General features: G+C 34.4%; 3 protein-coding genes across 3 annotated transcripts; 1 reads left to right on the forward strand and 2 right to left on the reverse strand.

Moving 5' to 3' along the window:
• Window positions 1-279: 279 nt before the first annotated feature.
• On the reverse strand, window positions 280-1,102 carry LOC127239869 (uncharacterized). The gene has a single exon (XM_051258218.1). It carries the CDS (start codon window positions 1,023-1,025, stop codon window positions 675-677), a length of 351 nt encoding a protein of 116 aa, XP_051114175.1. The 5' UTR covers window positions 1,026-1,102; the 3' UTR covers window positions 280-674.
• Window positions 1,103-22,686: 21,584 nt separating this feature from the next.
• Window positions 22,687-52,116, forward strand: LOC127239751 (dicer-like protein 4). The gene is made up of 25 exons (XM_051258048.1): window positions 22,687-22,914; window positions 25,537-25,714; window positions 27,695-27,805; window positions 28,122-28,262; window positions 28,369-28,441; window positions 32,843-32,883; window positions 33,059-33,202; window positions 33,281-33,409; window positions 35,287-35,425; window positions 35,678-35,768; window positions 37,499-37,685; window positions 37,877-38,037; window positions 38,181-38,387; window positions 38,510-38,772; window positions 38,856-39,130; window positions 39,210-39,637; window positions 44,491-44,585; window positions 46,457-46,662; window positions 46,863-47,072; window positions 49,516-49,974; window positions 50,068-50,340; window positions 50,492-50,818; window positions 50,900-51,167; window positions 51,233-51,338; window positions 51,805-52,116. The coding sequence occupies exons 1-25, from the start codon at window positions 22,796-22,798 to the stop codon at window positions 51,950-51,952; spliced, it is 4,779 nt and encodes a 1,592-aa protein (XP_051114005.1). The 5' UTR covers window positions 22,687-22,795; the 3' UTR covers window positions 51,953-52,116.
• Window positions 52,117-52,644: 528 nt separating this feature from the next.
• On the reverse strand, window positions 52,645-53,820 carry LOC127239592 (ribonucleoside-diphosphate reductase small chain). The gene has a single exon (XM_051257809.1). The coding sequence runs from the start codon at window positions 53,729-53,731 to the stop codon at window positions 52,739-52,741; it is 993 nt and encodes a 330-aa protein (XP_051113766.1). The 5' UTR covers window positions 53,732-53,820; the 3' UTR covers window positions 52,645-52,738.
• Between the last annotated feature and the right edge of the window lie 18,269 nt (window positions 53,821-72,089).

Below are 72,089 nucleotides of genomic sequence, written 5' to 3' on the forward strand. Positions count from 1 at the left end.
ACTTTTTGAACAAAATAATACTTTTTCTGTCCGATTACAAAGGTTTCATTTACTTTTTTGCGTCATTGTACTTAATATTAAAAATATTCTTATATTTGTATAAATTTTTGCACAAATGTCATTATAATAGTATTATAAAACACTAATAAAAGTATTTTTAATATTCAAATATCAACATAAAAAATGTAAATATAACCTTTAAAGGTGGAAAACATAGTGTGTGTGTATATATATATTTTATTTCACAAACCATATTTGATGAAATCAACATAGTAGTAATTTTTCAAATGGGCTCAATAATCGAAAATTTAAACTCCTCGATCTAAAATTGAGGAGAAAAAAGTTGAGTAAACAATACCAACTTGTGGCACGAAACAAACATCCCCAGTTCACATCTCATCTTCAATTATACAAAGTGCATGTATGTGTATTTGAGGCAAGGGATTCTCTTTTTACTTTTCGCTGAGAGTGCACACTATGTAAATTTTTGGTCGAACTTAATATCTTGTAAATTAGTTGTGTGATAAGGCAAGTCACACTAGGCGAACTATGTGTGACAAATGGACCTGAAAGCGTTTGGAATCGGACTTTGGAGTTTCAACCATAACCCCACCATTCTTTTTTTTTTTTTTCTAAATAAAATTTGACCCACCAAGCTGAAAAAAAAAAAGAAATTAAATCTTTGGCCACGTCACCTCGGATTGATCTTCATCTTCATGGTCCTCTATACAGAGCTCCAGCAGCGTCGCCGTCCTCGGAATATTCTCCCCTCGCGGCGAGCCATTGGGAGAGTACTGTTCGGCGGCCAGGCTGAGGCTGAGGCTGAGGCAGCCGTCGCTCCAGGAGCGGCGGATGGGGTAGGCGACGGTGGCGCATCGGGATGCGTGGTGGCAACGGCGGCGAGACTGGTGGAGGGCGCAGCTGCAGTTCCGGTGGTAGGGGCGGCGCTGGACGCCGGAGTCTCCGCTTGATATGCATCCTTCCAGTAATATTCCCCGGAGAAACCCCTCCCCTGTCGTCGCCATTTTTGTCTTCTCGATTGATTCTTTCTCTCTCTGTTTGCCTCTTTGATTTTCCAGCTGTGGGACTCTGTGTATATATAGAAGCACCCCGTGTCTATGTATATATATATATATATATATACTTCTTTAGGAATCCCCGTTATTTTTAAGCGTGCGATACCTAGTAAGACAAGTTGCACTGCATTAGGCTAAGACAAAACCAAGTGAGTTCTAGATAATTTGTAGACGTATATTTTATGTTTTATATTTTATTCTTCCTCCATCGTCCAATTGTGTACTTATTTAACCGGTTACAGATTTTAAGAAATATAGGTAAAAATAAAAAAATTACTTTCTTCTGATAAAAAAAGTAGAAAAAATGGTATTTTTTTACTGAGAAAAAAAGATAATAAATTTGGATGATAATAAAAAAAAAATAAAATTGAAAATAGATTTGGATGAACGGAGGGAATATTTCCTTATGTGTTCTACTATCCTACTCTTAAATTATTTATTTTAATTGTTATTTAACATACTTTTTTATATGTATAAAATTTTGGTGGTACAAAATTTAAAATTCAGCACTGTGCTAAACAGCACATGGTATGTTGTTTGATAACACATAATAGTACTACATATATACATCACATGCATATGTTAATATAATACAAATACATTACATGAACAAAGAACTCATGTTATATTCTCAACAGCACACGGTATTATTATAGACAACGCATTGTATATGTTAGTATAATACAAATACAATACATGAACTAACAACATATATTATAGTCTCATACAGCATTCACAACAGTTGATTTTAGAACATAACATACTCTTATACAACATATTTGTTATTATAAAAAAAAACAACACATATCTTTATTATCCACAACATGTGTTGTATATAATAATAATGTGTGTTGTTTATATATATAACACGCGGTGTTTATATATATAACATGTGCTGAGTTAAAAAATCAGCATGATACTGATTTTTTCAATTCAGCGCTCTAACCATCCCCATAAAAATTACTCTTTCCGTCCCACATTGGAAATCCGCGTTACCGTAGACACGGGAATTTAGGATAAGTAAATAATTAAGAATGTATTAGTAAAAATAATTATCTTATAATATTAATAATTATAAATTAAAATTGAGATAACTAATTAGTTTAGTTAAAATTAAAAAAAAATTAAATTGAAAGTTTTAAAATGAGATTAAGATATATAATTATTTTCCAAAATAAGAAATTGACATAAGATATGAGACGGACAGAAATGACAATATGAATATGGTAGATGGGACGTAAGGAGTATTATGCTCATATATTTTATTTAATTGAATAATATTAATTTAGATAAATATAAAATCGAAAGTATTTATAATATAGCGGAATTCATATATATTAAAAGAATAAATCTAAATTTTGTATAATACTCACTTGCTTTTGTTAATTACATAATATTTTTTAAAAAAAAACTAGAATTTAAAGATTAGTGACGGTAAATTATGATATTATTTTATTATTTTTTATAAAAGTGATTTTTTATAATTTTAAAATAAAAATTAATATAAAAATTTTAAAAATTAATATATTTTGCCAAAATAAATGAATTGTTTTTTTTAAGCCGCTATAATAATTAAAGGGTAATAATAAAAAATATTCCTTCGGACTACGAAAAATATTGGAATATATTTATAAATAATCCAACTAAGGGTGTGTATAAATTTCATTTTTATTTTTTTATGTTTTTTTTATTATATACATGATTTTCTTTTCTACTAAATTACATATGTCATGTAAATTTTAAATTTTTTTTTGATAATAAATATATTACATGACAATTTAAATTGAAATATATATATATATATGTTATAATATATTATTCCAAATAATAAAATCAAATTTTCAATCATATTCTCAAACAATAAGCAAATGTCCATTAGTACTTGCCGACAAAACGCATTGTACATTTTTCAACAAGAGAACTTTGAAAACGTAATAAAGTACAATTAATTAATATAATATGCCATTTTTAAGTATTTTTACGAAAATGGAGGCATTGTTTTAATTTTAATAATAATTTTAATTTGTTTGGACATGAAAAGGTGTTTGATATAATAAATAATGCATACAAAATAAAAAAAAATAAAAAAATAAAAAATAAATACTACATATGAACAATAAGGATATATATATATGTTGAGATATTTTAGATATTCCGTTTTAGATTTAGTAAATTTATATCTAGATTTGATCTTATTCATAGATTAGATTATTTGAGTCTATCGAGTCTGTTTTGTATTGCCTATAAGATAATCTCATTATTTTCCCCCAAAATTTCTAACAATATATATGTTCTTTTTCTAAAACTAAACTTTCAATCAATAAAATTTTAAATTTATTATTAGATTATTTAATTTTAATATACTATTTGAGTGAACACAGTTAATGTTATAGTGTCAAATATATATTTAAAATATAATTAAATATTGAATTACAATTAATTCAATAGAACACTTGCTAAATTATAAGGTAACCATATTACCTACAAAATTCTTAAAATTTTATTAAGAAAAAATCTTTAAAATTTTGTTTTGAATAATGGTAAAATTTTTAAATTTGAATAGTTATTTGATATGATATAAATAAGTATTGATATAATATTTTGAATATAAAATTAATTTTTAATTACATAAAAATAAAAATAAATATTTAATTTGATGTTGTTCTTAAAAAAAATAATTTGTTAATCGTAAAGATCTTTTAAAAAATGCCAAGCAAACACAACCCAAGAGTTTTGTTCTTTTTTTTTTGTTTTATTTTAACTCCGGTTAGGGTATGGGCATAAATTTTACATTTGGATCAAATGTTGGCTGAATTTATCCGGCACATGTGCTGACGATGAGTTAAAACTTAATTATACTAATTTATATAATTAAATCATATTAATAATATAATTAAACCAAAAAAAAAAAAAAATTTAAGCATCAACATCTGATCTGTGCTGATAAATATTGATCATATACCATAATTTTCATTATGGTCTATGCACATGAAATTATATGTATATTATACCAGGGACGGAACTACATTAGGGCTTGGGGGTCAATTGACCCCCCAAGCTAAATTTTTTATAATTTTTTTAGTATTAAAAATATTAATTTTTATGTATTTACATACCATTTGCCCCCTCAAAATTATCTAAATTTATATCTAATTCAATCATTATTATTTATTTAAATTTATTAGCTAAAGATTAAATAAGTTATAATATTTTGCCCCCCGGGATTTAGATGCTAGTTTCGTCACTGATTATACCGAACCATTGGACCCCGATTGGTTCTATGATTTTCCCTATCATATATATATATATAGTCATAAAACTATTACTATATCTACTTTCATAAATATTCATATTACAATCGTGAAACAAATTCATCCTTTGAACATTAAAATATATATGTATATTCTAGCATTTATCTATTAATACGAATCTTGATTGAATATTAATAAAAAAATATAATTTATAAATACATTCATATACTATAAATAATATACTGTATTTTTTCACAAAAACTCAATAATTTAATATAAAGTATTGTTTTTTTATATTATCAACACAAATTTTCATATCTCGTACCAAAAAATATCTCACATTAAAATATTAAACAAACATCACAAGACATAAAAAATACATGCGTGTAAACGGTACAACACAAAAGTTATAACCCAACAAACAAATTTTTAATAATTTCCATTCCAAAACAATAGGAAACAACGTTTGTGAGTGAAGTTGTCATAGCAAAGTTTTGTTATTTTCCTAAATGGCAATAATAAATTAAATAATATATAGTTTGGTGAGAAAAATATTCTCCAAAATGATTTGAATCCAAAATAGAATATTATTGAATTGGTATCGTTAGTATTTGTGTTGTAATTGCATAGGAATTGTGGTTGTTGTCTTTGTATGACATGACCATTTTTCATTTTTTTTTTTTTTGTTTTCTTGTTTAATAAACCTTAATCCAATCATTAGACATATATGCCATAATAGTCACGTTTCTTTGGAAGAGTGCAAATATACAAAATTGGTTTTGCAAATAACTTCTTGCACTTGTCTTTAATTTAGGTCATCTACCCACTACCATTTTCTCACAAATCCAATTTCTTACAATTTAGCTAACTTACCATTTTCTCACAAATCCAATTTCTTCCAATTTAGCTAACTTTGAGTGTCTTTGGTCGGTTTGCTTATGGTTTTGTGTCTTAATTTAGTAATTTGGATATGATCTTTATGTTTGTAGAAACAAGAAATAATAATCTTTTAAAAAAAAAAGAACAAACATAAAAGTTGGGTATATTTCATAATAATAATAATAATAATAATAATAATGATAGTATTATCATTATTATTATCATGATTGTGTTTTTAGACGAAAAACTTGAACATACGGGTATATTTCATAATAATAATAATAATAATAATAATAATTATTAGTATTATCATTATTATTATTATGATTGTGTTTTTAGACGAAAAACTTGAACATAAACCAATTGATACGATTTTAATTTAAATGTAAGTATTGAATCGAACTGAAAAGAAAAGTATAACAACAAAGAATATAAACGCTCAAATACTGACACACTCTCATTATTCGGAAGATATTTCGTAGAAGATACCTTGAGTCTAGGGGGCAAAAACAGCCACAAGTGGTCGTAAACGCACCAATCATATTGATCCCTAGCCAGCTGAATTGATCGAAACTTGTTGTCCACTAGTAATGCACTGTAGAACTCCATAAATCTTTAACCAAACACACTAGAAGTGCTCGCCTACATAATCTACGGAAGAATCTCACATAAAACCTAATATATCTACATGTTGTCACTAAAAATCAATTGATGACGGCCAAATGATTTAGGCCTATTGAAACTAACGCTAATCAGATTCTCTGACCTCCGCAATAGAGAATTCAAGTTTGGTCTTGCAATTGAATATTGAAATGCAACAAATTCGGGATCAGAAAATATTGCGATGAACTAATTGGGAGCTACTAACGAGTGTGGTAAAATAAGAAAAATAAAATAAAAAGAGCTAGACTGAATGAATGAAAAATAATACAATAAAATATTTGAAAGTGGAATTTAAATGTAATAAAACATAAATGGAGCTGCAAATTAAGGAAATGGAAATGTAGAAAAGAGAATAAATTATAGACTGAAAGAAAGAAAAAAATGTTGGAGCTTGAATATGGTGTTAGACGTGTTATCCACATCTTTCTTTTCCTTTTCTCCTAATTTATATCCCTAGTTTGTAGATAATTTCTACCATTTTATCTATGTTTCTAACGTTAGATAATTCTGCTATTGTTGAATAACTTCTCTACAGTAATGAATGAATAAAAAAATTAACCAAAATCTTAAGTGCTTTTATCCCCTATTTTTGCTTTATTTTTCTACAATTATGAATGGATAAAACTTTAACAAAATTTGGGTAATCTATCGTGTGGGCCTGATCTTTTTGGAGTTGATTTGGATTGTGCTCCTCATGCTAGATTTGTGGCGAATTATTTTTTGCTAGATAACATATTATCCTTCTCCCACCGCAAAAAATATATATTTGGGCAAACAATTTATAAGAAATATTGAACTTTGAAGCCCAATAATTTTGTATGAGATTTCAGTGGTACCCTGGTTCTAGTTTCACATGGGACTCTCATTCTAGCAGTTTCTTTTGTTTTGGTGGATGCATTGAACGGTTTCTTATATTTTTGTGCAATTTCTTTTTATCTTTGGCAACATGTTTGGCATCTCATTCTTCTTGTGAATTCAACGGAGAACTAATCTGCGTCATCCTAGCATTAGGTTCCTCCTCTAGGAATTACGACGGTTGGGCTTAAAGCATCTCGACTTTCTTGGCGAAAAATCCAACCAGATCTACCTTGAAGATATTTTTATACTAGATCCTGATCACTTGCAATAACGTCAAAACTAGCCATTGAGGTCTCATCATCATCAAATGCCTTGATGATAGGAATGTCCTCTAGAATTAAAGCTATCAGATCCTCCGCAAGGGGTTGTTCGGGGGCAGTATTTTCTTTTGGAACCACCCGCTTCGGCCTCCTTCAAGAGCTTCTCTATCTTGACAACTTTCGAAGTTAGTTTTCGAAAGTCTTGGTAGCCTTGGAGTGCCAATTTGTCTCAAAGTTGATGGTAGATATTTCCGATCGCTATGTTTACAATATGGTTCTCTTGTATTCTCACTCAGCACTAGCTTTTGGCCCTCCATAATCTTTTCAGAAATTGCTCCACAGACTCGTCACTCTTTTAGCGTTTGTAAGGTCTGACATAGTTACTTAAAGGGCTATAGAAGTGTTTGTGGAATGCTTTTTCCAACTCCACCCATGTTTAGAATGATTTCAAAGGTAGTGATTCATACCAGTTGAAGACAGGAGCAATCAACGAAAACAAGAACAATTGTAGCTTGTACTAGTCGTTGTTTTCGAATTCGGCTTGACACTAAACAATAAACCGGGTAAATTATATAATACCCCCTTGTGTTTCAGTAAAATTGCACAAACACTATGTATTTTATTTATTGCGTGAAACCCCCTTGTGTTAATGTAAAGTTTGCACAAAACAACTTCATTATCCAAAACTGATATTTGTTTCTAAATAAAGACCTAAATTACGCAAATTTTATACAAATAAAAAATATAAAATATCTTAAATAATTTTTTGTATAAAATAAATAAATAAATAATTGATTAACACTTCAATTTAGAGTTTTTTGGAGATAAATTGTTATCGGATTTTTACAAAAAACTATAAAAAAAAATGATTATTTATTTATTTATTCTATTCAAAAAAAATATTTAAGATATTTTAAATTTTTTATTTGTATTAAAACTTGCGTAATTTAAGTCTTTATTTAGAAAAAAATATCAGTTTTGGACAAAGATGGTGTTTTATGCAAACTTTACATTAACACAAGGGGGTTTCACACAATAAATAAAATATAGAGTGTTTTGTGTATTTTTACTAAAACGCAAGGGAGTATTATATAATTTACCCCAATAAACCGGTTGACATGCTCAATGGTGGAGCAGACATCTTTCCATGAGAAGAATATAAACCCGGGTATCTAGGAGAGCAGATAATCAAATGTGATCCGAGAATGGCCTCTGGTAATGAGGCTATTCCGGTAGCCAAATGGAACTACCGCATAGCCACTGGACAACTTCTTTTATCGTCTGGGATTAATAAGAGGATATGGTGGTGGTGCAATCTCGGTTTTCCCCTCGGGCTACTTGGTAACTTCATATGGAGATTATTGTGGATAAGTTCTTTATAGTTGTGGTACCTAAGGAGTAGGTTCTTAGTATGGGGAATGTATGCGGAATCCGTCAGTAGGATCCTTTGGTGTTGGTTCCGTATCCCAAAGGGTGGTTCCCAACTACACCACTGATGGTCGGGCAGGAATAATGATATACCACTGAGATCCATGATGTTTCTTCTACCCGGAAGCTACTAAAAATCTTCTTTCATAATAGTATTATGTATTCTAGGTTATTTGACAAATTAATAAGATTCTAAGGAGGAACTATCGATTGTTGCGAATGAGGTACTGACTGCGGCGACTTCGGCACCAGTTGCTAATGTGGAGGTACCAGCTATTGTGGACGTGGCATTAGTTGTTGGAATGCCTGGAGATCAAGTCCCTAATGTGAAAAATGCACGTGGACTCCTATATTGGTTCCTTCAAATACTAGTGTCGGTTGCATAAGAATATTCCCAGTATGTATAGCTTCCACTTGGATGGGAGATCCATGGCATTGATATTTCCAAAAAGATGTAGGAAAGACTCCTACTGGAGTGGTTCCCTGCCCCTCATCCAGAGATGGAGCTGGAGGAGCTACACCCAGAGCACTCTTAGAGCCATCAGAGTTGATCTCCAAGTCATCCCAGGAGTTTGCGGTATGAGGGACAACCCGGGAACTTTTGAGAACCATGTCCTTCATGCGTTTAGATCTCATTGTCCCCCCCGTTGGGCTTCCTTGAGCATGTGGGTCTATGGTAGGCTCGAATGAAGCTATTACACTGAAAATCATATCCATACGCCAATGTGGTGCTGGAGGGACACTCCCAAAGCTTCCGTGTGTCACCCCAATTCGGCTGCCTCTAGAAAGGTGTTTGCCCCGAAGATTGTCCAGCTTCGCTCAACCTTGGCATGTCATGTAGGGAGCTTCCAAATCCGTTTCCCCTACTCAATATAGTAACTTGGGTATATTGAAGCTATGGAGATGGAGGACCAGCAGCCGAACCAGCTGATTGGGTTTTAAGAAGGTTTCATTCTGGCCAATTGAAGTTGATGACGGGATACTATTCTTTTTGAGCTTCATCACCCATGATCCAGGCATATTCATTCTGAATTATTTGCTTAAGGATGTCGGCTAGATATTAGGAGAGTTGAATGGTTGATTTATAGAACAAGGCTTGGATTTCACTTCAAATATGATCCTATAGAGTGCTCGCCCGTAGGGTGGTCAGCCGCTCATCCCTCCCAGTAGTTGTAGAGGTTTTATCGTATAAAACCTCGTAAAAAGCATGTTGTACCGAAGCTTTTTCGGTGAGTGACTGATCTTATGACATACCATGATGTTTCAGCATTGATTTTGTGGCTCTTTCTGGGGTGGTTCCCTACCCCCCAGTCGGAGGTGGTACTGGTGGAGCTACACCCTAGGTCGCTATTAGAGTTGTCGGAGCTAATCTCCAGGTCATCTCCCTAGAGCTGGCGGGATGAGGGATGGCCCGGGAGCTGCTGATAGCCCCCAATCCATTTAGAGCTCATTGTCCCCCCAATGGACTTCCTTGAGAGTATGGTTCCATAGTAGGCACAAATGAAGTTATTGCACTTAAAATCAAATTCTTATGCCATTATGGTGCTTGAGGAGCACTCCTAAGGCTTCCATTAGTAGCCCAATTCGGTGGTTTCTTAAAGGGCGCTTGCCCCGAAGATTGCCCAACTTCTCTCAACCTCGACATATCGTGTAAAGAGCTTCCAGATCTATTTCCCCAGATCAATATGGTAACTTGGCTATATAGAAGTTGTGCATAGGAATGACAATAAATAGGGTATGGGTCAGGTATAGTTGGATCCGAGACCCTACCTGAATATATATTACTAGGCCCGAGATTCTACTCGGACTCAAATGTACTCAAACATGCATATACTCAGACTTTACCCGTGATATACCTGCCAAACCCACTAAACCTACTCGATTCCTTAAAATTTCAATACAAGTTTGACTCGGACACGGATCCCACTTAACTAAAAAAGTATATATTTATTTCAAAAAATAAAAAAATATACAACAAATATAAATCTTTATCCATACCGCCACTATCATCAGCAACAACATTAATAGTAATAATAATAATAATAATAACAATAATAATAATAATAATAATAATAATAATAATATATCTCAATCCTCATATTTCATGAAATCACTAAAATGCATTTGTTTTTTTGTTCATTCATCATAAAATATTCAATCGCTAGGGTTAGTTTTACTTCATGTTTGATGTTTAGGTGTAAAAAATATAATCTAAAGTTCTAAATAGAAAATATAAAAAAATAATACTTCCTCCGTCCCACTCCAATGCACCTCTTTGGATTTTTGTAGTAGATTAACAAATAATAAAATTTTATTGTATAGTGGAAGTATGTAAGAAGTTTTGACATTTTCGCCATTTAACTTTATTTGTAATATAATTGTATGTGTAATGGTATGTTTATAATTTAAATAAAGGTTAACGTTATTTTGATATTAGTGTATAATTATTTTTACTAAAAGAGAAAAAGGATACTTTTGAGTGGGACATGTGAAAATGATATTTTGAGTTGGGATGAAATGAATAATATTTTATTATTTTAATTAATTCGGTTTCGGTCCGTGTCGGGTAGGGTCTAATATTAAACCCTAAACTTGACCTGAAAAAATTATTAAAGACTCAACCTAAAACCCTAATAATTGGACTCAATCCTAAATAAATAGGTTGGGTGCAGGTTGAGTCTTTGGTCTACCCAAACCCGTTGTCATCCTTAGTTGTGCAAGGAGAGGCCCAACAGTGAAACCAATCGTTTGGATTGCGGGAAGGTCTCATTATGGCCAACTGAAGTTAATGAAAAGATCTTTTCTTTTTCAAGATTTCTCATCCCTGATCCACGGGAATTCATTCCGAATTGTTTGCTTGAGAATGTCGGTTGGATATCAGAAGAGCTACATTGTTGATTCGTGGAACGAGACCTAGATCTCATTTCAAATATGATCCTGCATAACGCTCTTCGGTAAGGTGATCGGCCGTTCATCCTTCTTGGTAGCTGCAGAGGTTTTTTTGCATAAAACCTCACCGATGCCGTGTTGTACTAGAGTTTCCTTAGTGGACTGATCCGATGACATACCAACATGTTTTAATATTGATTCCGTCAACTTCCAACTTTACAATTACATAAAGTGAGATACTCGGTGTCCCACTAGGTGTGTCAAATTATTTTTGTTAAAAATATATCGATGACAGCCCAATAGATATAGGCCTACCAAAATCAATGTTAATCGGGTTTCCAACCTCCTCAAGAAAGGATTTAGACATGGTCTCGCAGTTGATAATTGAAACACAAAAAATCAAAGACCGAAAAATAATGAAATGAACTAATTGGGAGTTGCTAACGATTGCTGTAAAATAAAAAGAAGCGAGACTAAACGGATGAAAAATAATACAACAAAATGCTTGGAAGTAGAATATAAATGAGCAAAATAAATGAACTAAATACAATGAAACATAAATGAGCTGCAATTTAAGGAAAATGAATTGTGGGAAGGAGAATAAATTATAAACTGAAAGAAAAAAGAAAAAAATAGAGAAATGGGAAAAAACTAGAGCTTGAATATGGTGGTGGACGTGTTATTCCCTTCTTATTTCTCTTCACCTACCCAATTATACCTCTAGTTTGTAGACAACTTTTGCGACTTCATCCACTTTTCTTCATGTGGGATAACTCCCCTAGTATTGCTCTACTTTTCTACAGTCGTGAATGGATAAAAATTTAAACAAAATCCCGAGTGGATTTATCCTATATTTTTGCTTCATTTCCCTACAATGGTGAATGGATAAAACTTTGACCAGATTTTGAGGTGAATCTATCATGTGGGTCTAATTTTGGCTTCTTGGATATGATTTGGGTCGTGCTTCCTGGACAAGATCAGTGTCATGTTGTTTTTTAGGCTAGATTTGTGGCTTATCTTAGGCTTCCATGGCCAGATCTGTGGCAATTTATTTTTCTAGAAAATACTATACAAAACGAGAGAAAAAAAGACACGAAGAGGGAGAAAGTACATAGATGTGATTAAGTGTTATGAAATTTGTATTCTAAATAGCAACGGTGCACCAAAAAACAAAATACATATACATATAAACCATACTTAAGATATTATGGCTAAAACACATCTCACAATTGGACAACTTAAATTAAAAGATAGTCAGTAGTGGGCCTACTAGGCTAGCCACTAATTCGAGTCAATATAACATGTTTGAATTTAAATATACAAAAGTCACTGATACAAACCCAACAACAAAAACAACAATATAATAATAGTAATAATAATAATAATAATATTTCTTCCATCTGACAAAAAATTATGCCATGTTTTTAAAATTGTCATTTTCATTGTAAACTCATAAAAAAATCACATAATTTTTTAAATTAGGAAGAAAATGACATAATTTCATCGAATGAGAGAGAAATAAACATCAAATCTTAATAATGTGTTGAGAAGGACAAATAGAACCATTCTTATAAAGTACCTAGAGATAGTGTATAAATATGGTATATATATACTAGGACTCGGACCATGCGCTAAGTTGTACGAGTGTTTTATGATGTGATGTAGTAAACAATATTTTCTTTAAAATATAAATTCAACAACTAATAATAAGCAATTTAATAAATAAATAGAGATTATTGATATTCAATAAGTTGGAAGGTGTTGTTGTAGGCATCGGATTTTACTTTTACATTATCTTAGTCTTCAATGACTTTATATATGTCCCTTTGTGGTGATGTAATTGGAATCCTCATAAAGACCACTTTCATGCGGTAGAAATAATCAAAACCATGCATATTTTACCATTTCCACGAAGATTGGTGAGAGCTCCAGCAACCATTCAGACCGTCAAAAGATCTTCCATTTTGCTACTGTTAGTGACAATAATCTTATTCTCACTTGAAATATGATTAACCCCTCATTGGTTTCTGCAGATCATTGTGAAAAATTTTAAAATTTAGTAGCAAATAAAGATACAAAAGATATTTGGTAATACACAACTAAATCCCACTAAAGCCAATGTAATTTACCACTCATTGCAAGATTTGCAATTGCCAAGCTGCAATTGAATGAATTATTTTGTCATTGAAATTTCTTAAGAGCATAAGCAATGATGAAATTCCTCCAACTTCCACAATTTTTTCCTACTTTGACTTGAAAATAGAGACATAATCATAAGCATCACAAAAGAAAAGTAATGTCATAACATCCTTAAAAAAAAAAAAAAAGCAAAGAACAAACTTTTGTGCATCAAGTAAATATTAGAGACTTTTTAGAAGGTTTTTCACACAAACTTTTGAAAGCTTCATTATCAGCACTTTATTAATAGTTATATGCAGGGAATTTCCATGTGGAATCAAATAAGATAATATAGATAGATTTAATGAGCAGTGAGAGAGATAATTGGTATCTCAATTATATTTGATCAAATTTCTTCTTTGAAGATTCAAGGTTTGGCTTGAAATTATGAAAGAGTACAATTTATTATGGAGAATTAATAAATGAAACTCTATAAATTTAAACAATAAATAAGTTTTTATAATTTACCAAGAACCGTAAGGTATCACCAATTAACAAATAATCCCAGTAGATAGAAAAATTCCAATTGTCACTGAAAGCTACATCATAGAATAAATTAAATTTCAGTTGTATTTATAGTATAATATATTCAAATGAAATACATATTATCTAAATTAGAAACACCTAGTTCATTGAATATATCTTTAATGTAGATCTATATAAATTATTGAAAGATGAATATGCCAATGATTTTGGTTGTTCATGTGTTTTATAAAAAAAATAGAGAAAATTTGTGATCATAGTTGTTTATGTGGACAATTTCAATATAGTTGGAACCGCTGAAGAGGTTCAAGAAGCTATTGAATATTTTTAAAAAGAGCTTGAAATCAAGGGTTTCGGAAAAATGAAATTATTTGTAAATCCCACATAAACTCCACTAGTATGAGACTTTTTTAAGGAAGTCCAAAAGGCACAACCCGTATCCACCAACCTCGCTCTGATACCACTGTTGGAACTAGGTCAACTCAACGCTAGTATGATATTCTCTGTTTTGGGCTGAGCCCGCACAGATTTATTTTTGGACTTCCTCCAAAAGGTCTCATACTAGAGGAGTTTATGTGGGGACTTACAAGGTGTAGATTTTATTCAAATCTTTTAATATGGGACTTGGGTTTGCACTCCAACAATCCTCCCCTCAAACCAAGGACAACTTATAGGTCTTCCATGACCACCTTGCACCGCCTATCACAAAAGGACTCGTTGCCTGAAAATCACAACTGTCGGGACCAACCCAACACCAGAAAACTTTCAACACAAGGCACCTCTGCAGGTCATTAGAGCTTCCCACAACTACAACCAATGTTGATGCCTACCATGTTATTTTATCAACAAACTAAGCTCTGATGCCACTGTCGGGAATTTGTTCTCCCTAAAATTGATGACTCGGGTTGTTTCTGCAACAAAATAATGCTTACAAAGAGTATTAGTAGGTTAGTACAAATTAATCAGAATAATAACTAAATGAAACAAAGAAGAATAATGCTATAATTTAATTAAAATATCTGAAATAATTCGGTAGGCTCAAATCACAGGCCACTCCAACGCGAATTCCAAACCTTCCAATGAGGCAACACTACAAAGGAGAAGAAAATGTTGGTTCCCCATAAAGCAAAAACTGACGGACTGCACAAGGAACAATATGGGCAAGCACTAAGCTAATTGAGACTCATCCGATGGAAAAGAAATCTGGACGGTATCAAATCAACACAAAGTTGTTTCACTCAAAAACCTAATATTCAATTAGGTTGCTTTTGAGGGCATTATAAGAGTGTGGAACATGTTGACATTATTGCCTTTATAGTACAACTTATTTATTGCACACAAAACATATAGAAAACACATAGCTAACATATATGCAAACACAATAAGAAACACCAAGTTGTAGCACATCCATTTATTTCAAAATTAACATATAACCAAACAATTAACCTTTAGCATAATTAAACCTAACAATGGAAAATGAAATTTTCATCCACCAATCTACATATAACCATAAAGTATTAAAATGATTTGAAATGAATATAACACATTCATTAAGTACTCTAATGGTCATTAGAACTCTTAATTCTATTAATGACCTTTTTAGACCAACAAAAAAAAAATTGAGAAATCACTTGGTCTTGAAGTACCATATTTAAGTGTTATTGGTGAATTAATGTATTTGATTGATAGTACAAATTTCTCAAAGGTAATATCAGGTAACCATTCAGTTTCCCAAACTGGATCAATAGTAGAAATATTATCTCTTACTAAAAACAAGTTACCTACAACCTCATTCTCTATAGTCACATTCGTTTCATCACGTTGTTGGGTCTAACTTTTTCCTTAGGATTTGGATATTGATTTATAAAATGACTCTTATTCCCACAGTTATAACATTTTTTATTCTTTCGATAGTCAAAATTTTCTAAATGATGTGATTTACCACTAAGCTAACAAGACCTCATCAACTGTTTGTTTTTCTTTCCTATTAACATACAAGTCTAATTCCTTGCTCTTTAATCTACTCATAATTATTTCAATAGTTATATTATCGGGCCTTACACTCGAAGTCGAAAGCATGAACAAGCCTCTAGTTCCTTATGAAGGTCGGAGCTTGGAATGTTATGGGCTTTAACCATGTCCATAAGAAATTGGAAGTGGTTAAACTTATCAAATTTCAAATTTGAAAATTCATTGAATTCTTAAAGCAAAGTGTAATTCAGTTTTCCTCTCAAACTTTACACAAAGGAAGCTCCCGGGATGAAAAATTTTGGACAATTTCAACATTTTTAAAGGTGTACGTATTGGTATTATTTGGAACCCAAGCTGGTTAGTATTGAGCCCTTGCGCATTGAAGACCAATGCATCTCTTTTAGAGCTTCTTACATTATCACATCAACCTCTATGTTGATTACTACAATCTACGGCTTTAATTCTCTCGTCAAACACCGGAAACTCTAGGATAGCCTCACTCATTTTGGCAGTGATCTTGATGAACTTTGGCTAGTGCTGAGCGATTTCAACTCTGTGTTACCACCTACAGACAGAAATTATGGTAGAACAGTGACTTCTTACCAATTCCAGGACTTCTTACAGTGTGTGTTGGCTTTAGGGATTACTGACCTCTTCTTCTCGTGATGCCGATATACCTTGGATGAATCAGTACTACTGGAAAAAAATTAGACCAAATTATGAAAAATCACTGTTGGCTTGTAGCAAAATTTCTCATGCAGTGCGTTCTTTCTTCTGGCGGGATTTTCAAATCACTCTCCGGGTATTGTCTCTCTCTTTGGTATGTTGGTAGAAAGGGATCTCCCTTCAAATTTTTTAACATTTGGATTGTTCATCCAATATCTTTTAGCACTATTAGTGCAACCTGAAATCTTCCAGTTCACAGAACAGCCCAATCCCACCTCGTCTCGAAACTAAAGCATTTAAAGAAAGGCTTGATCGATTTGAAAAGAACCATTACTCGTACATTTTAGAAAAGAGTAAGGATGCCTTAGACAATCTAAAATTGGCCCATGTAGCACAAGGATCTGACCAAAATCCAATAGCTTATGAAAATCTCTCATCCATTTGCAGAGGGGCTGCTTGTTTTCAAAAAGTGGTTATGGCATTTGTCCAACAAAAAGTAAATGCAAATTCTTTGTTGAAAATGACAAATGCTCTAAGACATTCCACTTCATTGTCAAGAGAAACACCAAGAGGAATTTCATCGCTTCTATTGTTAAAGCTGATGGCTCGCCCACCACTTCTATATAGCAAGTTGCACGAGAATTCTTGGATCTTTACACTGAGCTTCTTGGTACAACAACTGAAACTGATGTGCCAGATCAGGACATTTCTTTGGGGGGTTCGCATATTCCGAAATCCCTATATCTTGACCTTTTGGCACCGATTTCGGAGGAATATGTCCTTTTGGTTATTAAATCAATGGACCTAGATAAAGCTCCGGGGAACGATGGTTTCTCGTTCGATTTCTTTGCCGCTGTATGGGACATTGTTGGGAAGGATATCTTTGAGGCTGTTAAGGATTTCTTCGACAATGAAAAACTCCTTAAAAAGGTTAATCACACAAACCTCGTCCTTATCCGCAAAACAGCCTGTTGCACTTGTGTGGGGGATTACCGTCCAATTGTTTGCTATAAAATTATCTACAAGATCATATCCAAGATTTTCGCCAACCGAATCAAACTTGGCCGCCCGTCTATTATCGACCTTGCTCAAAGGGCCTTTGTCCAAGGTCATAACATGAATGAAAATATTTTTCTCCTCCAAAAGCTCCTAAAACACTATTTTCGAAAGAGGAGCTCCCATCGTGCATGATTAAGCTTGATCTCTCCAAATCTTGGACTCTATCTCATGGAGCTTCCTTCACAAGCTACTAATTCTCCTCAATTTCCCGAGGAAATTAGTTGATTTATTTATGGAATGTGTTTCATTGGTTTTTTTCTCATTGGCTATTAATGGAACTTCTTTTGGGCTTTTTCAAGGTAAAAAAGGCTTGTGTCAAGGGGATTCTCTTTCCCCTATCTATTCATCATTTTTATGGAGTACTTTTTGCGTCTCTTAAAGAAGAAAAGCTCTGAAAAAAACTGAATTTTCATCCGGGCTGCACTGAGTTAAGGATTACTCACCTTGCTTTTCCGATGACATTATCCCTCTCGAGAAAGGTGACATTTATTAAGTGGGCATTCTCTTGGACAACATTGAGCATTTTTGGCGAGTCTCGGATCTTGAAATCAACCGCTCTAAATCAAACAACTTTATTGTGAATGCATCAAATAAGGATTCGAACAGTCTCAAAAGCCTCTCGGGTTTTCCCCGAGGTTCTCTACCTTTTAAGTACCTTCGCGTCCCTGCTTTTCCAAGAAAATCCAAGGTGGATTCTTCAACAGGCTTATTTCTTCCATTTCAGAGCTTATTCGGAAGTGGAGTGGCTGTAACTTTTCCTATGCGGGGAGACTTGAATTGATCCATGCAGATACAAGGAATACGCCGTTTTTTGTTATCCATTTTTTCGATGCTCCCGAAAATTTTGAATCACATCACAAAGCTTTGTCGAATCTTTCTTTGGCAAAATCAATCAGTCCCTATTGCTTGGTCAAAAATCTGTTAGCCAAAGGATGAGTGCGGCTTGGGACTGCGCTCGCTCCCGGAGTGGAACTTGGCTTTCCTCGCTAAATTTATTTGGATCCTTAGCTCCGATAAAGAATCTCTTTGAGTGAAATGGATTCATAACAAGGACTGCCCGAAAAGCCTTCATTCTCCTCCCAAGTTGGAAGAACATTTGCACCTGGATCCGAGTGGTTTCCTCTTTATATTCACGGGACTCGGCTGTTTCTTGGATCCGAAACTCTAGAGATAGGGATCCTTCCTCCAGAACCTCCAGCGTTTGGGATTTTTGGCTATTATATATTACATATAGACGGCTCAGAATAAGGGAGTCATGGAATATTTCTTGCTGGACCCGGGGATTTCTATCTACAACATCAAGACATGATACTACCGTGTCTTATTTTCAGTTAGCCTCTAGAATAGCAGAAAGCCTAGCTAGTGGATCTTTTCTAAATTTGTGATACAAGCAACTGGATTTGTTTTGTGGGGCATCCTCTATTCGAAGAACATTTTCAACCAACATATTTTAAATTTGTTTTGTGATGTATGAACGCTTGGAACTTTTGAATAGAAATCTATTGTTTTATTTATTTATTCCTTATCAACTATATGTTGATGTATCAATCCCAGTTTTTTCCTCGGTGGCCTGCCACTGATTGTTTATTCCTTGTTTCTCCGGTTATGCCCGACATATTATATATTTATTCTAATCACATTTAATATATATATATATATAACTCTTGATCTTTCCGATAAAAAAATAGTTACACTATCTTTACCATAATTAGTAGAAGATTTGATATCAGAAAAAGATTCGGAAATTACATTCAAAAGCACGATAGGGTTGTATTCATCAATGTTCTTATCTCTTGTTTGTTTAATATCTTGAACAAGCTTAGTAAAAACATCAACATTTTCATCTATTGATTTAGTTAAATCAAGTTTAAATCTGAAGAACTTTTCAAGCAGAAACAATTTATTCGGCAAAGACCTTTTCATATAGATGTTTTCTAATTTTTCTCAAAGTTTTTTTGCAAAATATGTTTTCCTACTTATCTAATCACAAAGTCAAATAAATTCAATATTATCAAAGATTATGCATGTTCATCTAACTAAACTTTTTTATCTACAGTCAATAAACGATTAAAATAACTATCAATAGCTTTGACAACTTTTTGTGTTACTATGATGATATTTTTCATCTTTTGTTACCAAATTGAAAAATCAATTTTTCCGTCAAAAGGAACAATAGACACATATGTCATAATGCCAAATATCAACACAAAAGTTACACAATTGCCACACAAGAATGTCACACAATTCACTAACTATTAGTGGTCAACTACTAACTCGCTCTTAAAGCAGCCAATTACGTGATAGTGTATAAAGCAATCACAGAAATTGGAAATCAAGATTCACATAATCTAATCTTATCTTACCGTATAACTAATTAACAAATAAAAGTAAGAGCCTTCCGTTACCAAATCCAGGGCAAAACTTGGAACTCTGATTTTCAAACCTGTGTGCACAACCCGTATCCACCAACCTCGCTCTGATACCACTGTTGGATTGAGTCAACTCAACACTAGTATAATATTGTGTGTTTTGGATTGAGTTCGAATGGATTTGTTTTTAGACTTTCTTCAAACGACCTCATACTAGTGGAGTTTATGTGAGACTTACAAGGTATAGATTTTTCTTCAAAATCTTTTAATGTGGGAATTGGGTTTACACCCGAACAAGAGTGATGAACATGTTGACATCATTGCCTTTATAGTGCAACTTACCGCTTAGTTATTGCACACAAAATATATAGAAAACACATAGAAAACATATATGCAAACAGAATAGGGAACACCAAGTTTTAGCACATCAATTTATTTCAAAGTTAACACAAAACCAAACAATTAAACTTTAGCATAATCAAACCTAACAATGGAAAGTGAAATTTTCATCCATCAATATGCATATACTCAGAAAGTATTAAAACGATTTACAATAAATATAACACATTCATTAAGTACTCCAATAATTATTAGAACTCTTGATCCTATTTAAAACTCTTTTAGTCCAAAAGAAAATGGAAAAACACTTAGTCCTAAAGTACCATATTTAAATACTATTGGTGCACTAATGTATTTGGACAAGGCTAGATATAACATTTGCTACAAATTTATTAGCAAGATTTATTGCAATGCCAACACAACGACATTGGAAGGGTTTTAAACATTTTTTTTTTGTTATCACCAAAGAACTATTGATCTCGGCCTATTATATGTAAAGGGATCTCGACGTGAATGATTGAATATGCAAACACTGGGTATCATTCTGACTCGCACAAAGTCAAATCTCAAACTGCCTATATATTTACTTAAAACGGTACTGTGGTATCCTGAAGATAATCTTCAAATCACGTTGAAATAATAGCAATTCATGAGGCTAGTCGAGAATGTGTCTGGTTGAAATCAATGACTTACCACATTTTAAAGAATTATGGTTTGAGATCTGAAAATGATAACCCTCATACTATTTTATACGAAAATAATGCAATTTATATAGTTCAACTAAAATAAAGATATATTAAAGGAGATATGACGAAATATATTTCACCGAAATTTTTCTTTACACACGATCTTCAGAAAAATAGTGATATAGATGTGCAGCAGATTCGATCACATGACAATTTAGCAAATTTATTGATCAAGGCTTTACCGACTGAAACGTCAAGAAATTGGTGAAAAACATTGAGATGCGTCGGTTGCAATATTTCAAGTAATGTCCACTTCAGGGGACTAATTTTGAAAACATGAATTACATATTCTTTTTCATTCATTATAATTTTTATTTCATTGGATTTTTTTTCATAATAAGGTTTTAACAAGGCATATTCATTATAAAAATCAGTATGTGTCAATTAATTTACATGCAGGTTGACATATGTTATTAATTTGTGATTTCATATCATGGCAACGAATGTATCTATCATATCATGGCAACGAATGTATCTTGATAACTAATCACCTTCATTAAAGCCTATAAATAGGCTTTGGCATGATATCAAAATAAACACAACAAAATTCTCACTTACTTCCATCATTTATCAATCTCTAATTTTCTCTAAAATATTTAAGATATATTTACGATGTTTTGTGAAATGAACTTGAGGTCGAACTCTTGACCCAAAAGTAAGAGCTTTGCCATTAAACTATACCTTCATTTCCAAAAAAACTAATTTAATTTATAATTATTTTTATTAATATATATATATTTAATTACAATGAAAATGACGCTAAACTCCATTCCCTCTCTCAGTTGCAAAACGGCCCAAAATTTTTCTCCCTTTCCTTAATTGACAGTTGCTCTACAAATTTTTTTTTTTATTATTTTTAATAAAATACATACAATAGAGAATAAAACTTATAATATAAATTTATATTCAAATTATATTTTTATTAATTTTAAAAATTTAAATTTAATACATATCCATATTATTATTATATATTACTCATAAATCAATACATATTAAAACTTTTAAAATAAAAAAAAAAACATAAAAATTTAAATTTATCTCAAAATTCAAATCAAAATCCAAACTTAAATTTTTTCAAACCATCCCAAAGAAATACATCAATAGTGTCACTGGGTGTGTTTGTTCGGAGGATTGAGAAAGATTTATATTATTCATACAAAATTTTTTCTCTAAAAATATCATATCAAATATTTATTTTTTATTTTATATATTATACTAAGCAATTTTATATTCAAAATATCACATCAATATCTATTTATATCACATAATACAACTGTTCAAAATTTTTACTATTCAAATTTAAAAAAATTCCAACCCCAAAATTCCAACCCCAAACAAACACATATTAAAAGAGTAAACTATATAAAAAAAAAAACCCAATATACACCCCGAAAAATATTGCAAAGATGATTTTTAATCCCCATTCCACTATTTTGCACTGACACACATATATAAACATAGTATAACATAGATGTATCTAATATAGATATATACGTAACCGTACGCTAATGAAATCCCGTTTAGATAGATACATACATACATACATACATACCCGTGCTGACTGAAATCACAGTGTATTAATTTATTCGAAGAATCCCAGAAGGCCTTCCTACCTACTTCTTACGCGACACCCTTCGCATTGCCAACACTCCCACCTCTCCAGTAAACTTTTCTCTAGCCATGGTTAATGTAAGCGACGCCGCCTCATCTTCCCACCGGACTCAGTCTCCGGACAATGGCGATGAAGAACTTCCGGTTTCCGCGACTCCAGAGAAGGATCCCAGAAGAATCGCCCGGAAGTACGCATGTTTTGTTTTGTTTTGATATTTTGGTGTTTGTTGTTTCATCATACTAAACTCCGGGGGCTTTTGATTTTCCTGAGCCCAGTGACCGATCATGTTCTCTTTGGAAAAAGTTTGTAATATTTGAAAAATTCTTGCGAGTGAATTTAGGGAAGGTAGAAAGATGGCCAAAATGGTGAAAAGAGGTGACAAGGTAAACGGGTTTCCCGCATGCCAAAGTCCTGTGTAATCGGTGAAGTATCTCTGCTTCAATTTGGCTGGCTGGGCCCAATTTGAGTGGTCGAAAACTAGGGCTCTGGTTCTTGATTCACCTGAAGTTTGATAAGTGAACAGATAGTGACCTTTAAAGTGGAGCATTTTAAGTTTGAGCTTCCGAATGGTTCCGATCAAGTTAGTTTAGTACCTCGAAAGCCCTAGAGAAGTTAAGTGTTTGTTAAAGATTCAAGTCATTACTTAGCTCATTTCTGATCTTGTGTATGTGATGAAATGTAGCTTGATGCAGTGAAAACAAACACTGAAATACAGAGTATATAATGCTATTCAACCTAGGGAGAAATGGTTGAATAACTTAAGTATATAATGTTATGTTCTATGATTAACATTGTATGAATTACTACTGTGGTTAAGATTGAGTTTAATAGTGGACAAACTTGACTCTCGAGTAACCCTGATAAAATTAATGTCCTCACACACAATACAATTGAAATTTGAGGTTTTTCTGTATGAATGGGCTTTTGGTATCAATAACCATGCAGATAATAAGGGTGGGGCAGGGGGAGCATTAAGTAATATAAAATAATGTAAATAGCTGCCTCTACTGGGCTGCAATGGTTCAATTTTTCCAATTTTGTCATTTCATATTACTCTATATAGCAACAACACATGGCAAAGTTTTAAATTCTTGTGTGGATATGCCCCTGTTCATTGTAGATTCTCCCATTATTTGGGTTTATAAGGGAATAGAGGAGTCACTTAATGTTGGTAAATTGTGCTAAGAAGTTTCATGTGTGTGTGGATCGTAAAATTGTGCTGAAATGGATATTTCTAGGAATTGTCCAAGCGGTAGGTAAATGTAAAGTTTGAAATGTGTATACAGTTTGATCTTTTCTATATCCGTCCTTTATTTAATATGCTGAAGTGTAAATATTTATGCTTATTATCTATTTCCTTATATGCAACATGGAAAGCATTCAAGTGATTGAGTGTTTAAGTAGCTTGCAAGTATGGCTTAAGAGTCTAAGCTCTAGCCTTATGTAGAAAAGATCTTTCTGTGATCTTTATTGCTACATTACTCTCTTTTTTAAGCTTATTGGCAATGTGCATTGCCTCATTCTTGTTTCTGGTCAACATAAGAATCTTAGTGAGCTATCCATAGGTTTTGAAGGTAATATCTCAAAACTTTATGACATACTTTCTTCTACTCTGCATATGCAAAACTTGAACTTTTGTTTGAAATTGGGTTTGCATCTTGGAATGAAATTTGAGAAAAGATAGATTGCATATTTGTTTTTATCTTTTAATGAATAAGCCTAACAAATATTTACACTGAAATTTAATCTGAGTTCCACCTCTTTGAATTGGTTTCATGAGTTCTTTTACCACTAAAAACAATTTATGATATCATCTTTAGGTTCAAACATGCAGATGTGTTTTGTTTTTTTAAACAAAAAACACTATTCAACCCGCATGGTTCCCAATAAAAATAAACTATTTTATCACACAAAACATCACATCAAAATAATATTAACCAAAACTCAAATCAAACCCTATTTCAAACCACAACCAAACAAACCCGCTATATTCCTGGATTTATTTTATTACTAAAATTGATTTTAATATCATAAATATAATTTACAATTATGTAATTATGAGAGGGACGGAATAGTGATGTACATTTTTGGTATGCACATAATTATTCTTAGTAGTTTTATTATTATTATTGTTGTTGTTGTTGTATTTATTTATTTGTTTTGTCTGTTTGTTTTTTGGCTTTTGAAAGTAATATTTTTATATTCAGGCTCATGAAAGCTCCCTTGTATATAGCTTGCCCCTTTGTTTATGCCTTACTTTGTATCCTTTTAAGCGCCTTTTAATTAAACTAGTATTTACCCTTCAAAAACCAAGTCCACTAAATACTGCCCTATTTGAGGTCATTCGAATTAGTAGATGTGAAAATTGTTCCCATTGCATATAATAGGGTGACTAGTTGTTAAAGTTTTTCTTAAATCTATTTATGTCTCATTGGGAATATTGTAATAACAATATGTAGATGAATTTGCTTCAAGAGTTTCATATTATAGAGTGCCTAATGATTAGTTGCTCATTTTCTTAGCTTGAAACATGCTAAAGTTATTTATCTGCATTAATTTGATTTTCCTTTAACCTTTTTTCTTGCAATATTTTAGGCTGTATGCCTGCACAACTATGACTAAATAAGTGGAAGGAGAAAACTCATTTTTGCTAGCACATTTTGGAAGCCTTATATCATCTCAACATAGTTTACTATACCACATTTCTATGAATTTGGATACATCCTTCCGCAAGAGCTTGCAATGATATAGAGGTTTGGAACTTGGAATTTACCATTGGGTATCTGATTGACCTTTTCGCTTCAAGCAGGTACCAGATAGATCTTTGTCAGAAGGCATTAAAGGAGAATGTTGTTGTCTATTTGGAAACTGGTTGTGGAAAAACCCATATTGCCATTCTACTTATTTATGAGATGGGACACCGAATTAAGAAGCCTCAGAAAAACATATGCATTTTTCTGGCTCCCACCGTTGCCTTAGTTCAACAGGTTCTCCTTTTTATATTCTTGTGTTTTGGCTTTCTTCTTCTATGTTTTCTGAGATTGTGGATAATAATCTATACTATATTGCGGGGTTAACAATATCACAGTGGTATATTTTATTTATAATAAGCGGTAACACTCTGAAATATAAGAAAAAATTGTAGAACTGATAAACTAAAATCATTTATTGGCCGCATAGTATTTATTATTGTTTAATCATCCGAATCATTCAAAGCAGAAAAAGATAGGACACATAGATGGTTTTTTAAGTAAAGAATAAGTCTAGTTAGAATGGTATGAAATTTATAATCATTAAGGCTTTGTTTTGGTTTTGATGTTTTTGAGGTGAAATAGTTGTTGGATGTGATGTAATGGTTTTGGAGGAAAATTAAGAGATTTAATAATAACAAAGTAAACAAATGGTGATTTTCATGATATTTTAATTGGCATTTAGCTTGAGTATAATGAGGGTTTTTGTTTGGTTTATGAACTGTTTTATTATGCTGTTCACTTGGCTATTTTATATCTTTAATTTGTATTTCTTGCCTCCCACCCATCATGAAGCTCAACACTGTTTACAATTTTGATTGGTCGAAAATTGTTTAATAGTCTCTCTCCTTGAAAGGGGCTAATAAACAATTCACATTTACTTTTAGATTCTGCCTAGCTCCTTGAGGCTCCTTCCCCCTAACGTTGTACTCCAATGTTCATCTTAATATAATTAAATTCTCAAAAAATAGATAAATAGATAAAAACAAAAACTAATCATAAAATTGTCAGATTGGATGGTGGTAGGGATGTTCTGAAAAAACTCAGTGACATTTTCTTTTCTTTTTTCTTTTTTCTTTTTTTTTTTCTGTTCTGTTTTTAATTTTTATTTATTTATTTTAAGTTAGTTTGCTGGTGTTTTTGTATTTAATCTGTAATTTCTCTTTGGATATTTTAAGATAAATATAGTTGTTTAATACTCCCTCCGTCCCACTCCAAAGGGGCCCTTTGGGATTTTGTGGCAGATTAAGAAATAATAGTATTTTATTGGTTAGTGGAAGTATGTAAGAGGTTTTGATATTTTTGCCCTTTGACGTTATGTATAAAGTAATTGTATGTGTAATGGTATATTTGTAATTTAGGTAAAAGTTAAGGATATTTTAGTATTAGTGTATGATTACTTTTACTAAAATAGAAAAGGAATATTTTGAAGTGGGACAAACGAAAATGGTAAAAATGGTACTTTGAGTTAGGAGGGAGGGAATATGATGTTTTGAATCGAAAATGAGTCATGGGCGTAATTGTTTTGGAAGGAAAAATTGTAGATTGAATAGTATAAAATTGGGGAAAAAACACTAATATAAACAATTTTTTTAAGGATTTAGATAGGTCCTAACAGCGAATACAAATCTGATACCTAAGGTGATCTATACCTTTGTTCTAACAGATAACTTTATGAGATATTAATAAATGAAGAATCCTAATCTGATACCTAAGGCGATGCTCTGACCTATGTAATCATTGAGTATGGCATGAGATTATAAGGTGCGCTGTTCCAGTCATCCTATTTTACTAAATTGCAGAAACAGTAGAATAATAAAATATAATTTCTTTAAAGTATGATCAGAATTGAGCTATTCATGGGAAACAATGCGACATTAAGTGATAAATCAAACAAAGGGACTGAAGCCTTTTCATTGTTGAAATTCATACCATTTAGTCATTTTTCAATATTATGAAAAAACTTTGACAGTGGGTGTACACATCAATGCCATTTCCATGGCCAGCTCTTGCGCACATTTATGAATTCAATTGTGGTTATATTTTAAATCTAAATGATTCCTGCCTGGGAAATGTCTAGTGTTTTAACTGATCTTGGTCAGTGAAGATGTTACACACATGCACATATGTAAAATATATATATTCTTGAAAGCATCTGATTATCTCTGTTGTAACATTTTTAAATATTCTTTGTTTTTTCTCGTTTTTGAATGGAAGCAAGCCAAAGTCATAGAAGGTTCTACAGATTTCAAAGTTGGGACCTGTTGTGGAAATTCACCACACTTAAAGACCCGGTATGACTGGGAAAAGGAAATTGAAGAATTTGAGGTTTGTTGCATTCATTTCAGAAAGATGTTGAGTATTTATTTTGTGGTAAAATTTGTGATAGTTATATGTTCTTTTATTTTAAGCTTTGCCAAAGGGAATTCTTCCCTGGTTTTGCAAGTGGCTGTTGCTAACTTTTATGCTATAACATTTCCTTGGACATGCTAATAGATTTGGTACAATGTTAGAGTAGGGGTTTGATTGGGGATGCAATGTTTGTTTGCAGGCCTTTGAAATAAGTTGAATTTCCTTTGTACCTTGTATAAACTCACAATTATCATTACGGGCTAGTTCACCTTTATTAACTCTCCATGGGCAGGTCCTTGTAATGACACCTCAGATATTGCTTCATTGTCTTTCACATTGCTTTATTAAGATTGAGTTGGTTGCACTTCTGATATTTGATGAGTGCCATTATGCCCAACTTGAAAGCAACCATCCTTATGCTGAAATCATGAAGGTAGTATATATTGAAAAATTCTTTTATGCCAGCATGCAGTTTATCAGTTTCTCAATTCAGTTGGATCTGCCTTATTGAGATATGGATTTTTATGGAACTACTATAGATCTTCTACACAATGGAGGCTGCTCAACTTCCTCGTATTTTTGGCATGACTGCATCTCCGAAGCTTGGCAAAGGTAATTTAGGATGTGTTTACAGGGCTTGTATAGCATTTTTAGCATATTCTTTGCATATGTGCAGACACCACTAGAACTCTGAGCTTTCATTTTTTAAATGAGTTGTACGTGTCCCACTTGAATGTAAGCTTTCGTAAAAATCTTGTTATTCAAATTTATTGGCCTTTTAACACGGGCAGTTGATTGATTCTTCTATTAGAAACTGGAATCTGAAGTAGCAATTCCAGTATGATGATAATTGAACTTTTTTATCTGGGGTTGTAAGACTCGGGCCATCATTATAGTTCACTGGTTCCAATCTGTGATCCATTAATATATTTAGAGTTGGCATGCAATTGGTGTTTTCTGGATGAGGAAATAACCTTTCTGTTCTAGTTTAACTATTTCTAATATTGTTCTTGTATGAGAAAGGGTGCATCTACACTGCGTTACACTGGATTATAAGCTCATTTTAGAAACTCTTAGTGGTTCTGATTAGTACAGAGGTGGTTTCAGTGTTCTTGTAGTATGCAGAGAGTTGTTAGGAAATACTCCTCGCTTTTTTTTTTCTTCTTTTTTTTGTTGTTTTGTTTTATTAGTGGTGCAATGGTATATTTATTAGGTCCTTCTGTAAAGAGTAGAAGTATTCATTCATCAATCTACCTCTTCCCATGGAGAAATTCCTTCATTAGTCTCCTGTATTTGAAATTTATTGATATGGTATCAGAGCTATAGGATCTAGATTCTCCTTATCTCCTTTCTTTCAAGATAAGTGAAACATTCACTGCATCAACTGCAGCAGGAATACTAGAAAATTCAGAGTTCATTGATGCTATCCACCCTTTTCTGTGCACCCTGGTGATGGCTATGGTGTTGTACTGGTTCAACTAGAATTCACAGTACCTAACTATCATTCTTGGGGCAAGTCCCTCAAGCTTGTTCTCTCCATTTGAATCAAACTTGGGTTCATCACTGGAATGTATCCAGAGCCAAGAGCTATCCCGCAAAAGCAACCTGGATGAGATGCAATGACCTTATTATTGCCTGGCTACTCAAATTGATGTCACCTTAGTTGGCCCCTACTGTATTTTAATTTCAAAATCAGGGATATGGGAAATCCAAAGTATTTTTTTGGCATTGTCCTATGTCAAAGAAAATACACTTTGGATCTGCTCTAATATAATGGACAATTGGGATCGAAACCTATCTTAGTTCCTATGTGTTGAGAGATTTTCTATATTTTGTTATGTTTTTTAAGATTAAGTCATTATTATTTGGTTATATCCATTGTATTAGCTAGATTATCACAACTATATATAGGCCCCTATTTCATGATATTGATATATGCAAATTCTGAAATTCTACAAAATGTAACATGGTATCTAAGCCATGTTTCTGCGGGTACACTCAAACCGGAATGTGCCTCGAGGCTTTCTGGTTATTTTGTCTTAAATCGGATGTCCTGATTCTGTTAAGAGCCTTAAACCAAACACTAGACTGACTATGCTGAGCAGGCCTCCGATGTGACAGGCAGTTGCCAGAATCTCATAGGTTTCCAAGTTTGAGTAAGTCTCATATGTTGCTGAACATATTGCATGCTAGGGTATTCGATTCATAAAACTATTCGACTATTCAATTCGTTTAAAAACTAATTGATATTTTTATAAGGAGCAAGGACAAGAGCTCGAGAACAAGGAGGGGGCAAGGCCCCTGTCGGTGTACCTAATGCAGAGACAGGCTTAGGGTTGCTTTCGCAAGCTTGGGCTTTTATTTATCAATCTTTTAGTAATTATTTGGTTGGGCTTTTAATTATGGACTTTAATTATTTTGGGTTGGATTTATTTTATTTACTAGATTTCGCCTTGCACCAATTCTGAGAAAGTATTTCCCTATGCAGAATGTCCAAGCAACAAAAGAAACGAAACAAACTGTTAATACACTTGTCTTCTTGAAAGGTCCAACTAATGTTGTCCAAGTTCCAAGGGTGTGTTTGGTAACCACCACTGTTTACCTTACGCTGTTTTCAATAAACATATATTATTTTCTTACTGAACATCAAATCAAAATACTATTAATGCCAAAAAACTCAAAACTCTAAATTCAAATCAAAACCAAACAAACACTAAATATTGTTGCTTTGGTTCTTGAAGAAAAACAAAATAGTAATGCAATGGCATTCATTATACTCTTGTCTGATATGAAACATTACAATAGCACATCGTCTAGCCTCGGAGAATCCAAATAAGGCTCTAAGCTACCTCGAGGGATTCCATTTTACAGACTAACTTCTCCGTAAAACCAATTACTTCAAAGAACTCGGAAATTCAAATTTATGTCTTCGGCACAAAAACAGAACATGAACCTTCTATGTTGCACGCAATATGTTCAGCAACAGGTAGCACTCACTCATACTTGAAACCTATAAGATTTTGTAAGATGCAATTGCCTATCGCATCGATGGTCACTCTATCGTGTCAGAGTTGATGCATCATATGATGGTGGGAACTTTGAGATATTACCTTTCTTAAAATTGGTGTGATGGTGAATGAAATAGTAAGGGAAGCTATTGTTTCCTTTTTAAGTTAGTGCCCTATTTTCGACTCTAATGGTGTTGAGAGCTCTAATTTCAACTCTAATTGTGTTGAAAATTTTTGTTTCCGACTCTAACTGCGTTGATAGCCCTGCGTTTGACTCAATAGACGAATCTAGTTGCATCACCTCCAATCTCTCTCGACAAACTCAACTTGGTTTAGCACTAAGTTTGAGGGTATGCTGAGAGGTTTTTTATGTTTTGTTATAATTCATTAGATTATGTTGTTATTATTTGGTTAGATCTATTAGATTAGATAGTTACTATTTGAGTCTACATGATCTGTATCATGCCTATATATATAGGTCCCTATTTCATTATTAATCTGTGCAAAATTTGAAATTCTACAAAATGTACCACCCTGGAAACAAGGAACAAGATGTTTCAAGATGATCGAGAAATGTTGGAAAACCCAGCATATTACAGGAAACTTGTTGGCAGATAATCATCTTACATTTACTAGGATTGATATTGTTTTGCTGTCCATTGTTTTATCCCAGTTTACACAAAGATCAGCAGAAAAACATCTGAGAGCAGCCTTCAAGGTCTTGAAGTTCATAAAAGCAAAACCCGGGAAGGGCATTCTTATGTCCAGAAATTCACCAATGATGCTGAATGCCTCTGCAGATAGTGCTGGGCTACTTGGGTGGATAGCAGAAGGTTTGTTAGTGGTTACTGTGTTTTCTTGGGAAACACTCTTGTTAGCTGGAAATCCAAGAAACAACACATGGTAACTAGGAGCTCTACAGAGGCAGAATTTAGAGCAACTCTTGTGTTTTCTTGCGTCTGTGTAGTTATGTGGTTACAATCTTTATTCAAGGAACTAGATCTCAGTTTGACTGGTACTCCACAAGTATTTTGTGACAACAAAAGTGCAATCCAAATTTGCAAAATTCCTACACATCATGAAAGGACAAACCACTTTGACTTGGATATTCATTTGTTCAAGGAAGAGTGAAACAGAAACAGTTTATCATAGCCTCTATACCTACAGATTAACAACCAGCTGATTTACTTACAAAACCAATTACTGTGAAATGATTTTATAGGCTCATTGCTAAAATGGTCATGAAAGACATTTGTGCACGTTTTGAGGGGTGGTGTCAAAATAGTGATTGTTCTTGTATGAGAAATGGTGCACTATTGTACACTAGATCATAAGCTCATTCTAGAAAATCTTTGTGGTCCTGATTGATATTGAGGTGGTTTTAGTACTCATGTAGCATGCAGAGAGTAGTTAGAAAATATTCCTCCTTTTCTTTTTAGTGATGCAATGATGTATGTACTAGGTCCTTCTGTACAGTATAGAAGTATTCTTCTTCTTCATCAATCTCTCTTCTCATTGTGAAATTCCTCTACAAGTCTCTTGTATTTGAAATTTATTATAAACTAAAAACTGAAGTTATATTAATAAATTGACATGATACTTATTCTTCTCTGAATCTATCACCATTATAGGTAACCTCCTTAAGTCGTTGCAATCCCATGGGGTTGGTTGCTTGTAATGCTTTCTTTTTAGAAGAAAGTGACACAGGCAGCCCTGCAGCGTAGCTGTCTTTCTAGCAGCAACTTAATTGTGTTTAAAATTGTCTTGCTTTGAGTGAATAGTTTTATCAGTTCCTGGGGTCTGGTGATGCTCATTTTGCCCTTTAATATGTATTTCAAAGATCTCTGTAACAAGTTATGTGAAGTCTAATCTTTGTTATATCTTTTGTTGCAAATATCTATAATTTGATATGTCCTGTAGAAAAAATAGTTTCCCATTAAGATAGTATTTTTGTTTTTCAATGCCCCAAGGATGCAATATCTTTATTTTAATTCTGTTTTTGCAGGTGGATCAATTGATGGTCTTGAGACGTTGTTGCGCGCCAAGGTTGTTATGTAGATGAGTTTTATGCTTGTTAAATATTATGCATTTTAGTTTGATTAGTTTTGTTGTTTAAATAAACTTAGATGATAAAAGAGGAGTGCTGTAATGAGCATGAATCTCTTTACTCCTCACTGCTACTTTATTCATCATATTATCGGTGGCATTTTCTCTTTGTTAGGTTTATTCTGTTGAAGATAAAGATGAACTGGAGAAATTTGTGACATCCCCCAAAGTAAATATATATTATTATGGTGCAATAAAAGATGGAAGTTCTCCCCCTCACATGATTTATACAAAAAAGCTAGAAGAGATAAAGCACCAGGTATTGCATGATGATTGGTTGGAAATTATTATTTGTGTGAACCATTTGGCCTGCCCATTGAAATCTCTCTTGATACAGTGCATATCAGAAATTTGGATGAATTCACTTGATCATAGCACTCTCAGGAACACCAAAAAGCTGCTTCAGAATCTGCATTGTAATTTAATATTTTGTCTGGAAAACCTTGGAGTGTGGGGTGCATTCCAGGTTAGGATTGCTAGATTAAATTATTCTACTTTCAAGTCTCTAAAGTGCTTTCGTTACAGTATTTAGATTTGAACAACTAAATGTTTGTTATCGATCATGCTTCAAATGCCTTGAACACACCAAATGAGCTAATTGCTGTATCCTTGAAAATTGAATTTATAGTTTTCTCGTCCTATATATGCAGTGATATTACGCTAATACAATTGGTGCCATGGAAAGCGAATGAAACACCTACCAAATTGAATTAGGATCATAATACCAAATTCCAGTACCTGACAAATGGAATTGATTTCTAACAAGGCTATTTAATTCTCCCAATCAAGTTGAACTTGCTAACCTGGTAGATGTTCAATTACACTAATGAAAATAATGAATTGTGTTACCTTGCTTACCAATCTACTAAAAGTTTCAGCGACTTTGAATCATCAGACAAACAAAGGATTCTGTTAAGCAATACTTATCTAATGACAAACTAGGAGTGCTAGAAAGCTAACCCAGTGGAACACTAGCAGCAATTGTCTGCAATTTTCTTTATTTGGCCCTGAATGTGTGAATACGATGGGTTTGTTCACTTTGTGGTTTTTGGGTGACTGTATTTTTTTGTGTTAGGTATGAAAAATTGTGTTGTAATATAAAAAACAAATTGTTGAATTTTTGTGAGTGAATAAAATATATATTATATATAGGGTGTGTTTGTTTGGGGGTTTGGATTTTGAGTTGGGATTTGAATAGTAAAAATTTTGAATTTGAATAGTTGTATGATTGATATAAATAGGTTTTGATGTGATGTTTTGAATGTAAAATTGATTTTTAGTATAATATAAAAAATGAAAAATAGGTGTTTGATTTGATGTTTTTGGGGGAAAAATGGGATTAATAGTGTATTTAAAATCCAATCCCCCAAACAAAAACACCTATATTGTGTTAATGTGTATATATTATATTATTTTTAACAATATTTATGTGAATCGTTCCACTAAAAAATACTAAGTGAACAAACCCGATGTTTCATCTAAATACTTTTATTTTGTTAATGAATTAGCACTGAAGGTACCAATACCACCCAACATACCTCAACACAGACACTCACTTATTAGTATCTATCTACCTACCTACCTATCTATCTATATATATATAATATTGCATATAGTTTTGTAATTATGGATACCTTTATTCTTTAAGTTTTAAAATAGTTGTCATCCCCGCTGTACGGTTGAGTGTTATTTGCCGCCGCCCAGATTGACAACTATGACTATATGTACGTATAACAACTCATCAGTGAAAGTAGAGAATTTTGATTCAAAATTAAAAGAATGTTGGATACCTCAGATGAATGTTTTGTGTGTTTCTTTGCATTTGGTTTGGAAAATTTTGGTTTAGATTTGGTATTAAAATAATGTATGATGGGATGTTTTGTGAGAGGAAAAAATATATTTCTTTTGAGATATGCAGACTCCAAGTAGTAAAATTTGAAAATTTGGGTAAAAGAAACACACCCGTCTAGTTTTATTTATTACTGTAGGTGATTCCTCTTTCAGGTAATCTAGTATCTGGGCAATTATATTTATTTACCTAAAGAAACAGACATTAAAGTGTCTTACAAAGTTTTTGGTACACATGTTTGTCAACCTATGATCACTTTGTCAAAATTCTGCCTCTTACGGATTACGTCACTAGTATCAGACAAGCTTTGTATCTGAAAATTGCATCAAACGATGTCTTTCCAAGATTTTCACCTGTATATTCTTTCACTAGTCATGACCTTGTTTTGAATGTATTGCTTCCAGCTCTAATGGTGGTTTCTGCCTTAATTGAAGTTTTTATTGAATATGATTTAACTAAAGTCTCCTCTCTCTCTCTCTTGATTTATCTCAAAGGCCAGCTCCATCTTATTAAAGGGAGATCATTATGAAACAACTGAACTAGTGGAGTCAGAAGATATATGCAGTGATGGAAATTTATGCAACAAATACTTGCAGCAGGCTGCTTCAATCCTTGATTCTAATTACCCATCAAGTAACTATGAATGCTGCCTCAACATGACCTTGACTAGTTTGTTTTACTTTATGTTACAGTTTTACCTCCTGATCTCAGTATCTGTAAGTATAGTTGCCTTTTTCTTCTCACAAGATATCAGCGCCTATCGCTTGAATTATTAGGAGAGTCACTTTGGTGTTGCTCCTGTTTATTCTGTATAATCTCTCTTTCAATGATTGTATTTTATTTTTTTTCTCTGACGACTAAATAACCTTTTTCAAATTCACACAGGTTGTATGGAGGCTGATTTGTCACATGTCTTGAAGGAACCTTACTTTTCAAGAAAGCTCTTACGACTTATCGATATTTTATCAGGATTTAGGTTTGTTATTGCTTTCACAAAATTGTACACCATATATTAATAATGCAGTGATTTTACCTTCTTTGGAATGCTTCCTCTCTGGCTCTGCCTATATTCCAGCTTCACTGTGGCTTAGTAAATCGACCACAACAGGACCTAGGTGATTGGTTTAGACCATAGGGAGCCTTGTTTAGGCTGCACACCTTTCCTTGTCATGAAGAAATAATGCATCTGCGAGTTAACTAGGTTTACAGAAAATCTCTATTATTTTGACAACGTATACAGTAACTTGCTATCATGTTTGTGCTGATATTCCGGATCATCTTAACTCCTGGTGGAATATGATTTATGTGAAAGGGAATGATTGTGACCATGCTTAAATTTTAATTGTAAATGCCTGTCAATATAATGAGAGTCTGGCAAGGAAGTGTGTTGTTAAGTTAAACTGTGATCTCCTTTCTCGTTTTAATTCTTATTCTACACTTATCTAGTAACGGTTTATAAATGATTATTATGGATAGCGTTATAATAATAATGTGCTACCATAGTGATGGATCCTTAGTCCGGATATTATATATGGATGTTATCATAAAAATATTAGTTACCAGATTTATAGATTTGTGTTACTATAATTATAGGATTTGACAATTATATGTATATACTATATAGTTGTATACCCTTGCATCTACAGAGATAATCATAGTAATAATAACAGAATTTTGATTTCAAGCTGTCTCTCCATGCTGTTGAGCCCTGCACTGTCTCTTTGCTCCTCTTTCTACTTTCAATCCTTATCTGCCACTTCTTTTGTGACAATCACTGGACTTGATTATGTAGGATTTCTTGAGTACCATTCTTTCAGACAATCTGCTCCACTTGTTGCATCTATCAGTCACTCAAGCGGTCTTGTAACTTGTGTTTCTCAAACTTTCTCACCTAGCCCTTGGGTGCATCTGACCACATTTTTGGATCAGAAGTTGTGTACCATTTTATCCTTCCGTCCATACCCTTTGCTTTTGGAAAAACATACCGAGATTGATTGTCACTTTAACTTCGACAAAGTGTTGTATGGATGTATTAGTACTAACTATGTACCTTCCAACAATCAGTTTACCGACATCCTCATCAAAACTCTTAGAGATCCCTGCATCAATGTTTTGTATGACAAGCTTGGTGCATATAATTTATGTACTCCAGGTTGAAGAAAAGTTTTAGATAATGTTACCATAGGAAGGATATTTTATATTGATATTACCACAAGGGTAATAGTTAACATAATTATAAATATGAGTTATCATCGTAATAGGTTTTGACAATTATATCATACCTTGCATCTATGAATTGATGATAACAACATTATATGTGTTCCGGCTGTGATATGCTATAATCTAAGTTTCGAATTTTATTGTTATGTATATTATATTTTTTTAATAATATTTTTAAGAAACATGGGGGAATAAAACACTAATAGTGAACCCCACTCTTACTTTCTCTGTATTCTTGTTTGAATACCATTTTCATTTTTAATGATACAATTGACTGTGCACTGTAGTTTCTTTATGTATTTATTCGGTGCTCTTATTTTATAACTGTATTTTGAATGAGTATACCAGTGAAGTTCTTTCATAGTGTCATTCAACATGTACTCATCTACGGAGACTATTAGTTTGGGAATCTATCTGTGTTATTGTTTATATAATTAGATACATCTTGTACATCTATGCATTTTGACAATTTAATTTTCTGTGCAGGTTGCAGCCAAATATGAAATGTATAATTTTTGTCAATAGGATTATTACTGCAAGATCCCTCTCGCATATACTTGGATCTCTAAAGATTTTATCATCTTGGAAGTGCGGTTATCTTGTAGGAGTTCATTCTAAGCTTGTGTCACGTAAAAATACCAACATTATTCTTGAGAAGTTTCGATCTGGGCAGGTATTCCTATCTGATAACTTGGTTTTCTGCTTTATCTTTCCCTACAACTTTTAGTTTGGTTGACTCAACCTCCACCTACCAATGCTCTGTGAAGATGTTGTGAATTCTCTTTTTTTTCTTAATTATTTACACTGATCCAAATATGGTCCAATCGACATAATCTTGTGGTCCTGATCAAAGTATTTTGGCAGCTTAATCTTTTAGTTGCTACAAAAGTGGGTGAAGAGGGACTCGATATTCAAACCTGTTGCCTAGTCATACGATTTGATCTCCCAGAAACAGTTGCAAGTTTTATTCAATCTAGAGGCCGCGCCCGAATGCCACAATCTGAATATGCTTTTTTGGTGGACAGGTTGTTATGTTCAGTATTTCTATTCATCTACGTGTTTCATTTTATTTATTTATTTATATTATTATTATTATTATTATTATTATTATTATTATCAATTTCTTACTTTTAATGAAGTTGAAGACCTGACATTCCAAACACTTCAGGGGCAACCATAGGGAACTCAATTTGATCGAACACTTTAAGAAAGATGAAGCTCAGATGAATGAAGAAATTTCCTTGAGGAAATCTAATCTTCCAATGAAGGAGTTTGATGAAAGAACCTATAAAGTGGATGCTACTGGGGCAACTATTAGTTCTGTTCTGAGTATTTCATTGCTGCATCACTATTGTTCAAAGCTTCCTCATGATGAGTATGATCTTATGCTTAGCATTATGTTTGATATATTATCATCTCAGATTTGCAGTTACAATGCTATTTGTTTGTGTTGATAAGTTTTCCATTGGTTTGAATTTATTTTATTTCTTGTATCAGGTATTTTAATCCAAAGCCCCAATTTTTCTACTATGATGGTGTAGATGGAATGGTCTGCCAGATAATTCTTCCAGCTAATGCTCCAATTCATCAAGTTGTTAGCACCCCACAATCTTCAATTGAGGCTGCTAAAAGAGAGGCTTGCTTGAAAGCATGCAAGGAATTACATGAAGTTGGGGCATTGACTGATTATCTCTTGCCAGGGCAAAGTGGAACTTATGAAGAATCAGATGAGGACTTAACTGATTCCTTCACAACTGATGGTCATGGAGTGCCATTATTTTTTATTTTTACTGTGCATACGCAATCTGAAGTGTTTAATCTGCTTGTTTTGCATTTATTGCAGGGGAGCAGTCACGGGCAGAACTACATGAGATGCTCGTTCCTTCAGCACTTCGGAAACCATGGGTTGGAGTTGGAGATAGTACTTCATTCACTTCCTATTATGTCAAGTTTTCTCCTAATCCAGCAGATAGGACCTATAGAAGGTTTGGTCTTTTTCTGAAAGAGCCCCTCCCTGAAGAAGCTGGGAAAATGAAAGTTGACCTTTGTTTAGCCCGTGGTAGAACGGTGATGACACAGCTTGTTGGATTTGGAGAAATTGAATTCAATAAAGATGAGGTATAGCTCTTTCTTGAGGTTTGAAGCTGAGAGGATGATGCTCATTTGGTCCTCTAACTTTCATGTCTTCATTGTACAGATTGCTGCAGCAGAGATGTTCCAAAAAATGTGTCTGAATATTATTCTTGATCGGCATATGTTTGTTTCAGAATATGTTTCTCTAGAAAATGATGATGCCTATGAATCAAGTTCATCTTCATTCTATTTGTTGCTTCCTGTGGTTCCACATGAGTATAACAAGATCTCTGTTGATTGGACACTAGTCAAGAGATGTTTGTCATCCCCAATATTCAGAAACACAGGTTTTGTTGCAACTGGTGCAACTTCTCAACTGAAAAACCACTTGCATCTTGCCAATGGACTAAAAAGTAGAGAAGATGTTGTGAACAGTTTGGTCTATGTGCCGTGCAAAGACACATTTTTCTTCATTTCTGATATTTCTCCACATGAAAATGGATATAGCTTATATGATGATACAAAAAGCCATGTGGAGCACTACACTGAAGTGTAAGTTAAATCCTTTCCTCTTTCCCATTGTTAACAGTAATGCTCCCTCATTTGGTATCTGAAGTCTGTTAGGAAAGTAATATAGAAGTGTATTTTACTACATGTCTGACTGCTTCTAGCTTGGATATTAGACAGTGATTTAATTAGTAGACGCGGAAGGAACTTATACTTGAAACTCTTTTGCTGCTTCTTGTAAAAATGAGTGATCTATTGCACTGTCGCCTATGTAATTTGTTACACCACAGTCGCTTTGGTGCGTTCCTGACATGCTTGTCCTATTACAAGTAGAATGCTTCTGATCATAAAGCTGTTTTACATGTGCTTAGTTACGGTTATAACTGCAATTGTCAATTGTCAAAGAATAGCTGAGTTATAATGTTGTTGAGATATTTTAGATATTTAGTTTTAGATTTATTAGATTTAGATTTAGATTTGGTCATATCCATTATATTACATTATTTAGATTGAGTCTATCGAGTTTGTTTTAGGTTGCCTATATATAGGCCCCTTATTGTGATTATCAAGAATGCAAGCTTTAGATTTTCTGCAAAATATTTTAACATGGTATCAGAGCTTTAGAAATTTTTCTAGGGTTTTGTAGTCTTCTTCAAGCAGCCTTCATCGCTGTGTTTTGTTCTGGCCTTAATTGCTGTGAATTTTTCTTCTTCACTAAATCATGTCTGAAACCATCTTTAAGGGAAAGAATGATATGCCTAAACACTTTGGTAGAGATAACCAAGGGAAAGAAAATAAAGACAATCTTTGGTGTACTTATTGCAAGAAACCTAGGCATACAAGGGAAAAGTGTTGCAAGCTGAATGGTAAACCTCCAAGCCGAGAGTGGGGCTACCGTGGGGGGCAGCAGCAAAGGCCTCAAGCGCATATGGCAGAGCAGCCCAATATTGAGGAAAATCTAGCAATAGGGGGTTCAATAGTGAAGAAATTGAGAGATTGAGAAGTTTGTTGGGGACTCTTGAGAAGCCTTCTGGAACATGTTCAATGGCTCTTTCAGGTAAATCTGTGTGCACGAATGTCTTAGACAAATTATGTACCAACTCTTGGATCATGGACTCCGGTGCTACAGACCATATGACCCCCACATCTCAACTCTTCCACACCTATACCCCATGTCCAAGTAATAGAAAAATTGTTATGGCCAATGGTTCTTTAGCCACTGTTGCAGGGATTGGAAATATACATATCACACCTAGCCTTATCCTTAAAAATATCCTACATGTGCCCAAACTGTCAACAAGCCTTGTTTCCATTCAAAAGTTGACTCATGATCTTAAATGTTATGTTGTTTTTTGCTCTTCTTATTGTGTTTTTCAGGACCAGGACTTGGGGAGGAGGATTGGACTTGCTAAGGAAAGGAACGATCTTTACCACCTTGAACCATCTAAAAAACCTAAGAGTAACTTACCTTTTTCTTTCCTTAGTTCCTCGAATAAATATGTCATTTGGCTAGATCACCTACGAAGAAGGATTTTAAAAATAATGTTCCTCATTTGTTCAAGGATTAGATATTTCTGAATTTCATTGTGACATCTGTGAATTGGCAAAACATATCCGTGCACCTTTTCCTATTAGCAATAAGAGAAGTTCTCATCTTTTTCAGTTGATTCATAGTGACATATAGGGTCCTTCCACTATACCTATTGTCTCTGGGGCTCGTTGGTTTGTGTCCTTAATTGATGATTGCACTCGGGTCACATGGCTCTTTCTTCTTAAACAAAAGTCTAATGTTAGCATTGTTATACCTAATTTTCATTCAATGGTTCAAAATCAATTTGAGGTCAAAATAAAAAGCTTTAGGACAGACAATGCTAGAGATTATTTTATTCAGATTCTGTCACCTTACTTTCAATCACAGGGGATTATCCATGATTCATCATGTGTGGAGACACCCCAACAAAATGGGGTAGCTTAAAGAAAGAATAGGCATTTACTCAACACCACCTGAGACTTATTGTTTCAAGGGAATGTTCCTAAGTCCTATTGGGGAGAAGCCGTTCTTATTGCCACATATATGATAAATAGACTTTCCTTCCATATGTTAGAAAACAAAAGCCCCATAGAGGCCCTTCGTAGCTTTGACCCTAGAACCTCAAATGGCCTCACTCCTAGGGTATTTGGGTGTACCGCCTTTGTTCATGTCCACAAACAACATAGAGGGAAGCTAGACCCTAGAGCCATCAAATGTGTTTTCCTCGGTTACTCATCCACTCAAAAGGGATACAAATGTTACAACCTCTTGACAAAAAAATTTTACATCTCTGCGGATGTCACTTTCACAGAAAATAGACCTTTTTTCAAGTCCTCTCTTCAGAGGGAGATTTCAATGATGGAAGATAGTACTTGTGAGTCTTTCGAACCACGTAAAACCCTTGACTTTCCGCATGTGCCACCCCGCAGTCACTCAGAACAAAACCCTCATGTTCCGGTTGAACCTGAGTCCTTTGAACCAGTCACATCTGAGTCACCCGATCCTGTCACTGAACCCATATCATCTCCTTCTCCAACCAGCATCACTCACAATTTTCCAAAGTTTCCTCATGTGTATTCAAGGAGAAAGACTGTTCCTGAACTGACACAAGTCCAAGAATCCAATTCAAATTCTGAGAAAGAAATCACGGTAAGATCAGATCCACTGATTCTACTACTGTTCTGGATCTTCCCATTGCTTATAGAAAAGAAACTAGAGAATGCACTAAACGACCACTCTATCCTCTATCTCACTATGTCTCTTTTAAGCGCTTATCGCCAGCCCAAAAGGGATTCATTATGAGTTTGAACACCATTGCCATCCCTCACAATGTGTCTGAGGCATTGTCAAAAAAGGAATGGAGGGATGCTATGAGAGAAGAGATGAATGCATTAGAGAAGAATAAAACATGGGAGATCGTTGATAAACTAAAGGGAAAAAACATTGTTGATTGCAAATGGATTTTTACATTGAAGGACAATGCTGATGGATCCCTTGAAAGATATAAAGCAAGGTTAGTAGCCAAATGATACACTCAAACTTATGGGGTGGATTATCAAGAAACATTTGCTCCAGTTGCAAAAATGAACACAGTAAGAATTTTGTTATCATTGGCTGCTCACTTTAATTGGCAACTGCTTCAATATGATGTTAAGAACGCATTCCTCCGTGGTGACTTAAATGAGGAAATCTACATGAACATTCCACCAGGATTTGAAAGGGACACTGGTAACAAGGTGTGTAAACTGAAAAAAGCCCTTTATGGGTTAAAACAATCTCCTAGAGCATGGTTTGGCAGATTTGCAAAAATCACGAAGGAATTTTGGTACAAACAAAGCCAAGGTGACCACACGCTTTTCATTAAGCATTCAGCTGTAGGGAGAGTGACTGCTCTTTTAGTCTGTGGACGACATTATAATGACTGGAAATGATGAGAAATAGAAGCATGAATTAAAGCCGATTTCTACTCCAATAGATCTAAACTATAAATTGGGAGAAGCTAAAGAAGAACCAGCTGTGGATAAAAGAATGTACTAGAGGTTGGTTGGCAGACTTATATACCTTGTTCACACTCGACCAGACATAACATATTCTGTAAGGTTGATCAGCCAATTCATGCATATGATCCAAGAGAACCTCATCTTCAAGCCGCTTACAGGGTACTGCACTACTTGAAAGGCAATCCGAAAGGAATCTTGTTCAAAAGGAATGACACTCTTACTTTGGAAGCCTACACCGATGCTGACTATGCTGGCTCCCTAGTGGATAAAAGATCAACTGCAGGGCATTGTACTTTTCTTGGAGGTAACCTAGTGACATGGAGGAGCAAGAAGCAGAATGTAGTGGCAAGGTCATCAGCAGAATCAGAATTTAGGGCAATTGCTCAAGGATTATGCGAATTACTTTGGCTGAGGATTATTTTGGATGATTTGAGAGTCAAATGGGAGGGTCCTATGAAGCTTTACTGTGACAATAAGTCAGCTATTAATATAGCTAATAATCCTATACAACATGATAGGACAAAACATATTGAAATTGATAGACATCTCATCAAAGAAAAACTGGAGGAAGGGTTAATATGTATGTCCTATGTTCCATCAGAGAGACAATTAGCCGATGTTCTAACAAAGGGGTTGAACAGTTCGAGTTTCCATGATCTTGTATCCAAGCTGGGAATGGAAGACATCGATTCCTCAGCTTGAGGGGAAGTGTTAAAGAATAGCTGAGTTATAATGTTGTTGAGATATTTTAGATATTTTAGATATTTAGTTTTAGATTTGTTAGATTTAAATTTAGATTTGGTCGTATCCATTAGATTACATTATTTAGATTGAGTCTATCGAGTTTGTTTTAGGTTGCCTATATATAGGCCCCTTATTTTGATTATCAAGAATGCAAACTTTAGAGTTTCCGCAAAATACTTTAACATCAATAAATATATTGTGCGTTTTCGTGACTTAAATTGGGCTAGCCATTGCTACATGGACAAATGAACTCCTGTTACTTATCCACATCAAAGAATATCGTTCATGATTTTGTTAACAATCTACATCAAAAGTTTGAATCAACTATTCAGAAACTTAAAGTGCTTTGATTGGTGTATCACAACTGTAATCTTCTTAAGGAGAAGTCTTATGGATTTCACATAGGTTGCACCTACTACTTCATGTTTGCTTGTTTTCTTTCTTTTTTCTTTTTGTTTGTTTTATTTTGTTTTTTTGGGTACTATTCAATATCTAAAATTTCCCTCCAAAAACAATAATTCAACATCAATTTTCCATTCAAAATATCACATATTATTATAAATGATGTTGATCCTTCAGCGATGTCATTTATTTCTCTTGGACTGTTCACTTTACTGCCGCAGGTTCAATGTGCATCTTGCATATCCCAATCAACCCCTTCTGAAAGCCAAGCAACTTTTTGTTTTGGACAACTTACTGAGAAAGAGAAAACACTCAGGTATAATCTGTTCTCATGTGTCAGAATTTATTTATTTGTTATAGTTTTTTTAATGCTGTGACTTAAGCCTTGTCTGAATATTATCTTACAACTTCTGTCAATCCTCGCATGCATAAAAGGATTGTTGATGCTACAGAGTATTATAATTTTTTTTAATGGAAAATATTTTTTTTAAATCCAGTGCCCAGTTGAGTTAATAATTGGGTAATGTGTTAAAGTTTTGAATTTTTTCGTAATCAATATTGGAAGTATTACGATGATATTGATTGTTGGTTATGGTCTTGCTGAAATGACAAGAGGAGTCTCACTCAGATTCCCATGAAAATTTTTCGTTGTGAACTTATGTCAAGCACTTTTATGTCCTTCAGTTGAATAGAGTGTTGAAAATGTGCACAAGTGTATGCAGAATTGTATATGTCAATTCTAGTTTTTACAATACATTGCATTCAATATATATATATTTATATATGCAATTTCTTGGTACACTAAACAAGGAAAATCTTAAAATCACTCTACAAAATTCCTTGATTTTGTCCATAGATTAAAGACTATTTATGACCAGTAAAAAAACTATTTATTACCTTACTTTCTCCACTAATTTACTTTTATTGTCGCCTAAAATTTCTCCAAGCTTTCCTGCACTCTTTCTCAAGCTGGTGAAGAAAGATCTTCCATTCTCAGCTTGACAATACTCACATGAAACCTGTTACTCAGTCCCTTTGTCATCATATCTGCAAATTTAAGTCCTATTGGAACATATGGAGTACAAATCAGCCCACTTTCTAGTTTCTTTATAATGAAATTCATATCTATCTCTGTATGCTTTGTCCAATCATGTTACACTGGGTTGTAGACTCTTGTTTCTGACCTTGCTACCACATTTTGTTCCTTCTCCAAGATATTGAGTTTCCTTCAAGAAATGTACAATAGCCTGAATTTGATTGTCTGTTGGCTGGAGATCCTGCAACATAGACCTTCTAGATTTCAGCTGACATTTGAAAAAAGAATAAAAAATTATGATGTTATGTTTAGGGTATAATCATGAACTCTGGGTAAAATTTGGTTGCAGTGAAACAGATCGCTATGGCAAATGAGCACATGAAACCAGCTTGAGCGTTTTCTTTATTAAATAATATTATCTATTTACTTTCATAAACCCATTTTATATTTCTCTCTCAAAAAGAAAATCTCTGTACTCTTGGTCAATTCCACTCATTGAGTGACCTGTACTCCCTGATTTTATCTGGTTTACTATTTTATATGTATTCCATCATTGAGACTGAATTCACATACAGTGACAGATTTTGAAACTAAATCAAACTTTGAGACTATGAAAATAATTACAATGAAACTTTGAGACTATGGATTCAACTACGATGACTACCTTTGAAAATAAATCAAACTTTTCAATGAGTTACTATATGAAACAGAGTAATTTAAAAGTAGTAGATTTAATTTTTTAACGGGATGCAAAAGTTGATTTGCCATGTCTGGATTTTTGCCAAAATGATGTGATTAAGGGCAGTGGAATCCTCTGCAACTTAGAACAATGGATTGGAGAATTTGTCAAATTTAGAGACCATACATGGCAGTTCTAAAATTCATGTGGAGTTCAATATCAGGGTGTAGGTAGATATTTATTTCTTATACATTATTACTATTTTTTATGAAAGTAGTTCCACTGTAATGTACTGCACCTCTTGTAGATGGACTAGAGCTATAATGTATGGAGATTGGAGAGATCATATGACATCTCTTTGTTTACTTGTTCTTTTTAAATGCTTTTTCTGCATATGCTTACATGTATGTTTAACTGATTATCCATCTTATTGCCTTTGCTTATGGATTATTTGGCTGGTGACATACACAAGAGTGGCGAGAAAAACTGGAACATTTCATTGAATTGCCTCCCGAGATTTGTCAGTTGAAAGTTATTGGTTTTTCTAAAGATATTGGAAGTTCATTGTCCCTGTTACCATCGATCATGCATCGGCTTGAAAGCTTTTTGGTGGCAGTTGAATTAAAGGACCGATTTATTGCATCTTTTCCCGAGGGAGCAGAAGTTTCCACTGATCGTGTAAGTTCCATTTATTATTATTATTATTATTCTTTCCCGCTTTATTATATTATTTTTGGAGTATGTTATCTATTATTTTATCATAGGTTCTGGTTTCACATTAAATCATATCACATAAATGCATTATTTTCTGCAATTGCTTTTTTGTGTGTGTGTGTGTCCTTTTGGTCCCTTTTGGTGCTAATGATAAATTAGGACAGATTCTTGAAGCTCTCACAACGGAAAGATGTGGTGAACACTTTTCTTTTGAAAGACTGGAAGTGCTTGGAGATGCATTTCTCAAGTTTGTGGTTGGTAGGCATCTTTTCCTCAAGCATGCCTCATTAGATGAAGGACAACTGACTGGAAAGCGTTCCAACATTGTCAACAACTCTAATTTACTCAAGTTGGCCTTGAAGAAAAGTTTACAGGTAATTGTTGACAATTTCTGAGCACAATTGCAATGACAAATTGATTGTTTTTTGCTCATTTGATGCCTCTTTATAAAATAGGTAACATCCTTTTTTGATTTACTGTCCTGCGCCATGTCTAAATTCCCTGTTTTTTCTCCAAAGAATATTTATACTCCCTGTCAATGTTAGATACACCAAGGCCCAATCTCTGTTAAGTGAGGAGACTTCTTGGATATTCACAGATTGGATTTCTGATATACTTAGTATTTCCTTTAAAATAGCAACAGAAGTTAAGTGGCTGCACTATCTCTCTGTTATTTTAAGTGACTATATAAGTACAGAAAGATGATGTGAACTTTAGAATCAAACATTATCCGAGAATGTAGTAGAATAGAAACATAAATAAAACCAATTTGAGTAAAGCCAGTATACTTGAATGGTATGAGTTTCCCTATTTATTTGGTATTCCTGGAAATTAGTTGTGTATTCATCCTTTGTATTGGTTTACTTTGATGGATAAGTGTGAAGTCATAAATTAGGCATTTATTATAAGATGGGTACTGTCCCCCTTTCTCCCTTTTTAATGTTCTATTATTATTATTATTATTAAAGACTTTTGCATAAAGAGTTCGGATAAGGAATGCCATGGTTATTAGGCCAAAACTAATGCAAATAGTGAATTCCATCCATTGATAGGTAGAAAAACATATGTAGGATAGGAAATTTGTATGTTTTTCTCTTGTAACAGAAAGAGACTCCCTAAGTAGAAATAAGGTTACGTAAATGCTAATGATATGCATATAAACTATATTTTAAAGCACTACTCAAGATGAAGAAGTGAATGAAGTCACAATTTGATGCCCTATGATAGACTCACGATAAAGTGGAAGTCAACCTCAATATAATTAATCCTTTCATGAAGAACTGATTATTATTTACAATGTAATTTGTTGACTCTATATCACAATGCGTAAGTACAATGAGCCCCAATTCCTAAAGCAAATTCTTTACCTAAATCATCTAAATGAGCCATAGTGCTATACTCAGCCTCCACGGAAGATCTGGCAATGAGATTTGTTTGTTACTGCACCATGTGACTAGATTTTTTCCTACATAAGTGCAATATCTAGAAGTAGATTGTTTGTCCATCTTTGACCTAGCAGTCACCATAAGAATATCCTTTTGATTTTGGGATGACAAAACTTTCTTAATCAAAAAACTTCTGCCTGGGATTTTTTGATATATTTACGTATTCAAAGAGTAGCATCCAGTGAAGCTCCTTTGGCTTACCATAAAATGGATTACCACTGCAACAACAAAAGGCAACCCTAGTTACAATTTACTTGTATTAGCTTCCCAGCAAGCCTTCTGTAGGTATTTCTTAGTCTCCCTGATTCCTTGTGCATCACTGCCTGATACAAGAATGTCATCAACTTACTCAATGAGAATGACCATTTTCATCTATGCGTGTTCCCACAAATACAGAACAATCCGACTTGCAATTGCTTAAAATCAACGCCACTAAGGACATTGCGGAATTTATCAAACTGAGCTTTAGGACATTGCGGAATTTATCAAACTGAGGTTTAGGACATTGCTTGAGACCATAAATGGCCTTCTTATGAAAAAAGACCATGGGGTATAATTCTTCCCTTGAGCAACATACTGTGGAGGTTGTGCCATAAACAGTCGGATTCAAAACACTATAAAAGAATGCATTCTTCACATTAAGTTGGTAGATTTAGGCTATAGGATAGATTGACAACCAAAGAGAACAAAATCCAAATAGAATTCAAACAAGCAGGAAGAGAATCGCCTCATAGTAATCAAATCATCGTAAAGGAATGCATTGTTCACATCAAGTTGCACTTAAGCTTTGGTTCGGCATTTAGTTAATTTCTTTGTATTAGCACCATGATATGCCGATAAATGATATGTCAATATTTTTCATTTAAAAGGAATTAATGTAGAATGCAACAGTGATCAGTATCAATTCAATTTTATGTTCATGATTACATCCTTCAAGCTCTTAAAATTATAGTTTGTAACACTGGCTTCCTGGACTTAATCTGGCGAAGCAATTTGGCAATGTAAATCCTTGTAGCAGCCCTTGCTATGTTTTGATAGTTTGGCTATTTTTGTCAGTTCTATTGTGTCGCAAAATCTGTTAATTTTGTACTAAAAACTTATAAGCAATCATTTTAGTATTGAAGCGATTCATGGCCTTGAGTTGTGAATTAAATAGATTGTTGCAAATAATCAAATAAAAAACAGTCAATATGCATCACTTATCTTGATTATTTATTTTTATAATTTTTTTAAAGCCAAAATAACAGCAGATTTGGAAATTAAAAGAGCAAAGTTGGGATTTTGATTCTGTTTGTTTACATTTAATCAATATTTTTGTTTTGAATTTGTGTAGCAAATTACTTTTGTTTTTTAAACAATGAATGTATTTCAGATGTACATACGAGATCAATCATTTGAAGCTGACCAATTCTTTGCATTTGGTCGCCGCTGTCCTTTGAGCTGCACGGCTGAAACTTCAGACGGCATCCACTCTCAATGTTATGACAAGAAATATTGTGGAAACTACGAAGTTAAATGTGACAAAAATCATCACTGGTTGCATAACAAAACAGTTGCAGATGTTGTTGAGGCGCTTGTTGGTGCTTTCATAGTCGACTCTGGATTCAAAGCAGCAACTGCTTTTCTGAATTGGGTTGGAATAAAAGTAGATTTTACATTGTCTGAAATTGATGATCTTTGCTCTGCTAGCAAGACGTTTCTGCCACTTTCTGATAAGATTGATGTCGATGCTCTCGAAGATAAATTAGGATACAAGTTTGCCAATAAAGGTTTGCTCATTCAGGCCTTTGTCCATCCATCTTTCAACAATCATACGGGTGGCTGCTACCAGGTATGCTTCGATATCCGATCCTGCCGTGAATATCTATTGATTTGGAAATTTTATGATTTTGGATGCTGACGGATATTTAATTTCATGTACCAGAGACTTGAATTTCTTGGAGACGCCATCTTAGATTTTCTGATTACATCCTATCTGTATTCAGTATATCCCGACTTAAAACCTGGCCAATTAACTGATTTGAGGTCAGTATCTGTGAACAACTCGTCGATTGCTGATGTAGCTGGACGGTGGTCCTTTCACAAATTTATCATTTGTGATTCGAGTGCTCTCCATGAAGCAATGACTGTTTATACGAACACTAATGGAGGATCACTGACACATAATAAGAATGTCGAGGAGAGAACTTGCCCAAAGGTTTCTGTTACTGTTTCACTTTATTTCCTTCATTTGTAAATACTATGATGTCCTACTGTACTGTTAACAATTTTATTTCGAAACTCTTGTTTATAATTGATGGAAGCAACAGAAACTGATTAGAACACTAATGTGATTCAATACTTTTTAGGCCCTGGGTGATTTGGTGGAGTCTTGTATTGGCGCGATATATCTTGACACCCGATTTGATTTGAACCGTGTTTGGAAGATAATGCTGTCGATGCTGGATGAGATTATCACATTTTCAAATCTGCAGTTCAATCCTCTTAGAGACCTTTATGAACTTTGCCAATCTCATAATTTAGAGATTCAATTTTCTTCGTCGAAAAGAGATGGTAAATTCGAAGTTGAAGCTAAAGCAGAGATAGGAGATGTTCCTGCTACGGCTTCAGCCACCAACACGAGCAAAAGAGTCGCAGAAAGAATGGCTGCAAGGCAACTATTTGAACGCTTGAAGGTGCAACTATTCCCAAATGCAGTTAGATGCTTTTTGTAATTAGTTATTTATAGCTTCTCATTCCCATTTCTTTCCCTGCAGAGTCAAGGTTATAAATCCAAGTCGAAATCATTGGACGAAGTGCTGAGAACAAGCCGAAAGAGGGAAGCAGAATTGATCGGATACAATGAAATGCCATGTTATGAAGCAGCTGTGTCGAGCAGATTGGAAGCACTACGAATTTCTCAAAGCAATTGTGATGTGAAAATACATTCTCTTAATGAGATACCTTCAGGTAATCAAAACTCGGGTTCCAAAGCCTGCGCCACGCCATCCAGTAGCAATGGTAGTCCTAGAACGCGGGGAATAGGTACTGGTTATTGCATTGGTTTTTTTGACTTTTTAATCACATTCTCTAACTAGAAAGCTTCACAGGCTCACCATCAGCAAAATCACGTTTGTACGAAGTATGTGCCGTTAACTGCTGGAAGCCACCGATTTTTGAATGCTTCCAAGAAACCGGACCGAGCCACCTTAAGGAGTAAGTCTGTTGTATACTTCCTGTCATAAATATATACATATGTTTTATTTTCTTATTTGTCGGTTTTTTGTTTAATAAAAAATCATACTAATTTTTACTCCCTTCGTTATCCAATTGTGTGCTCATTTGACCGAGCATAGGTTTTAAGAAAAATAGGTAAAAGTAGAAATTTTTACTTTTTTTATAAAGAAAAAGTAGAAAAAATGGTATTTTTTTATTAAAAAAAAAACGAAAGTAAGTAGATTTGAATTACAAAGGAAGTGTGCTTACTATCTTTATTTACTTTTTTATTATATAAAAAGCAAAATAATACACATTACATTAAAATTCATGCTCAAATCGAATGAGCTTATTTTTATACGATGGAGGGAGTAGATTCATTTGTAATGATTTCAAATTTGCTCGATAATAAAGTTGTGTTGTCTATGACAAGAAGCCGAAACTGAAAGTGTTGTTGCATTTGCAGATTCACATTCAAGGTTAATCTGGAAATTGAGGAGCTCCCGAAGCAGTCATTTGAGTTCTACGGGGAAGCTCAAACCCGGAAAAAGGTTGCTGCTGAGGATGCCGCGGAAGGAGCTCTTTGGTTCTTGAAACATGAAGGATACATATGAATATGAATATGATATGGGATCAGAAGAAACATAAGTCTTCTCTTACCACCATTTTTAAGGAAGTATGTATGTATCTATTTATTTCAACTTTTGATGGTTGGGTTGCATTTCATATACTGGGATTCTCTTGTTTTCTTAATGACATACAACTGCTCTTCTGCTCATATTACTGATTCTTTTGCACAATAAGCTTTGTTTTTGTGTTTAATATGTTTTTAAATTTTAAATAATATTTTGAAAAAATTTATATATATATATATATATATACTTAAAATCAAATGTATCACTGTATTAGTATAAAAATTTGAATTCAATAAACGTACAATTATACTCTTTTCTGTAGATACGAGAATTTATATAAAGTATAATTAATAAATAATTAAAAAATATATTAATAAAAATAATTGTTATTTACTAAAAATAATTATAAATTAAGATTAAAATAAATAAATAGTTAATTTAAAACTTAAAATGTAATTAAAATAAATAATTATATTTTCAAACAAATAAAAGATAATTATATAATACGAAAGGAGTATGAATTAAGGATGAACTAACCATTGGACCGTAGAAATAACTAAACCACAACCACCCGGACCACCCCCTAATTTAGTATAAAAATAATATTTAATAAAATATTTTATAAAAAAAATATGTACTTCGGTCCCAAATAATGATATTTGTTTAATATATTAAAAAAAATATAAAATTATTAATTATATTAAATAAATAGGTAATACAATTACTATATAACAATAACAATAATAATAATAATAATAATTAAAATTAAAAATCCTCATCAAGCTTGAACACATAATTCTCCGTCCCGTTCCCAGTGAGCCCCGCCATTACCGCCGCCTTCTGATACTCCCCAACCCTCTTCTCAAAAAAATTGGTCTTCCCCTGCAAGCTTATCAGCTCCATCCAATCGAACGGATTCTGCGCACTGTATACCTTCCCGCACCCCAACGCCACCAGCAATCTGTCCGCCACAAACTCTATGTACTCGCTCATCAGCTTCCCGTTCATCCCTACTAGCGCGCATGGCAGCGCGTCGCACACAAACTCCCTCTCGATCTCCACCGCCTCCGCCACTATCCCCTTCACCTTCTCCTCGCTCACCTTCGTCTTCAACAGACTGTACATCAGGCACGCGAAGTCGCAGTGCAGCCCCTCGTCGCGAGAAATTAGTTCGTTAGAGAATGTCAGACCTGGCATCAGACCGCGCTTTTTCAGCCAGAAGATAGCGCAGAAGCTGCCGGAGAAGAAGATACCCTCCACGCAGGCAAAGGCGATTAGGCGCTCGGCGAAGGATTCGGAGGCGTCGATCCACCGGAGCGCCCACTGCGCCTTCTTCTCGACGCAGGGGATTGTGTCGATTGCGCGGAAGAGGAGGTGTTTCTCGTCGGAATCCTTGATGTAGGTCTCCAGTAGGAGGCTGTACATCTCAGAGTGGATGTTTTCGATGGCGATTTGGAAGCCGTAGAAGGCTCGGGCTTCGGAGACTTGGATTTCGGTCATGAAACGGCCGGCGAGATTTTCGAGCACGATTCCGTCGGAGGCGGCGAAGAAGGCGAGCACGTGTTTGATGAAGTGTTTCTCGTCGGCGGTGAGGGTGTTCCAATGGCGGAGATCGTCGGAGAGGTCGACTTCCTCGGCGGTCCAGAAGGAGGCCATGGCTTTCTTGTACATTTCCCAGATTTGGGGGTATTGGATTGGGAACATACAGAAGCGGTCGGGGTTGGGGGCGAGAAGAGGCTCCTCTGGAATGGAAGGCATCTTGTTGCTCGAATTCGAAATTTCGAAACCCTAATTTGAGGGAGGAAGGAAGGTCTGTGATTTGTGAGAGCGGCCATTGATGGGGTTAGGGTTTAAATAGGTGGAGGGAGGGAAGCGGGAAGGGGACGAAGGAATCTTGCAGGAGACGCCATTGAAATATTTTGAGGGCTCCAAATCAAAATTCAATTTTTATGATTTCCCTCGCTTCAATTCTTCGATTTCCAAATTCGATTTTGTTTTTTATTTTTTTAATTATTAAATAGAAAAATAATTAGATGGGAGGGGAGTGGAGTGGAGAGGGCGGGAATGGAATTTAATTGAAATTAATTTTGGTGGCAGAAGAGATTGCAATAATTGTGATTAGCACATGTTCGCGCAATCGACGGTTTCTTCCCCACTTTTTTTCTACTATAAAATTAAATATTTTCTCAATCTATTTTTCAAATTTTTTCCCTTTTTCTTATTTTTGTTACTTTTTATTTAAATTATACATTTAAATCTTATTTTAAATTTTTTAATTTATAATTTTTTTATTTTAATTAGATTAATTAATTATTTTAATCTAAATTTATAATTCTTTTTATTTTATATACAGTTATTTTTACTAATATATTCTTAATTATTTATTAATTATATTCCTCTTAAATTTTCGTATCTATAGTAAATAGGACACCGTAGCAGAGTAGGATGGAGTAATATTTTAATATGGTATTTTGCAATATAAATAATAAAGTGTGTTTGTTTTGTATTTTTTTTTAAGATGTATATTTTTATATTGTGTGCAATAAATTTAAAATTAATAATAGACCAATTAATCATAAAGTGATAGATAATTTGGATTTGAATAGTGTAGAGCAATCATCATTGGACACAAAGTTAAATTTATCTAATGTTGAATTCAAACTACTACATGAGATATGATGGAAAGAAAAGGGGCATGTGAATTATAAACATGGTCCAGACAATATCTTGTATTTGTATAGAACTTAAGAAATTGTTCCCCCATTTCCCTTCCCTAACTACACACATATGTATTTTGTTGTTTATCGGTATCCCTAATTCTGTGTATTCATGTTTTATGTTTCATATTCTCATTGAGTTCCATTGCTTATGTGTCAGTTCAGAAAATTCAGAATGAGTTGAAAGAAATTCGAAAGGTGTTCTATTGTGAGCTCTGCAACAAGCAGTATAAATTGGCAATGAAGTTTTAAGTTCATCTTAGTTCATACGATCACAACCACATAAAGGTTCGTGTTTCCTCCCCCAATGCAATTGTTACATTTTAATTAACTATTAGTTTTATACTGGTATCTAAAGTAGCCTCTTTTAATACTCAAATCTAACCAGAAAAAGTTGGGTACAAATCATCCTACATTCTAAAATATGTGTGTAGGCTCATTCTATGAACCAAAATCTTTATTGTTTCATTAATTATACTTTGAGAATTTCAAATGTCAGGAACATTCTTTTAGTTAGAGCTTTGTTGTTAAACATTTATATATTTTATTTTTTTTATAACGTGGGAATCCGCAGCCGCTACTCGAAAGTGCGCATTGGGTAAACCCCAGGTCAAACCTAATACCCTTCAAACCAGGGCTGATGCTCATCAGTAGCAACAATAACTCCAGGTGTAGAGTCAAGAGGAAGCTGAAAGGGTTCATGCTTCTACTCCTACTCCAACCCATGCTTCAACTCCAGCAACAAGTAGTGTTACAATAGTTGTAGACCAAGATTATCAAAAAGCTATGCAGTTGAGATTTTTTGCAAAAGGCAGTACTGTGAAGGCAATCGAATGTTCTTTTGCTTCAATTATATATATTGTACGTACTACTATACTCTTAATGAATGTAGACACAGTGGAGAATCGATTTAAAGAACCTAGAAACAGCAGCTAGTAAACATGAAAATCCATTATATGAATGTAAAAGCTTATAAGGATATAGTGAAAAACATTACCAATTTGATCATATTAGTGCGGCTGTGACGGCGATTATGAAGAAGAAGAAGGAAGAAGAAAATAAGAATGAATAAAGAAAAGAATTAGGGAAGAAGAAGAAAAAATGAAAGAAGAACAACCTGTTGTGGGCGGCGGCTTATTGCGGATGGCGGCTAGAATATGATTATGCATTGGATAATGAATTAGAGTAAAAATATATATTTAATAAAATAATATTGTTGATGCAATTTTTCAACAATAAAATATAAAATCCAAAAATAGGAAATATCTTCGAATTTGATAGATGAGTGCCTGAGATTATGAATCTCTAAACACTGTAGAATACATAAAATAAAATAGGAAAAATAAAATAAAATACTGGAAAATAAAGTGGTGATCCCCAAAAGCAATTCTCTTGAATTTGATGTCGATTGAATATGCTTTTTCAGAACAGGTCTGAATCCTTAAATAACCCCTTGAAGAAACGGTTTGAACCGTTGTCTGGTCGGTTGCAGCAACCGCTATTCAACAGCCCAGAAAATCCTCCTCTGTCAACACGTGTGCTAACTGACTTACCAACCGCTCACGCCAGTTACAGCACTCAACTGCTCAGCCGTCCGCCTCTGAACATTTTTCTGCCTCAAATGGGTGGCTGGCCCGACCGGTTACTCAGCCACCCAAAATAACCCCTGACTCCTTAGACGAACCGCAGGCCAACCAACCAGTGCAGATACTAACTGGTCGCTAGACCGAAGATTCATTGGTCGCTCCATAAAGCGACCACCATCCAGTCTCTTTAATCGGCTGAACAACCATCCGTTCGGATGATTCCTTGGCCGCCCCATCAAGCGACCACCATCTGGTCTCTTGTCCGACCACGCATCGTCCGTCTCATTCTTCCTCGCCCGACCTCACTTGGTCCGAACTCCTCATCAACCGACCTCCGTGTCGTCCGACGCAACCGACTGCGGACCGCCCGACCTGTTCAAAGGACTTTGGACCATCCGACCTATTTAACCGACTGAGAACCAACCGACCGCAGGCCAACCAAATGTGGTCCCGACCACAGAGCAACCGACTGTGGTCCCGACCATAAAACAACCGACCACAGACCAACCAAATATGGTCCCGACCACAGAGCAACCGACTGTGGTCCCGACCATGACTATAGTCCCGACCATGGACCAACCGACATTGGTCCCGACCACAGAACAACCGACTGTAGTCCCGACCATGGACCAACCGACCTCGGTCCTGACTGCAGACCAATCAACTGTGGTCCCGACCACAGAGCAACCGACTGTGGTCCCGACCACAGAGCAACTGACCGGCTCTATTTGCCTTATCTCCTTACAGACTTGACAGACCTCCGCGTCTGTCCATACTTCTTCCTTGCCTAACCTTCGTCTTGACAGACCTCCTCGTCCGCCGATACTTCTGCTTTGCCCGACCTTATCACGCCCAAACCCTGTGCCCCACTTTGTCCTGTCCGACCTCCGTATCGGCTGATCATCCTTCCTTGTCCGACTTTTTTTTTCTCGACTTCTGGGCCGTTTGGCTTATATCCAGACCCATCCAGAACCCTACTGCCATTATGTATTATTATTATTTTTTGTGCTCAACAAATATATTTATAAATTAAATCATTATATATTATCAATTATTATAAAAATAAAAAGAACGAAGAAGAATGAAGAAGATGATGAGAGTTTTGTGGGTGGAGACAGAGAAAAAAGAGAAGCAGTATAGAAAAAAAAAAGTAAATATGATACAAAGGGAAATAAATTAAAAAATATAAATAGGGGTATAACAATCAATTCTGGTAAAATATAATATCTATTAGTGAGGTTTAGAGGGGATGGGCGAATGTGCAACCATTTAAAAACTACGAGTAGGTTTTTTTGGAATTTTAGAACTATAGGGGATTTTCAACAAATTCAAAAAACCACGGGAGGGTTTTATGCTATTTTGCCTTTCTTTTCAAACAGTCACATCAATAATCAACATGTCTAAGTAATTAATATACATGTCTAAGATCTTGATGGGGTCGGTGAAATTTTTACCATTGAAAGTCCTGCTGTTGATGATGGAAAGCTTGCCTTTGAAATTCTTAATGTTGCAGTTGTTGTTGAAAAAAGTTGTTTTGCTTTGAATTCAGGTAATACAAATTCAAGATGTGCAATAATGTGCATATGTCCTGTTTCAAACAAGGACGAAGACAAAACAAAAGAAAAGAAATTAATAAGCAAAAACATATTGATATAATTTAAAAAGAGTAATTATATACAACGTACTTTGCAAATCATTAAACAAACTTATAAATGTATCTTCCATTAAGATTAGTTGATCTGAAAATAAAATAAAATAATATATAAATTCAATTATACAATTTTCCTTACTTAAAAGATAATTATAAAAACAAAAAGAAAATACCCTTTTTTAGTGCAGGGTAATGTGATTTAAGATTGATTAATTTCAAGTTGAAGCTGAAAAAATATCTCTCAACTGTGCAGCGAAGACTTCAAATGCATAACAACAAGAGTTTCGGGTGTAGTAGGATGGTTTGGATGTATATCTTCTAACTGAGAATTATTTCGAGACAAAAGACTCATCAAATCAGGGTCCGATGGACGAGTAGAGAATCCCAACTTTAGGATTACACGTAGTCATACAGTAATCAAATAACCTTTAGTGATCCTACCTGCCATCTTGAAAGTAAAATCGTTTGAAGTAGGGTCGGACGAGCTCATATAAAAGATAAGGATGTCATTTATGTACACACAAAAGGGGCCCTTGCGGAAGAGGGGAGCAATGTCCTGTATCCCCAGGGACCCGACCGATTGGATGAGCCTGTGGATGAAGCCCTGAACCATTTGAAAGTTTGTTTCTTGCTCTTTTCTCTAGATGGTAACGTGATACCAAAAAACTATTTTTCACCCTTCTCCGCATAAACCCCATTCCAAGCCGTTGGGTATGAAACTCCCATTGCCATCAAATAATCGGATACATACTTACCTCATTCATTGATAATGAGGATGAAAATTATACTATTATCCCAATCCAAATCTCAAAACTCAAAACTCACGATAACCAAACTAAGACAAAAAAATAAAATATATGTTAAGAGTCAATATATATTTCCCTCTACCATCCTCCGCACATTCTAAGATGAAACAGATGTTGAGAGTCCATTCTTCTATCCACCCTGCACATCTGAAAAGAAGTCACCCGGCAAACCCTGCATTTCATTCTGCAAAAAGGAAGCCGTCACCGCCGATGACTCCGACAAGAGAGTGAAGAGATATTCCACCCTCTATCATAACAGATATGAACAATACAATAAAGAATCTAAATTTTCAATTAGTCAGCAAAATACCCCCAATATTTATGCTGAAGGTTGTTCAACAAAATCCCCAAATGAATCTATGATTAGTTCAACACCAAATTTGTAATATTCTCGATAATATATATACACATATAAGTAGATATGTAGCTAACCTCCTGCAACAACAAGCGTGGTTGTACATGCCAATTAGACGAGAGTCATATAGTAAATCTCTTTGTTTGCTTTTTCGATTTTCAGTTGTTTAACCAGGCCTACAAAGTCATAACTCTATTAACCGCAACTTTAATATATTTTTTTTTCAAATAGTCACGTTAGTAATCAACATGTCTAAGTTATTGATGTACATGTCGAAGATCTTGATGCCGTCGATGGAATTTTTATCTTCGAAAGTCTTGTTATCGCTGATGGAAATCTTGTCTTTGGAATTCTTGATGTTGTCGTTGCCGTTGTAAAAGGTTGTTTTTGCTTTAAATTTAGGTAATAAAAATTCAACATGGGCTATGGTCTGCATATGTCTCATCTCCAACAAGGACGATGACAAGATAAAAAGAAAAGGGTTAATAAGCGAAAACATATTGGCATAATTTTTAAAGAGTAATTACATACAACATGCTTTGCAAATCATTAAACAGTCTTATAAATGTATCTTCCATTAAGATTAGCTTACCTGAAAATAAAATAAAATAAGGTAGTGTATAAATTCAATTATACAAAATTTCTAACTTAAAGATAATTATAAGAACAAAAAGAACATACCATTTTTCAATAAGGGGTTATGTGATTTAAGATTAATTGATTTTAGGTTGAAGCTGAAAAAACATCTCTCAGCTGTGCAAAGAAAGCTTCAAATACATAACAACAAGAGTTTCGGGTGTAGTAGGATGATCTGGTTGTATATCTTCTAACTCAGAATTATTTCTAGCCAAAAGACTCGTCAAATCGAGGGGTCCGATGGATGAGTAGGGAATCCCAACTTTGGGATTGTACCTAGTCATATAATAATTAAAGAACCTTTAGTAATCCTACTTGCCATCTTGAAAGTAAAGCCGTAGGATGTAAGGTTAGGGGAGTTCATATTGAATATAAGGGTGTATTTATGTGCCTTCAAAAGAGGTCCTCCCGAAAGAGGGGAGCAATTTCTTGTATCCCCAGGGACCTGGCCGACTGGACGAGTTTGTGGGTGAAGCCCTGGACCATTTGAAAGTTGGTTTCTTCCTCTTTTCTCTGGAGAGTGACGTGTTACCAGAAAAACTATTTTCCACTCCCCTCGGCATACACCCCATTCCAAACCGTTGGAACGAAAGTGAAACGCCACTTGGCATCAAATAACTGCACATTTACAATCACATCTTTCATTGATAATGAGGATAAAAACAATATTGTTATCCCAATCCAAAAACCAAAATTCACGATAACCAAACTAAGACACAAGAAAGAAATATAAGTTTAGAATCCATATATACTTCCCTCCACTATCCTCCGCACATCATGAGATCCCTCTGCCATCCTCCGTACATCCTGAAATGAAAAAGACATTGAGAGTCATTTCTTCCCTCCGCCCTGCACATCTGAAAAGAAGCCACCCGTCAAGCCCTGCACTTCATTTTACAAAAAGGAAGCCGTCGCCGACTCCGGCAAGAGAGTGAAGAGATATCCCACCCCCTATCATAATAGATACGAACAACACAATATAGAATCCAAATTTTCAATCATTCAGTGGAATGACCACAATATTCATGTCGAAGGTTGTTCAACAAAAATTTCAAATGACTCTATGATTAGTTCAACACCAAACTTGTAATATTCTCGAGAATATATATACATATATAAGTAGATGTGTAACTGACCTCCTACAATAACGGAAGCGGGTATACATGCCAATTAGACGAAAGTGATATATATATATAGTAAATCCCTTCGTTTGCTTTTTTGATTTCTATCTTTCTAACAAGGCCTAATCCACTAACGCTTTAATATTTTCTTTTAAAATAGTAACATCAGTAATCAACATATCTAAGTTGTTGATGTACATGTCTAAGATCTTGATATCGTCGATAGAATTCTTGCCTTTGGAAGTCTTGTTGTTGCCGATGGAAATCTTGCCTTTGGAATTCTTGATGTTGCCGTTGGCGTTGGAAAATGTTACTTTTTCTTTGAATTTAGGTAATACAAATTCAATATGGACAATAGTCTGCATATGTCTCGTCTCAAACAAAGATGAGGACAAGACAAAGAGAAATAAGTTAATAAGCAAAAAAATATTTGTACAGTTTTAAAAAAGTAATTACCTGCAAAATGCTTTGCAAATCATTAAATATTCCTATAAATGTGTTTTCCATTAAAATTAGCTGATCTGAAAATAAAATAAAATAAAATAAAGGTAATATATGAATTCAATTATACAATTTTCACAACATAAAGATAATGATAAAAAAAACAAAAATAACATACTTTTTTTCAATGAGGGGTCATGTGATTCAAGATTTCTTGATTTCAGGTTGAAGCTGAAAAAAATCTCTCAGTTGTGCACCGAAGGCTTTAAATACATAATATGAAAAGTTTCGGGTGTAGTGGGATGGTCTGGATGTATATCTTTTAACTGAGAATTATTTCGAGCCAAAAGGCTCATCAAACAAAGGTTCGATGGACGAGTAGCGAATCCTAACTTTGGGATTGCACCTAGTCATATAGTAATCAAAGAACTTTTAGTGATCCTATCTGTCATCTTGAAAGTAAAGTCATTGGAAGTAGAGCCGGACGAGTTCATATTAAAGATAAGGGCGTCATTTATGTGCACGCAAAAAGGGTCCTCGCGGAAGAGGGGAGCAATGTTCTGTATTCTCAGGGACCCGGTCGACTGGACGAGCCTGTGGATGAAGCTCTGAACCATTTGAAAGTTGGTTTCTTCCTCTCGTTTTTTGGAGGGTAACGTAATACCAAAAAACTATTTCCCGCACCCCTTTATATACACCACATTACCGTTGGTACGAAACTCTCATTATTATCAAATAATCGCACACATACTTACCTCTTCCATTGATAATAAAGATAAAAACAATACTATTATCTCAATCCAAAACCCAAAACTCATGATAACCAAACTAAGACACAAACAGGAAATAGATGTTGAAAGTCTATATATATTTCCCTCTACCATCCTCCACACATCTTGAGATGAAACAAACATTGAGAGTCTTTTCTTCCATTCGCCCTTCACATATGAAAAGAACCCACTCGGCAAGCCCTGCACTTCATCCTGCATAAAGGAAGCCGCCGTCCCCAATGACTCCAACAAAAGAGTGAAGAGATATCCCACCCCCTATCATAATAGATACAAACAATACAATATATAATCTACATTTTCGTTTAGTCAGCGAAATACCCCCAATATTCATGCCTAAGGTTGTTCACCCAAAATTCCAAATGAATTTATGATTACTCCAACACCAAATTTGTAATATTTTTCAGAATATATATATATACATATATACATATATAAGTAGATGTGTAATTGACCTCCAACAACAACGGACGCGAGTATACATTCAATTGAGACGATAGTCATGTAGTGAATCCCTTTGTTAGCTTTTTTCGATTTTTAGCTTTGTAACCATGCCTACAAAGCCATAACTCTATCCACCTCAACTTTAACATTTTCTTTTAAAATAGTCACATCAGAAATCAACATGTCTAAGTTGTTGATATACATGTCTAAGATCTTGATGTCGTTGATGAAATTCTTGCCTTTGAAAGTGCTGCTATCGCCAATGAAAATTTTGCCTTTGGAATTTTTTATGTTGTCATTGCCGTTGGAAAAGATTGTTTTTGCTTTGAATTTAGGTAATACAGATTCAGTATGAACAATAGTCTTCATATGTTATGTCCCAAATAAGGACGAGGACAAGACAAAAATAAAGAAGTTAATAAACAAAAAAGATATTTGTATAGTTTTAAAAGAGTAATTATCTGCAACATGCTTTGCAAATCATTAAACATTCCTATAAATGTGTCTTCCATTATATTAGCTTATCTAAAAATAAAATAAAATAATGTAATATATAAATTCAATTATACATTTTTTTTAAACTTAAAGATAATCATAAAAACAAAAAGAACATACCATTTTTCAATGGAGAGGTATGTGATTTAAGTTTGATGGATTTCAGATTGATAGCTGAAAAAAAAACATCTCTCAGTTGTGCAACAAAAGCTTCAAATACATAACAACAAGAGTTTCGAGTGTAGTGGAATGGTCTGGATGTATATCTTCTAACTCAAAATTATTTCGAGCCAAAAGACTCGTCAAATTTGATGGACAAGTAGAGAATCCTAACTTTGGGATTGTACCTAGTGATATACTAATCAAGGAGCCTCTAGTGATTTTACCTTCCACATTGAATATAAAGTCGTTGGTAGGGCCAGACAAAAGTTGAAAATTGAAAACGGATGTGAAAAAATCTTCCGACCTGTGGAAGTTGGAAGATAAAAACGGCTGTGGTAAAATCTGTCGACCTGTGGAAGTTGGAAGATGAAAACGGCTATGGAAAAATATAAAAATGAGAGATAATTAAAAACAACTTATGAGTTACTTAAAGAAGATTAATGATGAATGATTAACGTAGATGTTAGTTCCATTTAATGTTAAAAAAAGATAAAATGATGGGGATTCAATGCTTTGGAGGAGTTTCAACAATGTTAACAATATGTCATTTTCTTTAATGATGAATCATCAATATTGTGGCGATTTTGAGAGTTACAATAGAAGATTAACGAGGAACTTTAGTAGGGTGTGTTTGTTTGAAAGTTTGGATTTTTGATTGAGATTTGAATAGTAAAAGATTTGAATTAGAATAGTTGTATGATGTGATGCTTTGAATGTAAAATTGATTTCTAGGATAATATAAAAAATAAAAAATAGGTATATGATTTGATTATTTGAAAGAAAAAATTTGCGTGAATAGTGGAAGTCTTTCCAAATCCTCCAAACAAACACATCCTTAATGAATTTGTGGGAAAGACTTGGGGATATCTATATAAAAAAAAGATGAATAGTGACAAAAAATAAGGGTTCTCGACCAACAGAGCTTCAACTTTTATATTTTATTTTCCAGTATTTTTTTCCTTACTCGCATTTTACTTTTTTTGTACTTTATCAGCTTTCTTTATCGCTTTCTTTCGATTCCGCTTGTACCTTTTCTTTTTCAGTTTAATGAAGATCCAATTTTAAGGATTTTTTCTTCTAATTTCAATAAGTGGATTTCTTGTTTATCGCCATTTCCACATACACGAAATGATCACCTAAAGGCTTTCTAGAGTGCCTTAGAGAACCCTTGGCAAAACTTCGACCGACTTCATCAAGCCATCGAAAATCTCGAATATACAAGTTTTCGTATACAACAAAAATATTATATCATCAATAAAACTTTGGATTGAAAATTTTCTATTGAGAATAATGTAACGTATAAAAAAATAAATACATACAGTTGAATAATTAATTACATGCATCGAGAAAAAAAGAGAGATAAAAATTTCGGTGAGCTCAATTAAAGCATCATCTACTATTTTGCCGTGTTGCATTCATAGGCACATTTTATTACATTACATCATTTGACTCATTTATTTATATATTTTATTTATCAATGTTAGTTGTGATTACGTAAATTTTATGTATAAATGAGATGGATATAAATACTTATTATATAATGTTGACATGTTGTATATAAAAAGTTAATATATTTCTATATAATATTTCCACCTTAAATAATAAAACAAAAGGTGAATAAAAGATATATTATTTGCTTCTATTTTTCTGCATAGAGCTTGAAAATTGTTTGTGTGTGCATGTTTTTTTTATTATTATTATTATATTCTTATTTGTGATGTTTTTAAATATAATGTTTTTAAAAGTTAAAAATATTGAATAGTACAAGATTTGATTTAAAAACACATAAAACCCAAACATAAGTAGAGCTTCTCATTAAATTTTAGGTTCTTTTTTATTTTTTTATCGGACTCAGTGGCGGAGCCAGAATTATTTCGCCGAGAAGACTAAAAGTTTCGTTGAGATCAAAAAAATAAATGTTTTTATGGTAAAAATATATTTTGATGTATCTAATCAATATAAAAATATTAACTTTGATAAGAATTGATCGAATTTGAACAAATAGACATCTATATAATCGATAATATAATCGATATAACGGCGGAGACAATTATTTTATAAAAATATTTAACAAAAATAGAAAATAATGGAAGCATAAATGAAAATGCCAAAATGAACACCAAGAAGTAGAATAAGAATAACCATTTGAAATATAATGAATTTGTGAAAAACATGTTTAACGAGGATTCTTTGGCTGACACATTGTCTATATGCCTACCATAATACTCCCTCGTTCCGCCACAAATGATCCCTTTTTTATTTTTAATACGTCCCACAAAAAATGATCCATTTCTATTTTTGATAACTTTATCAATCTTAAATATACTTAACAAATATAAATCAATTTAATTAAAATTCTGTATTCTTATCCGTAGGACCAACTCAAAACCCCTTTATTTCTATCTCTCTCCTCAATTATCATACTTTTTTTATTTATATTTAAAACTCCTCATTTTTTATAAAACTAATTTATGGTAATATGATAAAATATTTTTTTATTTATTTGTTTTATACTCCCTCCGTCCCATAACAAAGTATCAATTTTTTCATTTTAGTCCGTCTCATAACAAAGTATCCATTTCTTTTTTTTAGTAACTGTACTATCTACCTAACATTACAAATATCCTTACAACTTACAATATATTACACAAATGCCACTACATTTATATCACACATACTAATAAGGTTATTTTAGTCCTTTCTGCTTTATTCCTGCTATATCCCACAATAATACTAATATTTCTAAAACTACGTGCAAAAAGCAAATGGATATTTACTTATGGAACAGAGGGAGTATAAAATTTTATTATCTACAAAATGATATTCATATTGCATATATTTTTTCAAGATATAATCTTAAATTTTTTTAAAAAATACTAATAATATTATTCATATAAAAAATAATAAACTATTATCATAACTTATTATTAATAACTTACTAATTTATACTATCGGAGAGAGTAATGCTAAGTTGAATATATAAATCATTGAAAGATTAAATAAGTATTCCAAGAAAAAAAAATTATCGATCAATAGTTTACGAGTAAATTGTAATTATATTTTTTAGAATATACATGAAATTCCTAAAAAAAAATTATTGCATAATGAATTCATCTCTATATATTAGCAAAAATTATGCATAAAATTCCTCTATTTATCCATAAAATACTGATAAAAGGATTCAATGCACATTTAGGGTGTGTTTGTTCGGGGGATTGGACGTTTTTGCCACTATTCATCTAATTTTTTCCCTCCAAAAACATCAAATTAAACACTTATTTTTCATTTTTTATATTATACTAAAAATCAATTTTACATTCAAAACATCACATCAACACCTATTTATATCACATCATACAACTATTCAAGTTCAAAATTTTTACTATTCAAATCTCAATACAAAATCCAAACCCCCAAACATTACTAATGTATTATGCAATAATAATTTTTACAGAATATTTCCTATAAAGCACAAGTTCTAATATATCAAACTTCTATTAGGTAAAAAAAAAAAAAAAAAAAAGATGATCCAACTTATACAAAATTAAATTTGTATAATCATAACTATGCCAATACCATTTATAAAACCAATAAATTGAAAATTATAACTAATCGAAGGGTCAAATGAAAAATATTAATTAAATTTACCTATGATCTCCACACGTCAAAATAGTCGTCAATTCTTATGATTCATAAATTATTTTCGTCAATATGAATACAAAACAAACACGTGCTTATGTTGAGATTGCAAAATTTTCTATGCCCTTTTTTTTTTTTCATACTAAATATTTAAAAATATAAAAATATAAAAACTTTATAGCACATATATAACAATGAAACAATTGCAAGACGTAATGTATTGGTAAATAATATTAATGCATTTGATGCATATTTGAAAGTTCAATTAATTTATTGTCATAGATAATAGATCTATACAGTATTATAGGAAAATTGACATTATATGCAAGTTCAATTAATTTATTGTCATAGATAATAGATCTATATAGTATTATAGGGAAATTGACAATATATGGATATTATAACCGGAATACCCATCCATAACCGATAAACTTTCGTTCATGAAGAAAAAAAAAAAAAAAAAACTTCCGTTCATGACGGTTGTGTCCACTAACATATCGGTGATAGGCATAACATATTCATCTTTGGGTGTTGCCAAATTCATATTGCGATAATCGACGCATACCCACACTATATCTACAGTTGTAGCAATAGGAGCATGATTTGGTAATACGCCAATTTGACCGCTATTCGTAGATAAAATGATTTCTTTCACTTCTGAATCCCAAACAATTTGCCCTTTTTTTTAGTACAGGGACGACATTGGCCACCCATTCCGGGTATCGACAAGTCCGGATGAATCCTGCCCCCAAAAGCCGCTGAATTTCTTCCTTGATCTTTGGGTATCATCTGGGTTAAACCTTCGCGGCGGCTGCTTGTGGGGTTTGTATCCGACTTTTATGGGTAGTCAATGTTCCACGAGTTCTCGAGCCATGCCTGGCATTTCATCGTAATCCCAAGCGAAACAATCCCGATACTCCTTTATAAGTGTTACCAAGGCAGCTCGATCTTCTGATGTTAACAATGCAATAACCTTGGTGATTCGTGGGACTCCATCGGTACTCAAATCAACATCCTCCAGCTGATCTTGGGCCTTGAATGTTGGATATGTTTTGTGCACGGGTGATGGTAATTCTACTTCACCGGCAATTTCCCTGGACGATTTTGAACTGCCCATGGACTTTCCTCTAAGTTGTTCTACTCCTTCCACGGGGTCTGCTCTGGCCGGCTCTGGATGTTGCGTAACAAAGCCTGTTACGGGCGGCTCAAGGTTTTCCAAGGAGCCAGCTCTGGACGGCTCTGAGCTCGCAATAGAGCCTGTTCCGAGCCGCTCACTACCTTCTGTGGAGCTTGCTCTGAACGGCTCTGTATTCACAATGGAGCCAGCTCCGGGCGGCTCACATTGAATTTCGTCGCATTCGAAATTCATCATAATCTTCTTCACTCATAGGCCATGGATCGGCCTTCGCTTGAACCCTGAACTGGCTATCACTAAACACACATTCATAATTTCCCTCGTTAGGAATGGAGGCGATCACTTCCGACAATGGAATCATCTTTGAATTGTAGAAAGTCGCATCTACAGATGTGACCTCCGTTGCGAATAATCTTTCTCCGGCTCTACCTCTTGAACCTCATCGCCATCCCAAAATAACAACTTTTTGTGCAAAGTCGACGGCACGCACTCGCAAGCGTGAATCCAATCTCGCCCCAACAATGCTGCATACGATGGACGGCTGTCTATTATCACAAACGTTGAGGGCAACTTCTTTATGCCAACTGCACCTCAACGGTAGCAATTCCCGCTGGCTTGTACGAGTTTCCCATAAAATTTGTAGCTCGTACTGAGGTTGGTATTAAATCGTCCATTGTCTTTCCTAATTTTATGAATGTCCGAAACGACATCACGTTAGCAAATGTGCCGCCTTCTATCAGTACTCTACCCACTGGTCGTCCTTCCATTAAAGCTCGAATGTACAGGGGCTTCACATGTTTATTTTGCCCGGACCCAATTCGATCAAATGTGACCGTTGTCACTACATCGTTCCATTCTGCAGCTGGCTCTTCATCTACAGTCACTCCCTCATAATTCTGCTTTCCTTCTGGAGCTTTGAACTCAGCTGGCAACAACCCAACAACCGATAATTGACCAGCTTTAGCATCAAGCTCCTTCGGCTGTGTAATTTTCGGCACCCATCGGCGTTGCCATTTTGGAGCGGGTCCGGCGCTCGGTGTAGAAAAAATCAAGCGATGTTGCAACTCTTGATTTTTCTGAGGTCTTTCCTTCTGTTCTTCAACTTTCGGGGCTTTCTCGTCTTGATTCATTATTTTATGAACCTCTGATTCAATTTTCTTATCCTTTGCCCACGCACTATTCTGATTTAGCGGAGTACCTTCAGCTTCCAGCCTAGCCTGTAATCGTTTCCTTTGTGCCTTTCTTTTCTGGGAATGCGTAAGGTCTCCCATTGCCTCCTGGCATGTGCCTCCGGCACATTGACTGTCCACTTCTCTGAATCTACTACTGATGGAGGCTTCAGTGTCGTTTTTGGAGTAATGGTAATCTGATCGGCGGATGTAATAGTCCAAACTCGCTTTCCACTAGCGACTTTCACCTCAGCTACGGTGGCATCCGGCTTGATATTTGTGCCTGGAGTTGTGGCTTTAGTCATCACGTTATTGCGTTCCCGAACTTCCTGGGCATTTGGAATCATCACTTTCAGATTAGGGCTCCGCTCTACGACTCTAGGTGTTTTTACCTCCACCATTTCCATTAGGCGTCTTTTCTACAGACAGTATATCAAATACTGAACCTCGTTGTGGTATCCTAGGGTCGAGTCGTTCATGAACCGGCTGCCGAACCGGTTGCTTTCCTTTGTGTTGTCTCTTAGGACCTCTTGTGGACATGGTGTTAATGGACGGAGCTGGAAACGGATTTGCGTGTGTATAGCTTCCATGCCATTTTACAATACACTTTCCCTTTTAGTTCCTCTAGTGACGGCACTCGCTGTCCGTCCTGGAATTTGATTTGTTTGTCCCTCAACAGATGATCAAATATCTGCTCAACCTTAGACATATCGAAGGTGTACTGCGCACCTCCAATCTCCTTACCCTTTGTAGGCCTTAATGCCGAACAAGAATATATTTTTCTTTTCAGCAATTCAACAGCCAACACATCTTGGTCCTCAAAGCATTCCTCATTGGCTAGAATTTCATCATCTGCACAGCGTGTCACTCTAGTTTTTCCATATTTCTTCCACCTTCCAACTGCAGCATCCCGTCTCTCTCGAATAAACTTCTCTGCTCTCATTGCCAATGCGCTTAAATGTGAAAAATCCTGAAAATCTTGAACCCCTAAACGCTCCCGGAGGTATGATCGCATATTATCCGCTGCTATCGCAGTTGCCTACTGCTCCGGAATTTGCACTGTGCACCGCATTTTAGCCTGCCAAAATCTCTCCAAAAATTGTACAACAAGCTCCTCATACCCCTGTTTTACAGCTACCAGATGGGATATCGTAGTCTCCACCGGCGGAGCATAAAAACGGTCATGGAAAAGCCTCTCCAAATCTGACCAAGACTGCACGGTACCTGGAGCCAACGATGTATACCACGAAAATGTAGTACCCGTTAGAGATAAAGAAAATAATTGCAAGCGATACCAGTCATTTCCTCCTAAGTCTCCGCACTGAGCTGTAAATTTTCCAATATACTCTATCGTTGATCTCCCATGTTCGCCTAAGAACAATGTAAAATCTGGCGCTTTATTTCGAACAGACAACGACATCATCTCACTTACCCAAGTTGGATAAGGTCTTTGATACACTGGTCGCTCTTAAAATTTCATTCGTGAGAAAGCCCTTCATATACTTTCCACTAGAATATCTGTATCTATCAATGGTCGGACATCTTGCTGATTAGGAATCAGCGGTTGTCCTCCTGGTCCCCAAGCTTGGCCAGTCATTCCTCTCAGAGGGACTGCGGCATACGGAGTCTGCTGAACCCACGGTTGTGGAGGTGCGTTCCATGTAGACTGACCTGCGAACTGCCCCAGCAATGTTGTCCCTGGATGGGTTCCGTAAACACCGATTCCCGTTACATCCGGTTCTCTTACCATTTGAGGGCCAAAGCCTCCGCTGGTTTGCTCTCCTTGCGGGCGTGGGAGAATCGTTACATTGCCGACTGCAATCCTGCTCCACTCGTCGGCCCCCTGGGCGATCCAACGTTTCCACGACCTAAGGTGGAACCGACATTCCCTGTGAGGGATGTAATCCCTCCACCAGATAGAGCCATTCCTCTCGGACCTCCGTATGTATTTCTTGAAATTCCAAAATTCTGAACTCCATTAGCCGCTGCTCGACATTCTCCTTCGCGAATCTGAAACGCTTCACTCCTTACAGTTGGTCGGATCACATCAGCCAATTTCCTAGAGATTTCATACGTGATATCCCCGATTCCAGCCTGAATACATTGATTCACTTCTCTGCGTACCATGTTCACTATCGTTTCGGTTGATGATGATTCTTTTTTTTCCTCAGCCTTGGGGTGCAGCTTCCACTGGGATGAACCGACGTTCCAGTTCCAGTAATTCCTGCACCAATATTCAGACCTGAGCTCTGATTCTGATTTTCCATGGTGATCACTTTACCACTGCGAAGCTGCATACACGAACCCGACTTGGTCCCACTGGGCGTGCCAATTGTTGGAACCTGAATTTCGGAAGTTCCAAAATAATTCGTCGATGTCGTCAGTGTGGGTTCCGGAAGTACTCCAAAGAGCCAATCCGTCGTTGGGTAATCGAGATCTTACGTGATTAATCGAACTAAACTACGATAATCTACAGAAAACAAGTAAAATAAATAGCATAAAGCAGTAACTTGAATTAAATTTTGCATAAACGAAACTAGAACATGAAAGAAAAAATAGAAAAATAGACGTTTCGATCTAGTTGTGCTTGTGTGTGTTGTGGTTTTTTCCTAATTTTAACTCTAAGCTAGAATAACCACCATTCCCACTAAAAGGGGCAGTTGCAATTATTCCTCCACCTCTCTTAACCGTCAGGTAACCTCTTTCCACCAGCTCCTAACCGCTTTCATTGCCTTTGGACTGAGTTCAATTCATTTTGAACATCTTCCGCCGTTCCTGGACCGGGTTCCATTCGCTCTAAACTTCTTCCATTGCTTCTGGATCAGACCTGCAACTTACCCTGACTTGCTTCCATCATACTCCTAGCCGGTCTACGGGGATATGTACCCAACAACCTCGAGTTACATGGAATCCTCCTTTTTCTTTCTTTCGTTTTAACCCATAGAACCTTTCATATAGGACATGTAGGTGT

Source organism: Andrographis paniculata, unplaced genomic scaffold (genome assembly GCF_009805555.1).
Source record: "Andrographis paniculata isolate CXL003 unplaced genomic scaffold, ASM980555v1 Contig78END, whole genome shotgun sequence".
Taxonomy (NCBI): Eukaryota; Viridiplantae; Streptophyta; class Magnoliopsida; order Lamiales; family Acanthaceae; genus Andrographis; species Andrographis paniculata.

Excerpts from the sequence above, each read along its gene's own strand:
- LOC127239869 (XM_051258218.1), bottom strand. The coding sequence starts at position 1,025 with ATGGCGACGACAGGGGAGGGGTTTCTCCGGGGAATATTACTGGAAGGA.
- LOC127239751 (XM_051258048.1), top strand. The coding sequence starts at position 22,796 with ATGGTTAATGTAAGCGACGCCGCCTCATCTTCCCACCGGACTCAGTCT. Across the intron at positions 22,915-25,536 it reads CCCAGAAGAATCGCCCGGAA|GTACCAGATAGATCTTTGTC; the intron begins GTACGCATGTTT and ends CGCTTCAAGCAG. Across the intron at positions 35,769-37,498 it reads GATATTTTATCAGGATTTAG|GTTGCAGCCAAATATGAAAT; the intron begins GTTTGTTATTGC and ends TTTTCTGTGCAG.
- LOC127239592 (XM_051257809.1), bottom strand. The coding sequence starts at position 53,731 with ATGCCTTCCATTCCAGAGGAGCCTCTTCTCGCCCCCAACCCCGACCGC.